The sequence below is a fragment of the Perognathus longimembris genome, chromosome 4, assembly GCF_023159225.1.
Source record: "Perognathus longimembris pacificus isolate PPM17 chromosome 4, ASM2315922v1, whole genome shotgun sequence".
Taxonomy (NCBI): domain Eukaryota; kingdom Metazoa; phylum Chordata; class Mammalia; order Rodentia; family Heteromyidae; genus Perognathus; species Perognathus longimembris.
The window spans coordinates 67,581,159-67,653,247 of NC_063164.1; the positions used below are offsets into that span (position 1 = coordinate 67,581,159).

The following is a 72,089-nucleotide window of genomic DNA, read 5'->3' on the forward strand; positions in this document are numbered from 1 at the left end:
AGAACAATGTAAAATCTGTATCTTAGGAAAGATGGGAAAACTTGAGAAAAAAAGCAGTACTGTAGTAAATATCATTAAAAGTCTGAACTAGGAGAAGAAAGTGGTCATAGAAATTAGAAAAGAAACATTACAAAAAAACATAAAATGGAAAATATAGTGTGTGTGTGCTGAACATATGAAAAATATTGACCTTTATTCATTGTTAGGAGACAGCATTTCTTACTTCATTGGTAAAAAAAAATAGAACATAAAGTAACAATATACAATTGTAGCAAGAATATAAAAAGTGGGCACTCCCCATGGTGCTAGAGGGGAGTCCAAATTCATTAAAAAAAAAAAAAAACTTGTGAGCAATAAGTACCCAAACTTAAGGTGCACACACCCTTTGATAGCTTGTGACTCAAGTGAACACACACACACACACACACACACACACACACACACACATTTAGAACTGGAAAACTTGGAAACAGCAATCAACAGAAAATTAACAGGTTATTAGTAAATAATGGTGTATAAGTCAATACAATTCTCTTTCAAAAGAGGTATATTTACATCCAGTGTGAAACAAAATTTTCTTAACACATTATTATTTATCAAAAGAATAAAACAGGTAAGTAGGAAAAGAATGTAATTGTGTTTTTAAAACCAAGTAGGTATGTGTATATCTGGAGTACAGAAAGACTTATACATGAAGCTAAAAATAAAACAGACTGTCCAATTAAACTTAGAAAGTGTGACTGGAGACAGACAGAGAGAGAGAGAATGAGCCTGAGAAAAAGAAACTTTTCCTTTTGCTTTCAGTCAATTTTAGTCTCTTCAAATATTTTACAAAGTATTAACTTTTATCAGTTAAAAAAAACTAAAAGCAACAATGACTGGAGGAACAACAAAGCATTAAGAATCTTTTCAACAGTTCTTCAAATAATATAACAGCATGCCTAAATCAGTATGTGAAATTTGTGAGAGTATTTGGTCAAAGAGAAGAAATTGAGAAATCTACAAAAGTCTGAGGATGTATATCAGATATAGACTGCTTGCCTAGCTTGCAGAAGTACATGGATTCATCAAAAGAAAGAAAGAGGAGAGAATGAGAGAGAAAGGAAGGAAGGAAAAGGAGAGGAAGATAAAGATGGAGAACGGAAGCAAGGAAGGAAACAGGAAAGGAACCTGGGCCAAATCCATGGCCTTTATTCCTTGTTGACCTCATTATGTACCATAAAGTGATGCTTCATGAGGTAGAACAGGAAGAAGAGAATTGCCCTCTATGAGAGCAGATCAGAATCTCAGCCCTTGCTTTGTAGAAAGCTTTCAGGTTCAGATCAAGACTTGGTTGTCATATGAAACATATTTCTACCTAGATTCTACATCTACTACATTCTTCAATAGCAGCAGCAGCATCTACAAAGTGTCATAAAAGATAAATAGAAGATTTCTCTTCTGTGCATCGGAAATGAGAAAATTGTAGGCACAGTCAGTAGAGAGGAAAGAAAACCAATGATGAAAACCATGTCAGAAGCTGTTACTGGTAAATGTCACATTTCATATGTCTTGATGTCATAGCTCAAACAGAAGATAATCACTTTCTACAAAGCCATCTGAAAAAAATGTATACTGTGTTATAACTTCACAAATGCAGACTAATAGTGCATAAAGATTAGTCCAATTAGTCTGCCATTTAGCAGAAAAGTATGTTTACAATATATCCAATTTGAAAAAAATACGAAATATAAAAAGTTATTCTTGAGTTTGCCAGATTAAAAATTCAGTTTCCTTCTAACAAAGTTCAATTATAAAATAAGTCTCAGACAGAAGAAACAATAGGAAAACTGTTTCAAAGAAATTTAGAATCAAGTTCAATGTTAGTGAGCCATCTCCTTTTCTCCCTCTAAATTTTTATTGTGGTAGAATATATTTAAAATTTTGCCATTTTCACCATATTAAGTACAGAGTTCAGTGGCATTAAGTATACTCATATTGTGGTGAAACCATTTTTTGCCACATCTCTAGAATTCAGCATCCTGTACATTTGTAATTCATGTAGGTAGGAAGTGGAATTTCATTGAGATATGGACTTGCATTTCACTGATTAATGACCTTGAGCATCTTTTCACATGTTTACTGGCCACTCATGTATGTTTTCTGTTGAATTTTAGGAGTTCTGTGCATATTTGTGGAATATTAGAGGTTCTCAAGAAATTCACCCCATCATTCTAAGGGATGTCTTTTCATTCCTCACTTTTTTGCTCTGTTGATTGTTTCCTTTAAGGCAGAAGTTTTGTTTTCATGTAGTACAGTCTCTCTTTTTAATTTACTGCTGATGTCTTTGTGTTCTTTCCAACAAAAACCATCTCTGTAAACACAAAATTTTAGAACCTCATAGAATCATGATAATTGAGTTGTAGGAGAAATTTATTTATTTTTTTGCTTGCCAAGCTCATTAAAATATCCAGATGTGTAACTCGTCCTTGAATTCAATGTAGAAATGGTATTGAAGTTATCCATTATATTATTCAACATTAACTGGTGGTTTTGTTTTGTTCTGTTTTGTGTTTTTAGTTCCCAATATGTCAGAGTTATTGCCAAATTTATCACACATATAAGACACTTAACTGTTTGCAGCTGGTGAGGACAATGTGAAATTACACTTCCTTTTGCACAAAATATATGTGCTCTGAAATTTGAAAAAAATGTAACCTCTGTAAAATAGTGTACTTGAAACACAAGTTGCAATACTTTTTACCTCACCAATGTGCTTAGTCCAGTGTTACACAAAGTTAAATGGCAACAAAACACCACATAAACTATAAAAATCCCCAAATTTGTATCTTTCTGTTAAATATAGAATTTCATGTGCAATGTGTCCGTGCCATTCCCAACAAATCAATGGGAAAATGATCTTTTACATATCAAAGTTATAAACTAAAATAAGAACTTGTTAGTTCTTTTCATAATTACTTGTTACAAGGTGCAAATTAATCTGTATACAATGGAGAAATAAGTAAAATTAAAATTATAATGGACTCTACAGTACCTTATAAAAGTTTTACTTAATTTTATTCTGAAATTTATATCATAAAGTACTTAAGTATATATGTGTGTACAGAATGGCTATTATTGCTATTATTTCTATCTACCAATGATTTTGAAGCATCTAATTTAGATTATCCCTTTACCTCATACCTCTAGCTCCTAACAGTGTTGAATGAAGACTATTCATTCACCTTTGCTCTGGTACTTCATTTGCTATATAGCTCCATACCCCAGGCAATGATTATTTTAAGCAATGAGTTAAAGGTAATATCTACTGCAATCTGAAATTTTCCACATCTCTTCATAGATAAGTATAAATACAGCTAATAACAACTGCATACTTATGGAGAAGCAATGTATATGCTAAGTGGTGTGCATGGGTTGTCTCAATACCTCTTCCTGAGTATCTTATAAGGTTTCTCTTTTTATTACTTCAATTTTTTCTAATGGAGGTTTTCTTCTATTACCTCCACTTTACAGTGAAACTGGGGATCATAAAGGTTAAATAACCTACCTAAAGTCACAGAGCTGGCACTTGTCTAAAGTGTCCAACCCAGAATTTTTGGCTTTGTGGTACTGTGCATCAGTATTATAAGAAATCAGCTCTCAGCTCTTCAGAAGTGAAAAAAAGCACAAAAACCAGTCATATAAAAGAAAAAAAATATGCTGCACTAAAAATTCCTAAATAATAGCTAACTGAAATTATAAAAACTGATTAAAGTATATCACTTACTCCTAACATTTTGTTTGCTTTGGGGGATTTATGTTTTAATTTTTGGGGTTATATAGACAATACCAGTTATGGGAGTGTGATATTTTTATGCTTTAATAAATATTTAGCTATCACAGTTTATTCTTGTGGCAATTTCTGTTACCTGGTTACCAGCAAGGCAGAGAAAAACAACTATACAAGAATTATCACAGTCATACCAAAAATAAGGAGCATTGCTTTTCTCTTCTGTCTTAGATAATGATTTATAAGACAGAGCAAATTTAATTCTATCCTAAACCTAATAACTAAGCTAATATATACATGATACATACATATATATTCATATATATATATATGTATATATATGCTTTCTTCAGTCTGTCCTTCTGAAAACAGAACCGGTGAACACATTGTAGTTTAAGCAAGAAAAATGACCAAAGCACTCTGCTACTCAAAGCACAAACCTCTTTGTGATAAGCATGCTCAAAAGATAAGGAATGAATAAGGCAAAGTCAAGATAAGAAATGTATAAATTGGACATCTGTTGTTTTGGCTGTCTAAAGCTCCTCACACCTTTTCCTACAACAGAAGCCTTTTTACCTGAGGAACTGGATCTTTATCACTCAGGTAAAGTTTAACTGAACACATTCCATACCAGTATACGCATGACCTCTGAACAAAGTTCTTTAGTTTCAAGCAATAGGGGACAATATTCAAAATATCCCATCATACTTGTCAGGGAATTTTACTACTAAACACAAAGAAGAGTCTGATGTCAGTCCTTTGAATAGTGATCTATGAAGATATACACTTGTGGCTAGACACAACTATATTTCCCCTTGCTTACAAAGTTTCTGTCTGAAAATAATGTTAATACACAAGAGAGATAAAGTTGAGTGATCGTTTGTACCACCCAGAAACAGTCAACTACTTGTCCTTAATAGGTAGTCAGCCAGTAGTCTTCCTTTTGCCTAAGTTAAATTGATTTGAGTTTTCATTACAAGCAAAAAAAGAAAAGAAAAAAGAAACCTGACAGAATTTCCTCCACCAGGGTAACCTAATTTCTTCTTGACTATATTACACTATTCAGAAATTCGGTTTTTTGAGATATAAAGATAAATATCAACTGATACAGTCATATTTCCTTTTATTTATCTTTCAATTATTTCAGGTACCAAGAAAATAGCATTATGAATAGACACACATAGGCTACGTCTATGCACACTTCAAGAATCAATATTAAAGAATAATTTTGCCAAGGGAGAGAGAGAACAGAGAGAGATGTAGGCTCAGGAAAGCCTGTTTATAAAATGGTAGCAATGTGTGACCCTTAAATAGTATCAAGAATGTTTCCGTAAAGAAAGGGAAGCCTCAGTCGGACACCAATGGCTCACGCCTTTAATCCTAGCTACTCAGGAGGCTGAGATCTGAGTGTTGTGGTTTGAGGCCAGTTCTTGCAGGAAACTCCCAAAGACTCTTACATCCAATAAACTAGTCAAATATCCAGAAGAGACACTATGTTTCAAGTGATAGAGCACTTGCCTTGAGCAAAAGTTCAGGGATAGTGCCCAAGCCCAGAGTTCAAGCCCCAAGAAAGGCAAAAGAGAAAAAATTATGAAGCAATGACCACAGGACAGTTCCAAGGGTTAGAATCCAGAATACAAGCAAAGAGCTTGCTCTTTGATGGAGGAAAAATTATGTCCATTCTACAAAGGAAGACAAGTACAATGGAAAAATATTTACAAGAAAGCTAGTTGGAAAGTAAAATCCTATCAGGTGAGCAGAAATCAGCTTTGGGGTATGTGTGGAAAGATGGCAGAGGCATAAAGCAGTGAAATCATTTTTATGAAATCTATTAGGAACTGGCACTGCCTTTTTTGGCTGGCAAAGAAAGTCATTGCTTTAATTACTATTGGGGCTTTCAGAGTGTTAAACTAGTCCAGCACACAACTATGCCAGAACTTATTGTTTCAGGGATCAAGGGTAAAGCCATGCTAATAAAGGACATCTGTGTTATATGAGTATGTCCTCTAAGCTTCTTGGAAGCTTGTCTTAGTTGGGTATACTTATTTCTTAAGAAAATAGTGAGAAAGTCAGACACAATAACCTACTCAGACACAAACTGACCTAGAACTGGGTCTGGGATACACCCATGGGATAGCCTCTATCGCCTGTGTCAAAAGCAGCTGTGCAAACTGAATCAATATCCAACCAAAGCCAGAAACCTCATCTTTCTAAGGCAAGGAGAGGAAAGAAATAGATGTCTTACCATGGGAAGGGAAGTTTTCTGGAGCAGTATATAAACCTGATAGAATTTGAAAGAAAGATCTCTAAAAAGTAGGGGGAAAAAGAGAACCACAGAGAGAGAGAGAGAGAGAGAGAAGAGTGAGGAGAAAGAAAGAGAGATTGAGAGAGAGAGAGAGGGTGCCAGAGCCCATCCACTTGAGGTAGTTCTTTGTAGCATGTGAGGGTCTTTTCTTTGGTGATTCAGAAAGGTCACTAAGTTGGTTAAAATGATTTCAGAGTCTGGAGCACACACAGTCTTTCTGAAGTCTTTCCAAGGCATCTACAATCCCGAGAACACAGGAGGAGGAAGAGATAGAGGTATTTAATGGAGTGACAAGCATAGATTATTAAAAATTCCTTTTTGGGGGCTGGGGATATGGCCTATTGGCAAGAGAGCTTGCCTCTTATACATGAAGCCCTGGGTTCGATTCCCCAGCACCACATATACAGAAAATGGTCAGAAGTGGCGCTGTGACTCAAGTGGCAGAGTGCTAGCCTTGAGCAAAAGGAAGCCAGGGACAGTGCTCAGGCCCTGAGTCATGGCAAAAAAAAAAAAAAAAGTTCCTTTTTTTATTATTATTACAATATTGCTTCCTGGGGAAAGACCGCCACAGGCACCAAGACCAAAGAGATCAAGACCAACTTTGCCATAACTGGGCCAGAAAACCATGAGGCAAGATCGTCAGAAAGAATCTTTGTCATTTTAGTAACAAATGGGAGATAGAAAAACCAGATTATTGAGAATTAAGAGCCTATTAAAATAGTGCTGTGTCTGAGCCTTTGCCACTTGTCAGCTCTATGAGTCATTACTGTCTTCTTATCCTCTTAGAATCAACGTTTCCTTGGTGGAAAAATTGGGATAGTTAGCATCATTGACACAAGGTTATGGAAAGAATAAATGAGATTGTGTATGTAAACTTCTTTATATGTATTAGACTCTCAAAAGAAAAATTGGTTTCTTCTCTGTCTTCATGATATATAAGCTTTACTAAGCTTTTATTTTTAGAGCAATATTCAGCTGAGAGTTTTCTCCTGGATAAAGTGTTAGTATTATAAATGTCACCTCCTAAATCCTTTCAGGTATTATGAGCACTGGCAATTCTTTGGGGCATATATAATTCCTGAGTCAGTGGAACTAATTATCTAACTATATCCAGATTATGTTTTCATTCAAGTCAATCTGAGTCCCTGAAAACAGACTCTCAAACTGCTTTCACTTAAATGGATTTCTAACTAGAAGACAGTGTTTCCAATTTTAAAAAATGCTCCTAAATATTCCTATCTACACGTTAACTTCATACTTTTACTATGTTATTGATAAATTCATTATGAGAATGTAATTTTTTGTGCCTGTACTTGGGCTAGAAGTCAGTGGTTTGAGTTTTTGCATGTTTTCTGCTCAAGGCTAATATGTTCTACCCACTTGAGCCACAGCTCCACTTCCAGCTTTTTGCTGGAATTAGAGATAAGAATCATACAGATTTTCCTGCTTGGTCTGGCTTTGAACCAGGATCCTCAGATTTCAGCATCCTGAGTACTTATTATTACAAGCATGAGCCACCAACACCCAGAAAAAAAAAGTTTTATTCGATAAAACTATGATTTTAGAATTTTTTAAATTTTTTCTAGTATTGTTTTATATACATATATTTTGTTTTCTGAGTAATTTCAAATTCCACCTCATTGCACCAAGTTGTAATTTCTCAGTGTTCATTAGAACCACGTTGGGCACACTGAACCCATTCCAGTTCTGACCCTTCAGCTCAGAGTACCCAAGTCTTTCAGTCTCAGGTGGAACCAAGGAGTATATGTTCTTCCCCAAAGTTCCAGGTGATACTAAAGCAACTAAAGGATGCTTCATATTGAGGAATACTTGGAGCTTATAAAAGTACTCAGTCTATTTGAAAAAAAAATTATTCATGTGGAAAACCTAAGACATTTTTTTATTTTTATTTTTTGTATGCCAACCCTACTTGTGTCTTTAAAAACAGAGGGGGGAAAAAATCTTCCAGTTGAATTTTCTTCACTTTGAGCATTGCACTTCATGAATGCCTCTGGTAAGTGAGTTTGAAATATTTGCTGTGTAGTGTTTTTATGATAAAGGTCCACTTGATTCATATATTGGTTTTGTTAGAGGCTTTCACCACTACATAAAGTAATGCTTAGCAGTACAATAACAATGCTTTTGTGTTTTCCTTTGTCTATGAAAATAATTACTTTGAAGCTTGAGAATTACTAACATCTATCAGTGCCATCAATATAAAGAGAAAGCTCTGGAAGTGTTCAGAACTTCCTCCCAAGGGTACTTACTACTAAGTATACCTTATTTAAGCCTTTCATCATTTTCATAAGAAATCATATTTCTTTACACATAGTAAGAGACAAAATTACAAACACAAACTTGTAAGTTGATGTAAAATTTGAGCTAGGGGAAACCTGAAAACACCTAAATGTTGTTCAGAGAATTGCTTTTAAGTTGCACTGAAAAGACGTAGTAGTAGATAAATTTAATGTTTTCCAAGGTGGGCTGTGAGGTCTTAGTCTATTTTGAGAGGAAGAAGAGTTTGGTAAGCATACCAGAAAAGTCTTTGTGTGAACAGGTTGAACCACCCACTAACATAAGAAGAATTAGGAAGTAAAGAAATCTCATCACACCTTTTTTACATCTAGGAAAGACAGTAGAATAAAACAGGTTTCATTTCCTTAGAGAAAACACTCAAGTGAAACTAAGTTAGTTCTAAATTCTAAGTGAATTTCACAGTCTCATAGATAGGTTTGAGAACACAAACATCCATCTGCCTTCAATCATGGCTCACTATAGAGTCACCTAACATTAGTAAACAAACTATCACAGTTTGAATACCTGAAAATGGAGAACTTTTATGTTTCTTATTCACCCGATTGATACCAAAGCACAAACTGAACATATTTCACTCTTTCTTAAAGCCAATTCAAAACTATGGGTTAAAATCCTGTGAAATATAAAATATACCACTGAAAAAACTTCCCAAATGTGTCTAAAGATTTTAATGAATTACTGAATCATCTTAGATACATAAACATCAGATATATTCCAGTGAGGTAGACACAATGAAAAATTGTGAAATTTAACTTCCCTTATGTATCCCTTCTCATCTCTGTCTACCTCGTTCATCCCTACCCATAATTTATAGAACAGAAAATATTTATTTAATTAAATTTTATTGACAAGGTGATGTACAGAGGGGATACAGTTACATAATAAAGTAGTGAGTACATTTTTTGTCTTATTTGTTACACCCTCCTTTATTTTTCTTTCCCTTCCCTAGTTCAGATAAGCATATATATATTTCAGTTTGCCAAAATCATATACAGTGATTACAGGGGATATGCCAAAGGAAATTCACCTAGTACATTAAATATAATGACAACAATAAAATTCTTCTGTTTCCATCTCTTGGAGTTCATTTTGCTTAGCCTCATCTTATATAATCATATGTACATAGCTGTTGAGCTATTATGATGCTGTGATTAGTCTATCCTAGACCTTTTTATGTTTATTTAGTAATTTTTTGGTTTTAGAGACATACTGTAAAGTTGCTGACCAAAACATGTGGAAATACCATTTGAAAAGAAGTTTGTCATTTTACACACATGATCTCTACTGTTCTCTGCCTCCCACCCCCAACAACTACATATCAGGGAGACCATGTACCTTTGTTTTTGTAGAACAGAAAATATTTATTGAAATTTAAAACATTCAACTTAAGTTTCCTTAAATACTTGCTTCATTTCCCAGCCTATAAACATTTAAAGTACTTGGCTAATAAATGACAAACCAATGAAACCCACACATACGTGACCTATAGATGCTATTGGCATATATTTGTAGGGAATCAGAAATTACATGCATATTGTTAGAATTTAAGAAAGGATTTAAACTACTTGGAGCTCTCTTCAACACCTCGTTCAAGTGGAAGAGAATAGCAGGTAAGAATGGGTGATAAAAATAAAACTGATGGTCCCTAACAAAATGATATTTTTAAAATTCTTGGATTCTATGTAAATGTACTCAACTTTTCTTATTTTTACTGTCAACACTCAATCCAAAAGTAGTAACTAAAATACTTCTAGATATAAGGTACATCAGAAAATTAACACTCCTGTATGAACTAGGTTTGTGTCGGATTATTTTATCCAACTATAGGGTAATTTAAGGTTTCTGAGCACATTTAAGGTAGTCTAGGTCCTGAGAAACATTATTTTTAAAGATGATGAAAGTGTATTGAATTTAAAATTTGGTATTATCACATACTTTCACCATAAATAATTTTAAAGATCTTTCCAAAAATTTGAAGTGATATTGTAAACTCATCCAAGGATTTCTTTATTTTATAGCTCAAGGTCACATATATGATAGAATAAATTGGTGGTGAGTCTAACATTCAATAGCATAACTTTATTAAGCATATGATCTTTAACAACTTTTATTATTTAGCCCATGTATAAACATGCCATCATTTCCACTGAATACAAAAAAAATACCTCTTTACTTGTAAAATCATTAAATCCATGGTTTATAGATAGTTAATGAGAATAATGATAGTCCATAGGCTTTTATAAGTCTGATGTTTAAGCTTCACTGATTGTATTTTCCTTGGAAACATAAAGGTTTATATTAAACCTTGTCACATTTTAATCTACATTTAATTAATATAGATCAGTCTTCAAAAGGCTACTGATGAGAAACAAAATCACACAGCATATGAAAACAAGAGCCACAGAAAATATTATAACCCATCTCTCTTGGTCTGGATAGTAAAGCTAATTAATATTCCTAAGCAATTCCAAAAATATAAAATTAGTGACACTGTAAAACCATCACCTTGCTAAAAACTAGCAGTCATAGGTTGCATGAAAGCTTTTGTTTGCTTTTGTCACATGTTTGCCTAGCAAGGCTCTTGGGAATCTACATTGCTGTGAGCATCTCATGAGAACTACAGCCTCCAGTAATATGGAGAACAACTGCTCATCTCCTGACAAATCATTACAGCCTGTGCTTTTCTGAAGCAACACACACACACACACACACACACACACACAAACACACCAGTCGTCTTGGTCATCTTACCTTCCCAAGAAACGCCTCTGTGCACAGATCCTGCAGACTAAGTTGACCACAGCTTCTATTTCTGCAGGGAAAGCCATGTTCTGTACCCTGTGGCTCATAAACCCTATTTCTCATGCAATACAACAGATTGGAAAATGGATGGGTACCCAAGGTGAGATCATCTTTCAGATGCCAGGAGGTCTGTGCATTGGATTTTCCTGACAGCTAGTTTCATCCATGTCTCAATATTGGAACTAAGAGTTCACATAAGGGCAGAGAATCAGCAGTGTGAGCTGAAAACAAAAGAATATACGCCCAGAAGCCAAGAAGGGAAGCAGAGGACATGACAGACCACATCAAGTTATGAAAAAGGAGTAGCGGCTAGGCCCAGAGATGTAAAGGGGAAGAAACATAAACAAAAAGAACCAAGTTTTAGTTATAAGAGCAGTAACAACTTGGGAGAGGCTGAGTGCTAGTCACTGTGTTATACTCCCACTCCTGAAACAGGAGTTTGAACCCAGGTATCATGTTTGCTTAGCTTGCTTGCTCATGGCTGGCACTCTACTACTTAAGTTGTGACTCCAGTCCAGATTTTTGCTGGACATTTTGGGTTTTTTTTGTTGTGGTTGTTGTTGTTTTATTTATTGTCAAAGTGATGTACAGAGAGGTTACAGTTTCATACGTTAGGACTTGGGTATATTTCTTGTACTGTTTGTTACCACCTCCCTCATTCCTCTCTCCTCCCCCTTCCCCTCTCCCCCCATGAGTTCAATTTGTTTACACGAAATGATTTTGCAAGTATTGCTTTTGGAGTCATTTGTCTTTTTATCCTGTGTCTCTCGATTTTGTTATTCCCTTTCACTTTCCTAGTTCTAATACCAGTATATACAGTAGCCAGTGTACTCAGATGAGATACAGTGATAATGCAGGTACAACCACAGAAGGGGATACAAGAGGATCATCAACAATAGAAGCTACGGCTTCTCATGGCATGTTGAAAGTGAACATATAGTCCAGCAAACTTTTCTGCCAAGGGTAGTTTTGAACCTCCATCCTTGGAGTCTTGAGTAGAAAGAATGACAAACATCAGCCACTGGCACATCACCTCAGATGCTATTCAGTCCTCACAGAATATTTTCCGAATGTCACATGTGTGCCACTCCTGAGCTTAATACAGAAGGAAAAGTAAGGACGGAAAAGTATCACAGGATGTTTTAAAGTGTAGCTATACTCATAGAAAAAAAAAGGGTAAAGGCAATTGAAAAAGAACTTCCTCAAAATCAGTACTTAATTCCTCAAGGAAGTTAGCTCAATCCAGAGCCACATATTTTTTAGATTTTTTAGATTTTTAGAATAAAGGAAAACTGTCGTGAGAGCCTACACAAGGAGCTTCAGCTCTGAATGAGCCACTGTCTGAGAAACATGTGACATTTGATTTGAGGTTTTGTTTGTAAAGCTTTATGCTGAGCATGTTCTATTTATGTAGAATTCTCAATCCTTCCTAGGATTTCATAGACTTTAAGGTCATTCACAAAGTTATCAATTGATTCTAGATGGCAAATGAAATTCTACACAAATTTGTGTGTTTGTGTGTGTGTGTGTGTGAGAGAGAGAGAGACAGACAGAGAGAGATAGAGATAGAGAGAGAAAGAGAGAGAGAGAGAGAGAGAGAGAGATGTGTGGGGCTTGAACTCAGGACTAGGGTGCTATCCCTGAGCATTTTCACTCACGGCTAGAACTCTACCACTTTGAACCACAGCATCACTTCTCAAAATATTTTCAATCTCCACCTTTTAAAAAATAGCTTTGTGGGCTGGAATGTGGCTTAGTGGTAGAGTGCTTGCCTAGCATGCATGAAGCCCTGGGTTCAATTCCTCAGTACCACATAAAAAAATAGATTTGCAAATAATTTTCACAACATCCTCCTAAGCAAGAAATATGACTTGTAACTATAAAGTGATAGTAAAAACAGCAATGAATACAATCATTAAAAGTAGGTGTTTCCTTGCCAGTCAAACACACACACACACACACATACACACACACACACACACACATTTCATATTCATTCTGTTTTGAGAGAGGATTTCACTATGTAGTCTGGGCTGGCTTTGAATTCTTAATCTTTCTGTCTCAGCCTCACAAGTGCAGGGATTACAGACTTGAGCCACCACTCCTGTTCTCCTTATGGCCTTGTCATTCATTCTCTTTCCTTCACTAACCATAAAGATAAACTTCTACTTAAGTATTTCATTTTTGCCAAAATATAAAAAACAAGCAAAGAAAAACCATAATAGCAATATTACTGCATTTGGATGTTTTCACACTCTCCAAAATTCATGTTGAATCTTTATCCTACAATATTAAGAGGTGAGCCTTTGGGAAATTTATTAAGTAATCCCCAAGAGTGGTTGAGAACCACTACAGAAAATCTTAAGGGAACAAGTGAGGCCTTTCTGGACCTTTCAGCTAGTCACCATTTGAGAACATAGCAAAAGGACCCCCAGCAGGCAGGGATTTCTTGCCCTCCAGATCTGTAAGGAATAAAATTCTATTCTTTAAAATTACTTAATCTAAGATATTTTATGATAAGATCATGAATGGATTAAGAAAAGTTTTCAAATTATTTACTATCAGTAGCAATTATGAATTATTTAATTTCTAAGCAAATGAATGGTCACTTTTAAACTTTAATATGACCCAGGTGCATAGCTGGTATTCACTAAGCTGTGTAACTCCGTGTTCCTATTTTAAATTCCTAATACTCAACATGGCTGTGTTTAGAGAAGATCTATAAAGAGGTATTTATAGTTTAATGAGGTCATGAGATAGAATCCTGATACAATACAATTAATATTCTTACAAAAAGAGACACTAATCAAGGCACAGTGGCTCACACTTGTAATCCTAGATACTCAGGAGGCTGGGATCTGAAAGTTGAGACTAAGAGCAATAATGGGCAAATAAAAGTATATGAGATATTAATCAAAAAATAAAACCAACAACAGCCCTAAAGATACTATAAATCTTTCTGCCCCTTTCCCTCTTCTTCAGTCTCCTCTCTCCGTTCACGCTTTAGCATGCTTAAAATAGGAGATCATTTGAGTGGCAAGTGAGATGGCGGCTGACTAGAAGTCAGGAAACCCTCTCCAGAGCCCTACCATGCTACCATGCTGACACACCAGCACTGGATTTCCAATCTCCAAAACTGAGAGAGTCAATGCAGGCATATGCAACACAAGTGTTAGGTCAACAGCAGAGAGCATCTACCGGGGCAGTCCTATGTGATTACAATGGAACTGAAAAATCCCTGTTTCCTACTGATACCTTAACCGTCATACTATCATAGGCATTGTAGCATTGTAGCCCAATGCACCACTCACATATATGCAGCAATGCAGCTGTAAGCAGGCCAACTGAACTGCCAGTTTTTATAAGTACAACTAAGTTCAGTATGTGATAATAATGAAAATAAACAACTAGTAATGGCTTACGTACTCATTATTATATTTTTACTATAACTCTAGTGTACTTCTACTTATTTAAATAAAATGCTTACCATAGAGAGCATGCTGTGTTAAACCAGAAGCAGCTTTCCACATTCCTGTTAACTGTGTCTCTGATTATCATATTGAGTCATTGCCCAATAAAGCCATCTCAAACAGCTACCATCAAAAAAACAAAAATCAACAAATGCTGATGAGGATACCAAGGAAAGCAGATTTGTAAGTGGTGCTAGTGGGAATGTAATGGCCATTATGGCCATTATGGATAATAGTTTGGAAGATAAAAACAAAAACCAAAAACAACTCAGTCCTCTAATCTGGCTTCCAAGCCTTTAATACATTAACCTTTATGGGATACTAATCAAAACCATAATAGCAATAGGTAAAGCAATAGGTAATAGCAATAGGTAAAGAAATGTTGTAAATATACTCAAAGGAGTATTATTTGATCATAAAGATCTGATCTAGGGAAGGAAAAGAAAAACAAGGGTGTAAGATATCACTATATATACTCACTGCTCTATTCTGTAACTGTACCCCTTTTGCACAACACCTTGTCAACAAAATTTAATTCATAAAAGAAAAAAATTAAAAAAGAAAGATGCAATCATGTCATTTGCATAAACATGCATGGAACTGGTGAGATCGTTGTGTTACATGAAAAACTTTGCTCAAGATGTAAAGTATTGGCTTTTCTTCATATATGGATTCTAGAAAACATGGAAGTTGGGGGAGGGGGGAGGAGGGAATGAGGGAGGAGGTAACAAACAGTACAAGAAATGTATCCAGTGCCTAACGTATGAAACTGTAACCTCACTGTACATCAGTTTGATAATAAAAATTTGGGAAAAAAAAAGAAAGAAAAAAAACATGGAAGTAGAAGGGATACAGAGAAAAAGCAGAGGAATTGGAAAGAGATGAGAGGAGAAGCGAAAGTAATGGGATAGGTATGATCTAAGTATATTTATCTTTCTGTAAAAAAAAATCGCAAAGTAGCACAATGAAGCTGATTGTTCTTTATAATCAATGTACACTAAACATGCACTTAGTTCTTTCAAAAAATAAAAGCATAATACCATGCTTCGGGGGAAAAAGTCTTCCTGAGCATGATAAAGTGCATAAGAGATTACACATCCTAAAGAGAAATTTAGATATATGCCTTTTAAATTCTGGGAAAATGCAAGGCATTCATCATCATGGCTGCTATTCAGCATAACTTCAGCATAGTTATGCCAAACTTCACATGAATTACATTTGCACAGTCTTTCCAAGTCTTTGGTTTTTTGTTTTGCTTTGTTTTGTTTGTTTCATTTGGCAATATTGGGGTTTGAACTGAGGACCTCATGCCTGTAAGGCAAGCATTCTGCTGCCTGAACCAGGCCCCAGTCCTCTTTGCTGTAATTTGCATCTTACAGCGACTCATGTTTTTGCTCAGTTAGACTTCAGAGGACAGTCCTCCAACCTCTGCCTCCTAAGAAGCTTAGATGGATGTGCACCACCACATTTGATCCTCCAAGTCTTTCTGAAGTAATTTTTATAAGCATAAAACCTCACACTTTTCTCATAAATAGGGCTATAAAAACTGTCTTTATTTCTCAGTACATAAGGAGTCTGATTAGATTTTGCAGAAGAGAAACAGACACCACACCACTGCCATCAGTGATTCTCCAGGCCGTCATTTTACACAGATAATAAAAATTCATAGGTAAGATAACTTACCTAAGCATGTCATTTCAAATAACATATCACAGATTCAAATTACACGATAAACATGTATTTGTAAAATTATCAAACACATTTTGAAAAAATAAACTAATCAACTTACAATGAAATACTATGCATTCCAATATGGAAATGCCTAGACAAAACTAGAGCAGAAGATGTAATAAACTGCAGTGATACTTACTTCTTCTATTTAGAATCACAACAACCAAGATGTCTCCAAACAAAATCTGACTCTTGTATCTTGCATTAGCATTTCCTTCAATGGTGTGAACTTTCACAACAATGAACAAGTCTGGATAAGGTGATAAGCAAAATTATAATCTTACCTTGATTTCCTTTTTGCCTGAAAAAAATAGTAAATATAACACACACTTCAATAATAAAAAGTATTCTCACATGTCAAATTGTTTTTTGCAAATAGATCCTATTATGTTCAGGAATGTTTATTGCATATGAAAATATAGCAGGATAATCAAATTCCTAGCAGACCCAGGACAAGCCTTCATTGCAGGGGAATGGCTCATGCATTGTAGACAATCTAGTATCCTTGAAAGCTTCCAGAAGCATTCATCCCAGACTCATTGTGAGAGACTAGAACTTCTGCATAAATTTCCAAGACATCTCATGAGTTTCTAAGCTCCATGACCTTCAGCTACCCAGGGCTGCCACCACCATTGCCCCCTGCTCTAGACTCTCCCAATTGAACTCAACTAACTTCCTTCTCCTACTTCACAAATCCAAAGCCCTCCTATGTAGAAATGACACAGGATGAATGTATTAAAGTTGGAGGGGAGCTAGAGCTGATTTAGCTAAACAGATACACTTTGCTATAATTATATAAAAACATACTATGCCTCAATAATCAAACTGCAAAATGAAGATGCTCTTATGCTTTTGTAATGTTGGTTCAGAGTATGTATGATATTGACACTTTACCACTTAATACCATGCACATAGTAGGTGTGTTATAAACAGTAATCCTAAGGAAAGGTCACTGTCTCCTACCAATTTATTCTTTCACAGATTTTGTCTTTGCTGTTTGGGGGATTTTTTTTAAAGAAGAATAATAGTTTCCTTGAACAAGTGGTTGACATTCTGGTTTATAAAATTCATAACTGTCCTCTACCTAAAGTTGATATTCAGACATTCCTCTTGTGTTTCAGAGAGGGAATAATTTCTGTCAGCTTTTTCAGTGAGTTAACATTCCTTGATAAATGTAACTTACTGTGCTATTTTATTCACTAAATCGTACATTATGTTCAACTCTTGTGAGTGTCAATAGATCACTGGTTTAATGGAGTGTGATAAGTGAGTTCTTAATTACTTATTGTTCTCATTAATCTCTTATCACCCAACAAGAAGATTTGTAAAATACACAAGCATAATGTTTTACCGATAGCACAGGATAAAACACAGACACCAAGAAAAGAAAAGAAATAAAACTTTTAAAACTCAGTAAAAATAAAGCCTAGAGCATCACATACTAGAGTCATATTGACCAGTCAAAAACATTACAAACATGTGATTTGGTTTGTTTAAATGCCTGTGATTTTTAAAAAGTCCTTTGAGGGACAATTTCCTGGCCAGAATGGATTTTTGCCCTCCCCACTCAGCAGTGTTTTAAGACATCCTAGGTCTTTTAACTAATAGACAGCAATATTTCCCACTGTGGCCATGCACTACACTGCTATTTCTGTGAGACAGTGGTGACTATTTGGTCTACTGTGAGCCTCAAGTACTCTGCAATATCAAGGAATATCTTTTGGAAGCAGCTGTGTGTCACACTATTGCTGCTGTTCCACCAATGACAAAGAGATATTTGCCTGCTAATCTAAAACATATTTGGTGTAAAATGTACTTGTAGGGGGGCAAATGCACATCCCTTTATTTCAAGCAGTTGAAAAGAACCCTGGAAATACTGAGGAAATTGTGCATGTCTCTTCTGAATAGTAAATCAATTGCTTTACCTTTCCTCTTTTCTGTCATTGCAATAGCCACAATGCTATTTTGGATAACTATTTCAGAGAGAACATTATTAATCTGTTCTATTGCTGTGGATATCAAAGATTAGAATGTTATAATTTAACTGAAGCCAAAAGCTAGAGTAAAAGAAAGATTTAAATCCAGATGTATTGAACCCTAGTTATATTCTCTTCACATAAAACCCTGACAGACTCTTTAATGTGAATGTAAAATGCCTTGCAACACAATCATTCACAACTGTATCTTCTTCTTTTCTTTTCTTATTTTTAATTGTCAAAGTGATGTACAGAGGGGTTACAGTTTCATACGTTAGGCCTTGGGTATATTTCTTGTACTGTTTGTTACCTCCTCCCTCATTCCCCTTTCCCCACTCCCTCTTTCCCCCTTCCCCAGTTCTAGTAGCTTGGAAGTATAGTTTATGGGGTTCTTTAGGTATAGGATCGTGACATTTGCGAAGAACAAAAATATTCAGTTGATTGGTACCAAATGGTTTTTCAATATTACTTTTGGAGTCATTTGTCTTTGGTCCTTTGCTTTTTATCCTTGGTCTCTCAATTTTGATATTCCCTTTCATTTCTCTCATTCTAATACCAGTATATACAGTATTCAGTGTATTCAGATGAGATACAGTAATAGCACAGGTACAACCACAAGAAGGGATACAAAAGGATCATCAATAAAAGAAACTACAGTTTCACATGGCATGTTGAAAGTAATTACAACAGTGATATAACACTCATTTCCATAACAGGGAGTTCATTTCACTTAGCATCATTTTATGTGTTCATAGGGGCATAGCTATTAGGCTCTTATGATCCTCTGCTGTGACTAGTCTAAACCTGCACTAATTATTCCCTTTGAGTGAAACCATAGAATCAATGTTTCTTTGGGTCTGTCTCACTTCACTTAGTATAATTTTTTCCAAGTCCTTCCATTTCCTTACAAATGGGGCAATGTCATTCTTTCTGACAGTGACATAAAATTCCATTGTACGTATGAACCACATTTTCCTTATCCTTTTGTCTACTGAGGGGCATCTGGGTTGGTTCCATATTTTAGCTATGACAAATTGTGCTGTGATGAACATTGTTGTGCTGGTGGCTTTAGTGTGTTCTTGTTTGTGGTCTTTTGGGTAGATGCCCAAAAGTGGGGCTGCTGGGTCATAGGGAAGCTCTATGTTTAGCCTTCTGAGGAACCTCCATACCGCTTTCCAGAGTGGCTGAACAAGTTTACATTCCCACCAACAATGAAGTAGGGTTCCCTTTTGGCCACATCCCCTCCAACATTTGTCATTGTTAGTTTTCTTGATAAAGGACATTCTTACTGGGGTGAGATGGAATCTCAATGTTGTTTTGATTTGCATTTCTTTTATGGCCAGTGATGTAGAACACTTTTTCATATGTCTCTTGGCCATTCTCATTTCTTCATCAGAGGAGTCCCTTTTTAAGTCTTTAGCCCACTTGTTGAGGGGGCTGTTGGTTCTTTGTTGTTTTATTTTAGAGGAATTTATTTTTTTAGTTCTGCATATACTTTAGATATGAGGTCTTTGTTTGTTGTATGGCCTTTAAAGATCTTTTTCCAATCTGTGGGCTTTCTGTTTATCTTGCGAGCTATGTCCTTTGCCCTACAGAAGCTCTGTAGTTTGATGCAGTCCCATTTGTCCAAACTTTCTTTGATTTGTAGCATTTCTGGGTCTTTGTTAAGGAAGTTCCATCCTGCGCCAAGGAGCCCAAGTGTTCCTCCTACTCCTTGTAGTGTTTTCAGGGTGTCTTTTTGATTTCGAGGTCTTTGATCCATTTGGAATTGATTTTGGTGCAGGATGATATATAAGGATCTAGTTTTAGTTTGTGGCAGGTGTTGAAACAGTTTTGCCAACACCATTTGTTAAAAGGGCTATCTTTCTTCCAGCCTATTTTTTTTAGTTCCTTTATCAAAGATTAAGTAGGCATAGTTCTGCGGGTTCATTTTTGGGTCTTCAGTTCTGTTCCATTGGTCTTCAGGCCTGTTCTGGTGCCAATACCAAGCTGTTTTTATTTCTATAGCTTTATAATACAGCTTGAAGTTGGGTATTGTAATTCCTCCAACACAGTTCTTTCTGCTTAGGATTGTTTTTGCTATTTGTGCTCTTTTATTGTTCCATATGAATTTCCAGATTGCTTTCTCTATTTCATTAAAAAATGGTGTTGGGATATTAATGGGCATTGCATTGAATCTGTAGATAGCCTTTGGCAATACTGCCATTTTGACTACATTAATTTTCCCAATACAGGGGCATGGGAGGTTTTTCCATTTCCTTAGTTCTGCCTTAATTTCATTTTTCATGTTTTTAAAGTTCACATCATAGAGGTCTTTCACTTCTTTGGTTAATTCTAGGTTTTTTGTGGTTTTTGAGGCTATTGCAAAAGGAGTTGCTTTTCTGATTTCAGCCTTGGCCTTCGGGTCATTGGCATATAGAACAGCTGTTGAGTTTTGAGGGTTTATTTTATATTCTGCTACTTTGCCAAAGTTTTGGATCAGCTCTCATAGCTTGGGAGTAGAATCTATGGGATTCTTTAGGTATAGGATCATGTCATCTGTGAAGAACAAAATTTTCTCATAGGGTTATAATGGTAAATAAGTAACTACCGAATACAGGGCTCTGGGTTGGTTGTATATTAAAATTGTATTCTTTGGGGACACCAAATCTGATTTTATGTACAAAAAAGAGAGGGAAGATATCTGTATATAATTGTGAACTTCTAAGATTTATACAACAGTGCTTGGTAAGGTCTGCTTTGGGTCTTAAACGGTGCTCACAGGTGCTCATAGATTGCCATTTCCAATCTAAATGGGCAGAAGAAGCACAAAAATGATGCAAGCCACAGAATCTCATCTCTCACACAAAACAAGCAGGAAGCAGAGGAGTCATTCAAAGATCTAGAAGAGAACCCTCAAAATGCTCTACAAAATCTGCTGATAAAAATGTTAAATGAAAAGTTTGAATCAATACATCAATTCGTCCATAAAGTAATAGAGGATTTCATGGCCTCCACAAATAGAAAGATAAATGAAATTCAAGAGTCCTATGAAAAGATCGCTACCCAGCTAAAAGATTTGAGAGACAGCACTCAGAACCAAATTAATGAAGGAAAGTCCATACCTAAGAGAAAATTATAGCAAAGACATGGAAACATCAAGAAAGACCAGTCAGAAGGAAGAGAGATTCAAAATCAAGTAGCTAGCCTACAGGCCAGAATAGATAAAGCAGAGGATTGAATCTCAGGAACTGAAGATTCCCTAGAATATATGGAGAAAGAACAAAAACAATACAAAATCAATTCAATTAGCAAAACAGATTACTCCAGGAGCTTCAAGATACAATCAGGAAGCCCACTTTAAGGCTGATAGGTATCAAGGAAAACCTAGAGAAAGAAGTCAATGGATAGGCAACCTGTTTAACAATATTAGCCGAGAACTTCCCAAATATCCAGATGGATAGGCCTATCCAGACACAAGAAGCATTTAGAATCCCAAACTGACCAGACCAGAATAGGACATCCCACCAACACATTGTGATCAAAACAGGATCAAAAGAGTACAAAGAAAGAATCTTTAAATCTGATAGGGAGAAGAAAATAATCACATATAAAGGAAAAACAATCAGAATTACCCCCAGACTTCTCAGCAGAGACCATGAAAGCAAGGAAAGCCTGGAATGAGGTATGCCAAACCCTAAATAAAAATAAATATCAACCAAGAATACTGTACCCAGCTAAACTCTCATTCATAGCCGAAGGTCAAATAAAAGTCTTCCACAGTAAGGATAAACTGAAACAATATATCGCCACCAAACCAGCTTTACAGAAAATCCTCAAAGATGTACTATACAGGGAAAATAGTCAAGATCACAATACAGACAGACAAATGAACCCTAAATAGAAAACCAGAATATTAGATCAAGAATTGGGAACACACAGCTTTTAACAAGATAGCTATAATGAAAGGAACAAACAATCATCTCTCAATCCTAACTCTCAATATTAGTGGACTTAATTCTCCAATTAAATGACATAGGCTCATAAGATGGATCAAAAATCAAGTTCCATCTTTTTGCTTCCTCCAGGAGACACATCTATCCAGCAAAATCAAACATCTTCTAAAAGTGAAAGGCTGGAATAAAATCTACAAAGCAAATAGCCCCCATTGCTGGAGTTGCAATCCTAGTATCAGATAAAATTAACTTCAAGTTAAAAATGATAAGAAGGTTACTACATACTAATAAAGGGATCTCTCCTACAGGAGGATATAAACATCCTAAATATCTACACCAAATACAGGGGAACGCAACTCCATCAATTAACATTACTGAGTCTAAAAACACTCATAGGCCCAAACACATTGATAGTTGGAGACTTTAACACTCCACTGTCACCTCTGGACAGATCAACACACCAAAAGCTGAGCAAAAAATCACAGAACTAAACAACTGCATAGACCAACTAGACTTAACCAACATCTACAGAACATTCCATCCAGCAACACCATAATACACATTCTTTTCAGCAGCAAATGGGACATTCTCCAAAATACATCACATCTTAGGGCACAAAGAAAATCTGTACAAATTCAAAAGTATCAAAATCATTCCCTGCATTCTCTCAGACCACAATGGAATAAAATTAGAGCTCAACTCAAACAGCCACCACAGAAAATCCTACAATTCATGGAGACTAAACAACACACTACTGAACCATCAGTGGGTCATTGAAGAAATTAGAGCAGAAATCCAAATGTTTATGGAATTAAAACAAGATGAGGACACAAATTACCAGCTCCTTTGGGACAGAGCAAAGGCAGTACTCAGAGGAAAATTTATATCTTTGAGTGCCTACATCAACAAACTGGAGAAACAGCAACTCAATAACTTAAGGAAGCACCATAAGCTCCTTGAAAGAGAACAACAAGCCAAACCTCAAACCAATAGATGGAAGCAAATAATTAAAATCAAATCAGAATTAAATGAATAAGAGTAAAAAAAAATTATTGAAAGAATCAACAAAACAAAGAGTTGGTTCTTTGAAAAAGTTAACAAGATAGACCCCTAGAAAATTTGACCAAAAAACGAAGGCAGCACACCCAAATAAACCAGATCAGAGATGAAACAGGTAACATCACCACAGAAACAACCAAAATTCAGAACACAATAAGGGACTACTTTGCATTCCTTTATGCCAACAAATTCGAGAACCTGGAAGAAATGGACGATTTCCTACCAAAAACTGATATCTCCAAACTCAACCATGAATATTTAAACATTCTAAACAGACCCACATCCAGCATTGAAATAGAAATGACAAGAAGAGATCTCCCATCCAAGAAAAGCCCAGGTCCAGACAGATTCACAGCAGAATTCTACAAGGCCTTCAAAACAGAACTCACACCAATATTTCTCAAACTCTTCAATGAAATTGAAAGAGAAAGTTCATTACCAAACACATTCTATGAAGCCATTATACCCCTCATCATAAAACCAGGCAAGGACTCATCATGGAAAAAGAACTATAGACCCATTTCCCTGATGAACATTGATGCTAAAAATCTCAACAAAATTCTGGCCAATCAACGTCAAGAGGTCATCAAAAAAAAATCATACATAATGATCAAACTGGATTCATCCCAGGTATGCAAAGTTGGTTCAATATACGCAAGTCAATTAATGTAATCCACCACATCAACCGGAGCAAGGTAAAGAATCACATAGTTATATCCCTAGATGCGGAAAAGGCATTTGATAAAATCCAGCACCCATTTATGATAAAAGCCTTGGAAAAACTGGGATTCCAGGGAACATTCCTGAATATAATAAAGGCAGTCTATGACAAACCAACAGCAAGAATAATTCTAAACGGTGAAAAGCTAAAGCCATTCCCTTTAAAATCAGGAGCAAGACAGGGATGTCCACACTCTCTCTCCTCTTCAACATAGTACTAGAATTCCTAGCCAGAGCAATTAGGCAAGAAGAAAACATAAAGGGGATTCAAATAGGGAAAAAATGAAGCTCAACTCTCTCTCATTCTTTTCAAAGATTGAAATGCAGTTGTATACTATGGATGGAGCTCATAGGCAAATGCAAAGAGAGTCATCAGAATCCTGAGAAAATAAATGGCTTGTTAAAAATATTTCATTATTATTTCATATAAATTATTCAATGGCATGTAATAAAAGCCCATATCACACAGCATGTAAGAGATGGACAAAGCATTCCAACTTTATTGATGGCCATATCCCAAAATTTCCCCTGCGAGAGTGCTTTGTGGTCCTAGGACTGGTCATGTCAGTTCCAAAATGCCTGACAATATGATTTACCCAGTTGTGAATGTCTCTGCCTGTACTAGTAAATGAAACCACTTGGGACTCATATCTTAAATCTTTCTGGTTTTTTTTTTATTTGATTTGGCTTGGGTTTAGTGGAATCACTTAGGACTCAGATTTTAAAAATGTTTTTTTGTTTGGTTTGGCTATTATTTGTTTGCTTTTTGAGATTACATCTTGTTATATATCCTGGGCTATTCTGAAACTTCAGCCTTTCAAGTGTTGGGATTATAAGTAGGTGCTACCACACTTAGTTTTGAAATGTATTAAATGGCATGGCCAATAAAGTAAAGGCATAATAGAGTCAGGTATCTCTCTTATCAATGTTCTTATTCTACTGTTCTCTCATACTCCCTCTATTAAACACAGGGAATAAAGGCAAAGATGAAGTGAATGTTCCTTCCAGTATATTGATTCATATAAAATGAAACGATCAAATAACAGCTTCTAAAAACACACTCAATGAGTTATGCATTATCAAACTGCCGCTTGATGAACTGATCCCCAACTACTTGCAACCTAACCACAGTATGCCCTACCTCAGAGATGTGCCTGCAACACAGTTGCTATTATTGCCTGTATTCAAAGTATACAACTCAAAGCAAAGTCTGCTTGGAAGACTATTCGGGCTGTGGGTGAAAAGCACTCATCTTCCCTTACAGCTGAAGCAAGAATAGTGTTGGCAGTGGCTATCTTTCTGGCGGGTGAATACATACGGAGAATGAAGTTACACAGAGTAAAACAAAAGCAAGGTATGGTTGAAAACACAGAATATATGATTTTAAAGGCATCTAGGTCTTCAGCATCATGAATTGATGCATTCTCTTTTAGAGATCACCCACACTAGGCTAAAAGATATGGCAAACCATTTAGCATATTTTTCAGTGGCACACAAATGCTAGGTGTTTTTATTTTTGCCAAGTAAATGCATAAATTTTCACCAATATATTATGTTTGACTTAAGACCAATCATTTCTTCTTTTCTTCTTCAATTCTCACTGCTTTTATTGAGTAAGCCAGTGTGACCAGTACACACATTTAAAATGAAATTTAAACGAAAGCAATATATACAAAGGTAAACTTAACTACAAAGGACAGAGAAGGTGTTATGAAAGTAATATATTTGTGACATTAGGAAACACTTTTCCGACTGCCAAATGCCAACATATTAAACTTATTATAATTCTTCAGTTTATTCTGACTAATAAGTGCTTCTCTGTGGGTTCATGAATAGGCCTTGATTTCAGACAATCAGCATACAGATTCAAAGAAGACAAGTCTTTAATAACAAGAGATACTTTTGCCCCAAAGAATATAGAATATTATTTATTAACTCTTTTTCCAATAATGATTTATTTAAATTCTCCTCAAAACTTTTCTTTCATCTAACACCCAGAACCATGCCATCATCCCAAATCTTATTAAAAGATTATTTCCATAGGAAGTTCAATATCATGAATTTCATTTCTCTAAATAATCTTTTTTAAACTCCAATTCTACTTTAAAACACTTTGATCCATAGGTTATGTTCATTTCGTTTAAGATGAAAGACAGTATTTATTTTATTTCCTCATTGTATATTCAGGTCTGTATTAAACAGGGAAATAAAGGCTCTGTTTATCCTCTGATCAATTTACTTGGTCTCACCCTCACCATTAAGACTCATTTACATAAGAAAAAGCAATTTCTAAACATTGCAAATATTGAATATGATTTTTCTCCCCCTCCAGCTATTAGAGATACATGATTAGTAAAGCTATAGGAAGAGATGCTGCTGCTAGCCATGGCTCCAAATGAAGAGGAAGAGTGCAGCTAAAGAATTAATTTTAGTAGTATGTTTCCTCCTGAATACAGAAACCTATAAGAAATCATTTGTTCCAAACCCATTTATTCTGGGATGAGAGTACAAAATACTGGCTCCCTCCAAAATACTGAGGGAAGCCTAAATCTGAAAAGTCTCTCTGAGAGTCCTCCAAACCTGCTACCTAATTCATGAGAATTTCTACAGGGAAATTTAGGCTAAATATTGCATGGAGAAGAGAAAAAAAAAAAGGTAGGGAGGTAAAGGAAAATTAGTACTAATGGGAAAAAGACACATTTTTCCAAACCCTAGAATGTAATTTAATTGCCCCTCAGAGGGCAGGACCCAACTCCAAGAGTAAACTTGGAGTATGCTTTATGCATTCCAGCTCTGGCTGATTTTCACCAAATTTCCTTCCTAAAAGGTGTGTGGCTGTATTGATTGAAACCCTACCCATCTGCCTGAGTTCAGTTCCAACCCCTCCCCCACAGAGATTCCCTAACTTGTCCTGCTTCGACTCAGTCTTCTTTGCTGAAAGGTGATGACAATCTGCTTCTTCTCTACTGTGAATCCTCTTTTACTCAATCTTTTTAATTGCTATTTATGGCCACTTACTGTCTTACCTGGTAAGTTATGAACTCGTTCTGGGAAGGTTCTCTGACTTATTCTACATTCTATCTTACTTAAGCACTTTGTACAATATAAGGCATTGGTACTTAAGAATTGGTAAATGGATGGCAAAGAGGAATGGATAAAGAAAATATTTAAGCTCAAAAGCCAGAAATTTTTTTCTTAAACAATCAGAAGGTAAAATCTTTATAAAGACTGTGAAGTAAGACAAAATTGAGGCTGTTAAAAACACACTGTACTGCCACTTGCAGTGTTAATATTTAAAACTGAAAATCATTCATAGGTTTCAGATTGCACAAAAATAGGCAGCAGGTGGGATTTGACCCACATGTTGTAATTTGCCCACCTATGAGTTACACCATTTAAAGAACACATTCATTTAGAAGGCTTGTGTTTAATGAATCACTTTTAATTACATGTTTAGTCCTTGCAATTGCATGCAGCCTATAATTGTAACACATAATAAGTGTTTTTCAGCTATCAATACCTAAACCTGATTATTCTATTCTTATTTTCAGACCAATTTAAACCTCTCAGCTACATGATTCTCTTAATATTTTACTTTGTATTGCATTACTCTATAAAATCTCTATTGTTATGTTCTGTGAATTTACCAAATGTTTAAGGGTGAAAATTATATGATCTTTCCGGTAATCTCAGTAGTATAGTTCAATGATAGAGAAGTGGCATGAGAAAACAGATTCAACAACCAGTAAGTCATCCAATTTACTTGGTCAACTAACCACACCTACCCAGAAGGGAAGTCCAAGTTACATATAAGAATGACTAATCTCTTCCAGGAGAATTTATATGGAAAAGTCTAGCTTAAAAGGGACAACTATAGACTTTTAGCTATTTTCCCATAATGGAGTAGTTAGTGGCAGACTTGTCCTCCAGTAGCAACTACAAAATTTGCAGGATATATAAGTAACTAATTTCAGATATTGGATGGCAGGCAAAGAAGTCTATGATTGCTAGGGAAATAGATGCAAACATAGACAACATGGAGTCATGACAGGCCCTGATAACTGGATTTTCTTTAAGAAATTCAGTGGGCAAGGGTGAACCTAAACATAAGATGGAAATAATGAAATAAGGAAACAAAGATCAAAACTCAAGGAGGCTAAGGCAAGTGAAATCTGTGAGGCCGAAACCAGAGAAGACAGGTGAAAAGAACTTTCAATGTCTTCATGGAAACCTCCTTGAATCTTAATACCAAGAGGCATAAGTACAAGGCTAAAACCTCCATGAATCTGGACAAAGAACAACTAAGTGGCTGTAAGATAGATCACTTTCATACTTACATAGTCTTTGCAAGCAAGCCTTGAAGAGAACTATGGCATGAGTATACTTTTGGATCAAAATTACTTTTGGATCAAAAATGCATATGCCTAAAATTGTGCCATGTGGCCAAGTGGTAATAATGTCAATTACTCTAATACATGGGATTTTGTCTAACTGCCCCCAGAAAGAAATATTTGGAGGATAAGAAACTTATTTGGGGAAAAATTAACAAGATTTAGTGTTTAACTTGTAATTACCAAAAGCTATTAGGAGGTGACAATTGTTTCCATTCTATTTCATTGTACCATCATCAGTACCATCACTACCATAGAAATAAGTACAAGATGTACTTAATAACTGGAAGATCCACTCAAGACCCTATTTAGTCTTTTAATCCTCTTGATTTCAATATTTATGAAAATCAAAGTTCTTGTTGCTATGTGTCATCATTTTAGGTTCTCTTTCTAGCTCCCATACCCACTTTTCCCTCCCAGTGTCTTTGCTTAGGAATCTTCCCTCTCTAGCAAAATATACCTTGATTCCACCCACTTCCACTGCTTCTAAATTTTTAAATTCTACCAAGAAAGTCTATTCAAAGAAGTGAGGGGCTGCTGAAATAGGAAATATTCTACCTTTTTTGATGTAAGGTATTTTCATTAAAGCAGTGATACTTGGCAAAATGTTTTAAGAGTAGAAACTTTCTTTTGAGAACTACTAACCCATATGAGCTAGTTCTTGAAGGCATAATGGTATGTGTGAGGGGGAGGAGGCGAAGGAATTAAAAGCCAGGATAAAATCATACTTGTGATAGTATTCAGTAACTCTCTTCTAAAGAACATCAATGATAGCCAACACTTGACTTTTTTTTTTCTTATTTATTGTCAAAGTGATGAACAGAGAGGTTGCAGTTTCATATGTTAGGCCTTGGGTACATTTCTTGTACTGTTTCTTACCTACTCCCTCATTCCCCCCTCCCCCTTCCCATTCCCTCACTCCCCATGAATTGTTCAGTTGGTTTACACCAAATGGTTTTGCAAGTATTGCTTTTGGAGTCGTTTGTCTTTTTATCCTTTGTCTCTAGGTTTTGATATTCCCTTTCACTTTCCTAGTTCTAATACCAGCATATAGAGTTTCCAATGTACTCAGATAAGATACAGTGATAGTGTGGGTACAAATTATATCCTATCTAGGACACTTTTTAGAGGGTTTTATAGTTTGTATGTCTCCTTGAAAGTTTGAAATTCATCAGTTTGATGATATTAAGTGGTGGGTTTTGAGGAGGTGCTCAGGCCTGGCTAAAGTGACTAAGGATCCTTTGAAAGAGGCTTCATGAAGCATCCTTTAGACTTATTTCACTTTTTGCCGTCTGCTAAGTGAGAATTCAGGACAGCAGCCATGATCCGGCAACAGAACTAGCCAGCTTCTTCATCTTACACATTTTCTATTCCAGTTCTAGGATCACTTGTTCTTTTAAAAAATTCACTTTGTTTCCAATATACTCAGATAAGATTACAGAGCTAGAGTAGGTACAACCACAGGAAGGTGATACAAGAACATCATCAATAATAGAAGCTACAGATACACATGGGACGTTGAAAGTAGTTACAACTGTGATATAACAATCATTTCCATAACATGGAGTTCATTTCACTTAGCATCATCTTATGTTACATGCTCTTCATTGTATATAATATATGCATGTATTTAATATTAGACTATGCCCATATAAATGCATATATACAGATAGATTACATAGAAATACACACATGCATAAACACTTATATACATATAAGTATCACAGATACACATATATGCATGTTGCACACATATGCATATACATACAATGTATGCACATGTATGACATACATATACCAGCATGTATGATGTATATGTGTATATAATATATAATATATATAATATATATAATACATATAATATATTATAATATATAATATATATAATGTGTATAATATATCTCATACAAAATATACTATGTATGTTATATTCTAATGCAATTAAAATTTTTAGGGTGGCAAAAATATTAACTACGTTGATTTAATCATTATGTATTTATATCTTGTACTAAATTGTCACATTATATTCTATAAACTGGTACAATAAAACTAATGATTTTCTGAGAAATCCTAAAAAAAAAATTCACTTTGTGGAGTTAGAAACAGTATTCTGAGATTACCAAGAATATTAAGAACCACTTACTGCTACTGTTTGTAAGTTTTTCAGTGTTTAGTTTCATACAAATCTGAATTGTTTATATGAGTATTTCCAGTCGAATTGAGCTTTTTAATTTATTTTGCCTTGCACTCATAAACTGACATGTTGAACTGAAAACATCGGTATAACTAAAGATACATTTAAAAAGTAATGTTATATAATCCAAAAAAGGAAAAAAAAACTGCACTGAATTGAGTTGTTTTTACTTTCCTCACCCCCCCGATGATTTGTCTCTAATACTGTTTACAACTTAACAGACAGCTAAATGTTTCTCAGATAACCAAAACCTAATTCTTTACAGAACTGACATCCCTTTCAAATATCTACTCCTTGTGACACCTTCATCTTGTTTAATACAGGAACATGGCTGGGGCAAGCCCCTCTCTTCCAGCATAATTACTACCCCAGAATTTAATCCTCAAGTAAACATTTCCTTTCCAACATATTTATGTGATAGATGAGGAAGCTGTGGACACAAAACTGCAATGACAGCTTATTGTGATTAAGATTATACCTGGCTCCCCTTAGAACCAGGACATTTACCATAAAGTGAGGGAAGCATAAGGCAAAACCTCATTTACATAGCTACTTCTAAAGCCCAGGAATAGTTTCTAGCAATATGTTTCTATTACCAGTTGTCCTTGGGAAATTTTTGCAAGTATGTAGGTTTAATAGAATTGACCATGGCACTGTCTGACCCTACTACCATCTCCTCATTTCATGTCTGAATCAGGCGGCATTAAAAAGGTTTTGAGGACCTGGCTGAGAGAATACTGTGCTACAAATGCAGCACTCCTCATGTCAATGAACAGGAACATGCCTTCTCTTGACATATTTAAATGTACTCATTAAATAAATGAGTTAAGCATAAACTAAAAGTTTGAAGGACTTCAGACCACAAAAGATATAATGAGTGATTAAATCAATAGGAATTATTCAGATAGTCACAAAGGACTTGTGGAAAAAAGTGTTCAAGTTCTACTCACATTACTAATTCATTAAAAGTAAAAGATAAACTTTAAATTAAATTGAAAATAGACTCATGGTGGTAATTGCTAAAAATCAATTAATGAAAAAAGAATGAATCATATGCACACATTGGCAACTTCTCTTTCTTACTGCCTTCACAATGAAATACTGACAGTGACCAAGATAATATAAAACAAACCACCATCAGTAAAAGGATGTTCCTGAGAAACCTACTTAGTGAAGACCATCCATTTAAAAAGTATTTAAAATTAGTTACAGCTCCCTAAATTTTAAATGCTCTGTGTGTTACAACTCATGTGAAAGAAACTGGATAATAGCTCCCCAACTTCAAAAATTGTTAACATTACATGACCCAAAAAATAATGAATTTGAGAAGCTGAAAGAAAATTTGCTAGCTCTAATAAAAGAAACCAATTTTGATCTATCAGAGGAGTCCCTTCCCGACAGATTACACGATTAATGTCTTTTAAAAGTGAGGCAAAAGAAGTCTTCACAATAGTTCAGAATAGCTCTTATCATTCTTAACAGTAATCCTTGTAACAATAGTTCAAGTACAAGTACTCTCTGTGCCAGATACTAACGGATAAACAAGGATGAAGAGGAGAAATTTTTGCTCCAGATTTAGTAGGACAGAATTATAGAAAACAAACAATATCTGTTGAAAACAAATGTACTCAAAGGAAAATGTGAACAATTCATACCCATTTGGGAAGGCATTGATGGTTTCTTTCAAAATTATTAAAATAGGTGCTGGTTCTAAAGGGATAAAAATGATTTACAAGATAGGTATGAAATATAGCACATTCCAGGAAATAGGTGATAACAAAGGTGATAAATAAGGTGATAAATAAGGTGATAACAAAAATTGGAAGCAAAAATTGTGCACTATGTCAAATAACAACAGGTAATTTTGTGTAGCTAGACTATAAATTGGGCATTGGATAGACATATTAGGAGGAAAAAAGGCAGGCACTCGTGGTACATGCCTATAATCCTAGCTACTCAGGAGGCTGAGACTTGGCTGACACCAAGGTTTAAAGGTAGCCCAGGCAGAAAAATCTATCCAATTAACCTGCAAAATGGTAGACCAGAGACATGACTCAAATGATAGAGCAACAATCTGGAGCAAGTGAGCTAAGAAAGAGAGCTTGAGACACTGAATTCAAGCCCTAGTACTAATACTAAATAAATAAGTAAATGAACTTATGAGTGAATGAATGAATGATTGAATGGGTTGGGATCAGAAAGAACATGAAAATCTGAGTCTCATTTGACATTTTTGGAAGTAAAAATGGATATACTGTAATGCACTTTTTCCCTAAAGCAAAGAAATTTTATTACAGAGAATCAGTTTAAATTGAAAGGGAATAGTTTACTCATTTTATGAAAATTCTGCCCTAAATTAGTCAAGATGAAAGTTTGTAACTTAACAGACGTATTTTTAGAGTAGTGTCATTTACTATATCATATATGGGAAAGCCTCTCATTAAGGAACTTCTGTGAAGATCCAATCCATCTTGCTCTCGACAAATATTTTTGGCATACATACAGTGTGCTCTCACACGGTATTAGTTTCCAGAGAAATGTGGGAAAGTCCTGGTGGATGTATACTCTGACCCTCAGGGAGAATTCAAATTAGTGAAGAAGATGTACACAAAGTGATAACTAGCAACCCATCTTCCTCATAACAGAGAACAGAAGACAAATTTATTAGTAAGACAATCAAGAGCATTGTAGTTCCAAGCAACAAGTAATTAAATTTAGCTGGAAGTGGAATATGAGCTGCCTTCTAAACCTTAGATCTACCTATTATTACTTACTTTATTGTTATTATAAAGATGATTTATGATTGTAATTGCCTGAGTCAGGAAATGAGTATATCTCCTTTCATACAGTTTTCCCTCACTGTCTCCCAATTCCTCCTTCCCACCTCCACTCATGAGTTTCATCAATGTCCAGGAAGCTCCTGCTGCACATTTTCACCCTTTCCCTTTGAGCTCTGTACCCTCCCCCCATGACCTTCCTGAAGATATACACAAGAATACACCATACATAAGGTAAAGAAGAAAATCACGAAAAAATTAAAAAATTTAAAGGTACACTTTTGATGATTCGGTGCATGCACCATGGAAGATGGATCTGGAGACAATGATAGAAGAGAGGCTTGCAGTAGTCACAGGAGAGCTTATGAAACTTGACCTCTGGTGGTGAGTGAAAGAGAGTGGAAAGATAAATGTATGGTGCACTGGAAGGTAGAAACCAATAGAACTTGACAGTGGGTTGTGGATTGGAGCTATGGTAATAGTAAATCCTTCACACTTTCAAATTTAGGTACACATTGCCAGGGGAAAATATAAAATTTAGACATTCCCTTTGTTCTTTTTCATGAATAAAGTACATCTAATTGTATTATTCCTTGCCCAACTGTCTTTTCAAAAATTCTTTTCATAACCTGTCTTCTTTCAAGGAAATACAAATGTAGGAGAAAATGAAGGGCTTTCTCAAAACTGATTGCATCAGGAAGCTATTGAATAGAACATAATCTTATTTGTTGATTTTCATGGAAATTTTGGGTTCTGCTTCATCCTAAACCTCTTAAACTGACACTCCTCAGTCTTTTCTCCATAGTTATGCCCTTGTTTTGCAATGCACTTATTAAAGTGCTTGATTGCAAGAACTCTCTATCTGATTACAATACCTTATAGTTGTACGAAACGTGCAAAAACTTTCATAGCCTCTTAGTCATAACTGCATAGTAATTGCTCCTAAGCAGGATGTTCACATGCTCTCTTAAAGCATCCAGAATAGCTTATGAGGCAAATCATAGGCATGATGGAATGACAGAATTCAGATGACAATGATGATGATTTAGACAGAGTTCAAATTGCACCTGATTCAGCCAATCAATCATCACTATGCTAAGCCTCGAGAACATAGAAAATTTTGAAAACTATTCCCTACCTTTCAGTTGGTGTCCTTTAGAATAGGAGACACTCTCTTACTGTTTTGTGCATTTAATGTTACAGTAAGTGATTCAAACTGAGCCCAATACAGCTAAGCCTTTGGAACAGAAATCAAGTACTCTGCAAAGGAAAAGGGAAGTGGAAAGATTTTGTTGGTTCTTGAAAGATCAGTTTGCTTAGGACTGGCTGCAAAGAGGAAGTAGAACACAAGCTCAAAACAGTGCAGTGAGCCTAAGGCACACCAGAAATAGAACAGATGCTGATTTTGGTGAAGCATAAGGGACATTTTAAGAAAGATTATGACTAGGAAGGAAGGACCTGTGAAAAATTGTTAAGACACAAATGTTACAGGCAAGCAAAGGTACTAAAATCAAAGACCAGAAGGTAAAATAATCCAAGTAGAATTCTTATGGAGATAAAGTGACTGGATTACTGAAATAGGAGAGCAACACCAGTGACAAGATGGGAAAGCATGAAGCTATTCTAATAAGAGGTAGTGATGGAAAAAATCATTAGGATAAATATAAAATGCCTCTGAGAAGGAGGCAAAGGGTTAATGGGGCTGTTTTGAATATTAGAATGTGTAGAATAACAATTTTAAGGCCAAATATTTCTAAACTGCTTATGTTAAATTACAATAGGTTATTTTCTTTACCCGTAAAGTATTATGGTTTTTTTCCCCTATATTTGGATGGTTCTATCGTATTGTTTAAGCTAACTATATCAAACAGGAAAGTTGATCATTGTAAAGTTTCAGACTTAATTAATTTTCATTTGTTTTCAAGAGAATAAAGAAATACAACTAGCAAAAATACAGTGCTTACATTTTATTGATTTCTATTTATATTAATAACTACGTTGTTTTATCTGTTTATTTACTGACATATTTATTTTTCTGTGGCTTGTCTATACATATTCTTTTCCATTTTCTGCTTTGTTTTTGTTTTTTGTTTTTTTTGCCAGTCCTGGGGCTTGGACTCAGGGCCTGAGCACTGTCCTTGGCTTCTTTTTGCTCAAGGTTAGCACTCTGCCACTTGAGCCACAGTGCCACTTCTGGCCATTTTCTAAATATGTGGTGTTGAGGAATCGAACCCAGGGCCTCATGTATACGAGGTGCACTCTACCACTAGGCCATATCCCCAGCCCTTCTTTTCCATTTTCCATTGAGTTGGATTTTCTTGTTGCTTTTTAAATATAATCTATTAAAGAAATAGGTCCTTTCTATGTACTTAAAATATATGCTCAAATGAAGAAATGAAATAAAAATACAGATAGATGATTTAGATACATATACACGTATATACATAGGTACATAGATAAAAATAGATATAATATTTAGGATAACATTTGAATTTGTTTATGGTGTTGCTAGTTTTAAAAATACATCATTAATTTAATAGTAATATAACAGCAGGATTTTGTTTTATGGAATTCTTGAAAATGAATTATTTTGTAATAGCCCCCCCCCTTTTTTTTGGCCAGTTCTGGGCCTTGGACTCAGGGCCTGAGCACTGTCCCTGGCTTCCTTTTGCTCAAGGCTAGCACTCTGCCACTTTAGCCACAGCCACAGCCACTTCTGGCCGTTTTCTATATATGTGGTGCTGGGGAATTTAGCCCAGGGCCTCATGTATATGAGGCAAGCACTCTTGCCACTAGGCCATATCCCCAGCCCCAATAGCCCCATTTTGTATACATTTTTGCTGCTTTGATTCAGTTTTAATAATTTTCATTTTTCAAATAAAATCATTCATTCTGTTCTAATTTCATATTTTATTTCCATAATGATCTATAACATAGTCTAATAATTATCTTACCTTTAACTTCACTTATCAGGTTTTTCCATTTATATTTTCATTTTTAATTTTCAGTATTTCTTATTCCATATTCCTTTTTGTTCTTTAGGTTAACTAGTTGTTGGTTTCTCCAGTAAGGAGTTTGTGATTTATTTAATAATTATAGCTTTCTTTCTTTTATTATCCTTTTTAGGAAGTCTTTATTTTTCCGTTGTGAATAGTATTTTCCAGTGATCCCTTATAATTTTAAGTTTAATAATTTTTTTTGTTTTGTTTTTTGCCAGTCCTGGGGCTTGAATTCACGGCCTGAGCACTGTCCCTGGCATCTTTTTGCTCAAGGCTAGCACTCTACCTCTGAGCCACAGCACCACTTCTGGCCTTTTCTGTATATGTCGTGCTGAGGAATCCAACCCAGGGCTTCATGTGTACGATGCGAACACTTTATCGCTAGGCAATATTCTCAGCCCCGAGTTTAATAATTTTTATATGCCTAATTGGGATCTATGACAATGTATTCCTCACCAAAAGAAAGAAAAGCATCAGATACACTGCAAGGATCTGGCTTTTTCTTTTTTCTTTTCTTGTTTTTTTTTTTTTTTTAAATAAAGTACCCATTATCTTAAGTAGATAATGTCCTGGGCATTTTTCTTTTTAAGTTTTTAATGTTCCATAATGAACATTCCAACTACTTGTCTGCCAAGTTACATTATCACATATAATGACAGCAGTTGTGTTGTAAAAAACCACAGTCAGGTTGGATGTACTTTAGAAAGCTAAAATTAAGCTTTGTGTATATTTGTAAGACCTGATATAGTATGTCCCATTATCCTGTTGGATTTTACTCTTGTTAAAAACAGTAAACTTACATAGCAAATGGTGGAGCATAAAGTTTTACCAAAAGTATAAAAGTAAAAGCTCTTAAGGATTAGTGGAGTAGAATTGTTACGTAACCAAATCTTGTGTTCAAAACATGGAATTAATCATAACCTAAAAGAAGATAATAGGAATTGTTAGATCTTTTGTTACATAACTGTTGTAACTCTAGGCATAATGAATTCATTTGAAACGCTTTGAATTTTTTTTTCTTTAAAGTGGAGCTTATACCAAAACAAAAAAAAAAAAAATATCACAACTTGCTAGGTAGGATGTTCAGATGATTGGTGTATAATATTTTTTAAAAAACATTTTGGTCATAAGTTTCCTTTAATTGATTTTCTCATTTGTTAAGGATTTCATTTTAAGGTTTAACCTGTTAAGTGAGTTGAAGGTTTTATAATTTGGTAATACTGGATTTCAAGTCATTTTCAAGATGAAATATTCTGTAATATCTAAGTCTTCATCATCATCATCTGCTTGTTGATCCTTTATTAGTCGACAGGTAGATATCTGATCTGTTCCAGATACACACTTAGCTGACAGTGATCTCTGAAGCGGTGTCTTTGAATTTGCTCTTACAATATCTAAACGAGATGAATTTTGGAAAACCTCTAAATCCTCATCAATCTTTTGTATATTTTGGTAGGCAGCAGTGTAGACCTCTAAAGCCTTGCCATGAAATAACATTTCGATAGTGATAAATTTGGAAAATATATTCTTGATATCCTTTGTTTTCTGCTTTTCAAAATTGTCAGTAGTTTCCTCTAAATGACGAGTGATTCGGGTAGCATCCATTGTACTCTCTGTAATTCAGTTTCTGCCTGTGAAATTATATGACGATCAGATGGGTTTCGTTGACTTGTCCTTTCTGAGTTAACTGCTGAGCTTCTCGATTCCTGGCTGTTAATGTTACTTTGAGGTCCTCTCGTTTCATTTTTACAATGGTTCCATAAGCTTTCAACTACTTTGGCTTCAAGTCTTTCAACCTCAGCTTGGCGATAATCCTGAAGTTTGGCAAACTCATCAACAAAGTTTTTCAGGCCTTGCTTTAGGTTCGGGGTCTCTGTAGAGGCATACACGTTGATTTCATTCACTAGGAGGTCTGCTTTGTCTCGCAGTCTGGCAGTTTTCCACACATAAGCAGCAAAGATTTGGCACAGCTCTCCAAAATGCTTCTCCACATTTGTGACAGCATCTTGCAGTTGTCTAGTTTGAGCATCCTGGCTTTCCAGGCTGTGCCTCAACATCTTGCCTAGCGCACCGCCGGGGACCCTGGGGCTGGTTAACCACTGGGGCTCGGAGACAACCAGGCACCAAGGCCGCCTCCTCCACCGCCTGGAGCCTATAGCTTGCTTTCTAATTCATTAATTTGTACCATCAGTTTTAATTCCTCTCTTTAGTATACTTAGGTATACTCTCTGAATCTTCCCTAATTTCTTGGACTAAGAAATTTAAACTTTTTAATCTACTTTATTTATTTTGGTTTAACATTTTGTAATCATTTATATCTATTCTATATCTATGGCTATGTATCTATATCTATTTTTTTCAATAATTAAACCCATGTGAAGGTACAATTGGATTTCTAGGTATCTTGAAGTGTTTTAACATGTTATATTCCATAAGAGCAATTTAAAAATGAAGCTAGGGAAGAAAGGAAACATCGAAATGTGTGACAAAGGATAAAAGGTGAACCAATGCAACAGTAATACTGACAAGACAGTATGTTGTAAACTGTAAAACTTGACCTGGGGGAGAATTGGGGTGGAAGGAAGGTGGGAAAAAATTAGGGGGGAGGTAACAGGTAACAGGTTTGACAAGAAATGTATTCACTACCTTATATATGTAAGTGTAATCCCTCTGTACATCACCTTGACAATAAAATTAAATTTTTAAAAACAGAGAATGCTTTTAAAAACTAGATTTGAAGGAAAATATAGATATTAAAAAACCTGATAGTAAAAAATAAATTAAAAACTGTTTATCTATTTCAAAATACAACATAATAAACCTATTATGTATTAAAATAGCCAGCATCTTTGTGAGTAAAATACCCACACTTATCAAACTAAAATATATGTAGGAAAAAATGAAGACCTTGCTTTAGGTATTTGCAATCCCCTTAATATCTGACTTATTTACAATATATCCAAATATTTGCTTTTGCATTCAATTTGTTTTATTGTTTTGTTTGAATTATATTGAGAAGATTCAGTCATACGTGGATATATATAGAAAAAGGAAAGAGTATCTTAGTCGTGTTTTATGATGGTAGACATTTTTATGACACTATGTTATATCAATAACTAGCACCTTAAATGTTTGCAATCTTGGATAAAACCATGTAAGTAAGTACCTGGTACCCAGGAAGCAAAGAAATCCTAGCAAAAAGAACAACATTGCAGGTATCACAATACCTGATTTCAAAGTATAGTACAGAGTCATAGTAATAAAAACACTGTGAAGCTGGCAAAACAAAAAATACATATACACAAATCAAATACAAAAGAAGATCCAGAAATATATCCACACATATGCAGCCATCTGCTATTTGACAGAGGTGCCAAAAACATATGTTGGAGAAAAGACAGCTTCTTTAGCAAATGGTGTAGGGAAAACCAGATATCCACATGTAGGAGACTGAAATTAGATCTTCTCTCGCCTTGTACAAAAATCAATTCAAACGAAGCAAATATGTTAATGTAAGACCTGAATTCTTGAAACTACTAGGGGAAAGGCATGAAGATACAGGCATAAGGATTGGTTTTATTAATAGGATTTCAACTGCTCAGGAAATAAAAACAAAAACCAACAAATATGGCTGCATCTAATTTAAAAGCACTGTACAGCAAAAGAAACAAGTTCCATAATAAACAAGTTACAGATTAACAACAAAAAAAAAACCTGCCTGCTATTTATCAGACAAGAGATTGATATCCAGAACATGTGAAGAGCTGAAAAAGTACATGCCAAAATAACAAGTAATATAACTAATAAATAGGTGAGTAAATTGGACTGGTCTCAAAAGCACATGTATTAATGCAAATAAAAGCATGAAGAAATGTTCAGCATCCCTGACAATAAATGAAATTCAAACCAAATTAATCAAGATTCCATCTTACTGCCTCACTTAAAAAAAACAAATATTAACAAATGCTGGCAAGAATGTGGAGGCTGAAGAATTGGGCTGGTGAAGAGAAACCCTAGATACACTGTTGGTAGAAATGTTAAAGAATCCAGACAGTATGGAAATCAGCATGGAGGTTATACCAGCGAATCTAAAAATGGTACTACTACTGTTTGATCCAGCTATACGACCAACTCTTATATATCCAAAGGAATATAACTCAACATAGGGTACAGATACCTGTACACCATGTTAACTCAGCACTATTCACATATACACAAACGCACACGTGTGTATGCACACACACATATACATATATACGTATATATACAAACACACAATGGAGTATTATTCAGCCATTAAGAAACATAAAATCATGTCACTTTTAGAAAAATGGATGGAACTGGAGCTCATCACATTGAGCAAAATAAGCCAGACTAAGAAAGCAAAGATATCATATGCCTTCTCATGTGGCATCTGAAACTTAAAAAAAAAAAAAGAGTGAATAATGTGAGTGTAGAACAGAAGAAATAAAAATGGCAAAGAAATATATGAGGGAATCTTCAACATCCTTGGCAGTAAAGGAAACGCAAATAAAAACAACTCTGAGATACCACCTCACCCTAGTTAAAATGGCCTATACTCTGAACTCAGGCAACAACAAATGCTGGAGAGGGTGCCGAGAAAAAGGAACCCTTCTCCACTGCTGTTGGGAGTGTAAACTAGAACCACCCGTCTGGAGAACAGTATGGAGGTTCCTCAAAAAACTCAACATAGACATACCCTATGACGGTGCCATACCACTCCTAGGCATCTATCCTGAACAATAGGATCCAGGATAACAAAGACACTTGCGCATCCATGTTTATCACCACACAATTCACAATATCCAAAATATGGAAACAACCCAGGTGCCCCACTACAGATGAATGGATCCAAAAAATGTGGTACCTGTACACAATGGAATTTTACACTGTGGTTAGAAATGATAAAATAATGACATTTGCAGAGAAATGATCAGATCTTGAACAAATAATGTTGAGCAAGACAAGTCTAGAACACAGAGAGCACATGGTATCCCTGATATGTGGATGTTTGGGGGGGTGGGTATATCACTAGAAATTGTGTCTATAAAATAACAAACTTCTTTTTCCAATGATATTTCCACATGTTTTGGTCAGCGACTTTACAGTATGTCTCTAAAACCAAACAATTACTAAATAAACATAAAACTGTTTAGGACTGACTTACCAGAGGATCACAATAGCTCAACAGTTATGTACACATGATTATATAAGATGAGGATACGCAAAATGAACTCCAAGAGATGGAAACAGGAGGATTTTATTGTTGTCAGTTATGTTTATTGTACTCGGTGAATTTCCAATGCGTACCCTCTGTGGCCACTGTGTATGATTTTGGTACACTGGATATTGTATATATGTTTATCTGAGCTAGGGAAAAAAAAAGAAAAATGAGGGAGGGTATAACAAATACAACAAGAAATGTACTCACTACCTTATTATGTAACTGCAACCCCTCTGTACATCACCTTGACAATAAAATTTTTTTAAAGAAGTTAAAAATTTTTTTAACCCCAAAACAGTAAATAGCCATTTCATGCATCTTGCTCTTTTGCACCTTTTTAATCTTGCTTTTTTCTCTTTTTTGAGTGATTAAAAGAAATGAATAAATGTATTTTTCCTTATAACTACTGGACCCAGGGAACCAAGCAAAAGAGCATAACTCCTTCTAAACAATTTAAACTAGGTAACAGATAAGTAAGGATATGTGTTCCTAAATCAGGTTTCCCTTAATTCGTTTTATTATTAACTTTTCACCTAGCACATAAGAATTCACACAGAGAAGCCAGCAAAAATGGTTTTATTTTTGTTTTTAATGGTTGGTATTTTTTGTTTTAATGGTTTTACTTTTCCAAGAGGAAAAATATTTACCAGAGCATCATCTTACCACTTTCAAAAGTTCTACACTGGAAGGAAGGGAGGAAGAGTGAGAAAATGTAATCATTCTATTTGGTATACACTATGTGGTCCATGTAACTTGTGGAAAGGGATATTAGAGGTTAACTGGAGGAAGGCAAAGGAAGGGTGATATTCTCCAAAAAAAAGAAATGTACTCATTATCTGATTTATGAAATGGTAACCCCTTAATAATAATAACACCTTAATAATAATAAAATATTAAAACTTCTGTACCATTATTGTGGAATAGAAAATGTCAAGCTATTGTTTGAAAACACAGGTTATTTTCAATAAAGCAAATGAACTGCAGAGCAATCAATTCTCTGCCTTCTATAAGATTTAGGCACTTCTGCTTTAATAAACTCCTTTATTAAGAAAGTTTCCTTTCAAAAGCATATCCTGGCATTATATTTTAAAATGATTCTATTATCATTTCATGAAACCATCTTGAAGCTCGTTACCTTTGACAAGGTAGTTTATTGTAGACTTCCTGATGACCAAGAGCTAAAGACCACAAAATCAAATTTAACCTTTCTCATTGTGTAAGTGCTCATATAGGGAAGATTTGTGGTGCAATGTTTAAACATTTACAAATAGCTTTAAGAAATGTTAAAGATGCTGCCTTATTGACATTTTTCAGTAATGTCAAAATATTTTAGGTAATAATACATATATAGTTATCATATATGTTGGGTATTGTTATAAATCTATAAAATTAAAACCCAAATTTCCCTAGGCCTTGGAGTGATATACTCTTATCTCCATTTTATAGATAATGAAACAAGACACTGAAAGTCGAACTCACTGTAGGTCACAGGAGCCATTACAAATGCCTGAGGTAAATCAGGTTATAAACAAAAGGTTTATTTTCCCTCAGAGTTTTGGAAGTTTCAGTCCACATCGATTTTTCCCACTGCTATGGGGCTGTGAAGAGACAACAACATGCCATAATGAAAACAGAGGGTGGAGCAAAACCACTTACATATGAGGCAGGAAATTGAAAGAGACAAAGAGAAAAGGACCAGTATCTCACATCCCTTTTGAAGCTATACCCCCTCCCCAGTGATCTAAAGACCCCCAAGCAGGCTGCATCTTTTAAAGGGGTACAACACTTCCACACAGTGCTATATATAAGCCTGGGATCAAGTCTGAAGTTGGAAACCTTAGAGTCATACTTCAAATCCAAACTATAGCCTGGAGCAAGAAAATGTCTGATCCTGCTTCAATTCTTAGCCATTTGGATTCTCTCTTACTAAGTCACTTGGTGTTTGTATATGTCTGAGGTTTATTTGACATGAGAACTATAATTTTGAAAGACAAAAAAATTAAACATATTTCTTCCATATCACAAAGACATTTGTTTACATCAAAGGCAACATACCCTATCTGTGGGATTCAGCCACAAATAGTTTGGTCTTCTTTACCATTGTACCAGAAAGAAGATAGATAATATTTATGAGAAAAGCATAAAGATCCTTCATAAACATGTTGTTATTTTAATAGTTCTATTGGACTACACATCTTTATTTCTTTCTAATGATGCATAACTCATAAATACTAAGCAACCTAAAATCATCCAAAAGCAGAACTGAAAATCAAAAGCAGCCTGGTTCTTTCTGCCATTCCTTACCTTGGTCCTTACCAACTTTACTACCACTAGAAACTCAAAAACCCTGAACTAAAGTAAGAACTCTCACCTAACCCATAAAATAAGCTCCTCTAAATAAAAATGTAATTTTCTCAATTGTAATACCTTCAGTCTGTTGATATTTCTCTATGGACTTGGTAATAGATTCAACTCTGGGGTCTATCAGATTTTAGTGTTCATATTGTCTTTCTTGTTGTTTCAAAATACCTTTACTTTTAATACCAATATTAGTTCTTTATTATAGCTTCTCTACAGTTGAATTTTGGGTATAAGAAAGTAAACTTCAGAGGGGCACCAGTGGCTCTTGCCTAGAGGAGCCTTGCATCACCTCCTATCCGTTTGACATGGATCCAGGGGAGGAAAAGCCTCATAGGCAAGGCCCGGGGCTGAGACTGCATTTGTTTCTCCTACTTCTCCTCTCATTGCTAAAGACATGCTTTATAATTAGTATAGTTGTATTTGTAACATATTTTCTGGGAGATAAGGGCATTGAAGAGAAGAAAGTGCATGACTATGTGACTGACACAATAATAACTACTTCCTCACCAGTGGAGGAAGTGGCAGCTGTTAAAGCCCAGGATTGCTGCAATGGGAAAAACCTGCAAGAGAGCTGTATGAGCAACTTAGAAAGAAATCTATTAGTGATGAAGAGAAAGACCTAGAGTCCAATAAGCCTCCCATGCCCCTAGCTTTAAGAGCTAGAAAACCCATTTTAAATCCCAAAATTTAGACTTGGTATTGGGGCCCTACAACCCTGTCCACAAAAGAGAAACTGTTAATTCCCACCATAGGAGGACCTTTCTATGAGGCATATATGATAGGAAGTAGGATTTGGAAGGCCCTCACAGGAGCAGCAATTAATAGGAAAAGGTTGTTGACCACACTTAGCCTGGAAAGATTTTGGACAGGATATTATGACCATGAGGGGAAAAGGGAAGTTAGGATTAATGGCAAAACAGTGAGATGCACAAATCTTTCTATTTGGGAGAGAATAAGGTAGTTTGGAAAGCCATGGTACACAAATGACTTAACATAAAAAGAAAAAATGGGTAAACAGTTAAAAAAGTGCTTAAAGAAATGTGTGCAGGAGAACATCCACAAAAAAGATGTACTTATGCCTATTTTGAACCTGACAGTAAAGTGATGTTACCTGTTTTATCTCTTATCTTGTTTATTTGAGCGTGCTGCCTTTGTTTTTTGGCCAGGTTTGCCAGGGGTCTGTCTATCTTGTTGATTTTTTCAAAGAACTAACTCTTTGTTTTGTTGATTCTTTCGATGGTTTTTTTTGTCCTGACAGTAAAGTGAAAGGATAATGGATTTTAAAACACAATTACAAAAAAAGAGAGAGGCCCTTTGAGATTTTACAATTACTAACCATATTTACAATTTACATACTTACAATTACTAAGTATCTGATTAATTTACTTGACATTTGGTAGGATAAATAAAAAATAATGCAGAAACTGCAAGCTCTAAGATAAAGAGATGTCTCACACCTCTGACCAAAACTTTATTGTGGTTAGAAACCCAATGTCTAGTCGGGCAGGATGTGTTAAAATAACTATAGACAGCTGAGCAATATACAAACAATTGGTTAGAGTTTACTGAAAAAGAAAAAAACCTTGGAGTTATATGTAGAAGATACTTACTTTAAATAAATGCTTTTATGTAACCATTTTCCTGCTTAAAATAGTATAAATAAAGACCTCTGAGATATTTGGGCCAGTGACTAACTCACCACTTTTGACTCCATGTCTCTGACTCCTGTGCTAACTCCACACTACTTCTTGGTACCCTGTCGACTGCTGAAGCTGGTCTTTGGCACTTGTCTATAATCCTAGCTACTCGGGAGCTGAGATCTGAAGATTCTTATTCAAAACCAGCCAAAACAGCAAGATCCATGAGACTCTTCTGTCCAATTAACCACTAGAATGCCAGAAGTAAAGCTGTGGCTTAAGTAGTAGTTCACTACTTTGAGCATGAAAGTTCAGGGACAATGATGAAAACTTAAAAAATCTGAAAAGAAGGGGCTGGGAATATGGCCTAGTGGCAAGAGCTCTTTCTTTGTATACATGAAGCCCTGGGTTCGATTCCCCAGCACCACATATGTAGAAAATGGCCAGAAGTGGCACTGTGGCTCAAGTGGCAGAGTGCTAGCCTTGAGCAAAACGAAGCCAGGGGCAGTGCTCAGGCCCTGAGTCCAAGTCCCACGACTGGCCACAAAAAAAAAAATCTGAAAAGAAGAAATTAAAGCAGATTTAAGGAAATGAAAAAACCTTCCATGCTCCTGGTTTGGAAGGAGTAACATCATGAAAATAGCAATACTGCCCAAAGCCCAAAGCAATTGACATCCTCAATGCAATACCCATCAAAATCCCCACATTCTCCAATGATAACAGAAGAAGCAATCCAAAAATTCATATGGAATAACAGGAGACCTCACATAGCAAAACAATCCTTAGCAGGAAGACCAGTGATGTAGGAAAATCAATACCAAACTTCAAACTGTGTTACAAAGCCATAGTAATAAAACCAGCTTGGTACTGGCACAAGAATAGGACTGATAGAAGACCCAGAAATGAACCCAAGACCTACAGCCATCTAATATTTGATAAGGGAGCCAAAAACACAGGATACATGAAATATAGCCTCTTCAAATGCTGTTGGAAGAATTGTCTGTACATGTGCAGAAAACTGAAGTTAGATCCTTATGTATCACCCTGCACCTGAATCAATTCCAAATGGATCGAAGAACTCAATATAAACCTGGATGCCATGAAAATATTATAAGAAGGGATAGGGGAAACACTTGGTATAGGTTGAAACTTGCTAATAAAGATCTAGAATCACAACAAATCAAAGAAGCCTAGATAAATGGGATTGCATCAAACTGAAGTCTTCATGGACTCTATGGTCTCCCTCAAAGGGAATAATTAGCACAGGTTTAGGCTAGTCACAGCAGAGGATCACAAGAGCCTAATAGCTATGCCCTTATGAACGCATAAGATAATGCTAAGTGAAAAGAACTCCATGTTATGGAAACGAGTGTTATATCATGGTTGTAATTACTTTCAACATGCCATGTGAAACCGTAGCTTCTATTGTTGATGATCGTCTTGTAGCCCCTTCCTGTGGTTGTACCCACACTATCACTCTATCTCATCTAAGTACACTGGATACTGTATATACTGGTATTGAAACTAGGGAAGTGAAAGGGAATAACAAAATTGAGAGACAAAGGATAAAAGGACAAATGACTCCAAAAGCAATACTTGCAAAACCATTTGGTGTAAACCAACTGAACAACTCATGGGGGAGAGGGAAAAGGGGAAGGGGGAGGGAGGAATGAGGGAGGAGGTAACAAACAGTACAAGAAATGTACCCAAGGCCTAATGTATGAAACTGTAACCTCTCTGTACATCACTTTGACAATAAATAAGGATAAGCAAAGGATATAGCTACAAGGATACACAGAAAGCCCATAGAATAAGAGAAGATTTTTACTAGCTTTGCAACAGACAAGTGCCTTATATCTAAGATATATTTACAGTTCAAAAACTTAAATGGTCCCAAACAAATCCTCAAAGAAACAGCAACCCAATTAGTAAATATGCTAAAGACTTAAACAGAGATTTCTCAGAAGAAGTAAGAATAGCCAATAGACGCATGAGGAAATGTTCAACATCTTTGGCCAAAAAGAAATGTGTATCAGGGGCTTGGAATATGGCCTAGTGGCAAGAGTGTTTGCCTCATATACATGAAGTTCAATTCCTCAGCACCACATATATAGAAAATGGCCAGAAGTAGCGCTGTGGCTCAAGTGGCAGAGTGCTAGTCTTGAGCAAAAAAAGAAGCCAGGGACAGTGCTCAGTCCCTGAGTTCAAGGCCCAGGACTGCCTCCCCATCAAAAAAAAAAGAAATGTGTATCACAACAACATTGATATTTCACCTCACCCCAGTTAGAATGGCCATTATCAACAAAACAATAACAACTGTGATGGAGCTATGGACAAAATGGAACATTATTTCATTGTTGGTGGAATGGAGACTTGTTCAACCACTCTGAAAAGCAGTATGGAAATTCCTTAAAAGACCAAATATAGAACTTCCCTATGATCTAGCAATTCCACTCCTGGGCATTTATCCAATGTACTACAAATCAAACCAGACTAAAGCTACTAGCACAACCAAATTCATTGAATCATTGTTTACCATAGCCAAGATATGGAATCATCCCAGTTGCCCCTCAGTGGACAAGTGGATTAAGAAAATGTGGTATATATACACAATGGGATTCTATACTTCTCTCAGAAAGAATGATATTGCCACATTTGTAAGGAAATGTAAAGACTTGGAAAAAGTACCCAGATCCAAAGAAATATAGGTTGCATGGTGTCCCTCATTTGTAGTAACTAGAATGTGTCTATAAATGTACACATAAACACAATGGATAGTAAAAGACAAAAAATTACAATTGGACTTGATAAGTTTAGGACTCTAAACATTCACACAGTGAGACCAAAGTAGGATATTCTTAGGAGAGGATCACAAAGGCTCAATAGCTATGTGCATATGATCATATAAAATGATGCTTATCAAAATGAAAATAGTTTTTTTATTTTACTTTTGTATTTTTTTCTTCTGTCTATTTTTCTCCTTTTGCCATTCTTTTTTATTTCTGTATCTTTTGTCTTGTATGTAACTTTATCTGTTTGGGGGACGGTAACAGGGAACACAGAAATAATGGGACAAAGGGTGAACAAATGCAGCAGTGAAACTCACTAGACACTAGACACTATGTTAGAAGTGAACTATACAACATGTAGGGGAAGACATTGGGAGGGAAAAAAACTGGAAGAAAATGAAGGAATAGGTGACACTATTCAAAAAGAAATGCACTAATTACCTGACTTATGAGACTGTAACTTCTGTGTACATCATCTGTACAATAAAATAATTAATTAATTTTCAAAAGCTCAGAGACAGCATCAAGACCTGTAGTTCAAGCCCAAGTCCAGCAATAAAAGAAAAAAAAGTAAACTTCATGATAGTCCTTGAAAAACAATTTCAAATTATTTACCAAACCAACTTTTCCAAATTACACTACCACCACAGATTTATAAGTGTAATATACAATGTTAAGGTTTTATTGTAACTACAGAACTGAACATTAAAAGTTGTAAAAGTATTTCAATGCATCAATTATGTCTGTTCACACAAAAGAATATAGGATGAATGTACAGTACACACTTATCTTCCAATTCAACTTCTATATATACAAATATGAGGCTTCTGGCTTGGGCCCTCAGGGTACAATTAGCAAACCCTGATCTACACTACAGGAGATATCAGGATCTAGAATTAAATGATTATAATTGAAGTATTTTTTCCAATATTTCATCCCATATATGGGAAAAGTAATAAAATACTTTTTTTGAAAAGTAGACATTTTAAAAATAACCATGAATTTTTTCCTTTTTTTCTTCTTTATTGTCAAAGTGAAGTACAGAGGGGTTACAGTTTCATATGTAAAGCAAGTATATTTCTTATCCAACTTGTTAGCCCTTCCTCATTTTCCCCTTCTCCCCCCTTCCCACAGCCCTCCCTACCATGAATTGTACAGTTGGTTTATATCAATTGATTTTGTAAGTATTGCTATGGCAATGGTTTGTCTTTTTATTGTTTTGGGGAGTTTTTTGTTGTTTTTTTTTTGTTTTGTTTTGTTTTGCCAGTCCTGAGGCTTGGACTCAGGGCCTGAGCACTGTCCCTGGCTTCTTTTTGTTCAAGGCTAGCACTCTACCACTTGAGCCACAATACCATTTCCAGCTTTTTCTGTAGTACTAGGGAATTGAACCCAGGGCTTCATGCATGCTAGGCAAGCGCTCTACTGCTAAGCCATATTCTCAGCCCTGTCTTTTTATCCTTTGTCTCTCGATTTTGGTATTCCCTTTCCCTTCCCTAGTTCCAATACATGTATGTACAGTATGTGGGGTACTAAGAACAGTTACAGTAAAAATAAAATCATACTAAGTGAACTGAGCCAGACCCCAAAAATATATGGACTGTATGGTTTCCTTCATAGGGAATAATTAGTACATCTCTAGGATAGCCATAGCAGAAGATCACAATAGCTCAATAGCTATGCCCGTATGAACACATAAGATGATGCTAAGAGAAATTAACTCCAAGTTGTGGAAATAAGTGGTATATCATTGTTGTAGTTATTTTCAACATGCCATATGAACTTTTTCTTTTTTTTAAATTCACACACAGCATTTGCACATATTTGCAATGCATGCTTTTGATGCATGTTTATATTGTGTCATAATCAAATCAGTACAATTGACATATTCATCACATCAAATGTTTATCACTTCTTTGAGGTTAGAAGCTCAACAGACTCCCTTATAACTACTTGAATTATTCAGTACAATCTTATTGTCCCTGGCAGGGATTTCAGATCAAAAACAGATCAGAATTTCACAAAAAGAGATGGATGAACAGCATCTAACCAGCTTTTCCTAACTCATTTTTAAAAATATGTGACCAATACTCTCCTGGTGCCAGCCATGTTCTAGCAGCTTACATGTCTAAACTCACTTTTTCCTCATAAAAGTCCTTTGAGGATGTAGTATCAAATTCCCATTGCAGCTGAGGAAAATGGAGCATATTGAAATGCGTTGCAAGAGTCAAAGGTGATCTTTTTTTGTCGGAGCCCAGGTTTTTGTTCTTTTATTGAGTATTTTGGTTCAATTTACTTTACTTTAGTTGATCCCATGCTACATCACCAACACTCTAGATTTCAAAGAGAGTACTATTGCAAGTGCAAAACACAAATTCCGACTATCATAGATCACAAGTATCTTATAAGAGTGATATTATAAATGTAAAGTTTTAACAATACTGTCCTTTTATACATTAATCCTATCTGTGATTTAGTCATATATTAGAAAGATAGATGATTAAAAAGCAATTGTTTTATATTTAGACATATTTTTAATCACAATTTGCTAGTAGTAGCTTTTCTTTTTTTTGTGTTGTATATGTTACGTTGTACATTGCATGGAGATTTTTGTTTTCCCTTTGGGTCATGAATGGTAATTCTCTTCATCTGACCTGTACTTACTGTCATATTTTTGGAGTTAGCGCACTATTTCTCACATGTTGATGATGTATATTGAGTCTCTCAGGGCAGTGAGGGCTTCCATTGCTGAAGTGTCACTTGAATATAAATGGGCTCCATTCTGTGCTCTTCCCCTGGTGTTCAGGATGCCATGCAATGATGGCTGTTTGCCTCTCTGCTTTAATTCAGTTTTAAATCTTCCCAGAATGAGAATTTTCTTGCTAATGCCACTGAGAAAAGCCCAAAGGTTTGAAGAAGGAAGAGATTTTCCTTGAGCAGGAATGAAAGAAAATGAGATCAATTTCAGATGATGAGTTATTAAAACTTCGTTGGCCGAAAGGAACTTGTTTCAGCCTCAGACTGATAGGACTGAAGAAAATGGTAGGCTGTTCTCAGAAGCTTATATGACAAAGGCCTTTCGGTGGAAGACAACCTATTGAAGTTAAATATGTATTTCACAATTTAAGACAGTACTTCTTTGCAATGTTATATTGGGTTATGTTGGTAATCTGCCTACAGGTTGGTTTGAGACAGGGTCTTCCTATGTACACCAAGATAACTTTGAGCTCTGGATCCTCTTGCCTCCACCACCTGAGTACTGGGATTTTATACATGTACCACCACACCGGGATCTTGATCTTAATCCTACATATCATAATGGATACAGCTACCCTTCACTGGTTTTGTCATTGTGATAGTTATTAGGACAGATGCAGTTTAAGAATACATGAAATGTGTTTTTTGTACATTCCATACATGTCTCATTGGAATACAAGCCTGAACAACAGCAGAACCTAGCAGAGATAACGGAAGTAAAAAGTAAAAAATTTTACACAATGAACAGGAGTTAAGGTAAGCTTTACACACCTCTTCAACTCCAACTATGAAATATATTATATTCTCATAAAACTGAAATTATACCAGTGGATTTGCAAAAGATGCTTTCTAAGTAGTCATCATAAATGACTCTGAAAAATAAAAATACACTTTCATTGAGAAGTAAATCGAACATGGCAATGTTTTGAATTTGGAATAAAAAAATTATATCATTGAACAAAAGAATTGGGGCTTCATATTTTTTCTTGTTGGTTTGTCTCAATTTCATCTCAATCACCTTGAGAATTGTGAAGACAGGAAAACATCAGAGTCTAAGTCCAGTCATGTACAGAACATCTGTCTCCAGGTCATCTGGACAGGTTTTAAGAGCATCAAGAGGGACAGAGGGATAGGAGCAATTCAGGTCCTCGACATCTTTCACTACTTCTTTCTGATGTTCCTATGTCCCACCCACATCCTTCTGTCTCTTCTCCACATCCTGGGCCCCTCCTACTTTCCACAGGGAGAAACCTAATGATCATCCTTGGGAAACACCAAAGGGAACAGACATGAGGCTTTCTCCAACCCCACTGTACACTTTCACACACATTCAAAAGGTTGATGTGACTACCAGAATTGCTGTATATTATCTTCCTAACAAATAACACTTAAGGAAACAAAGAATAATCACTAATGATTATTATGCATGAGATGGCTATAAATTTTTTCCAACTACGCTTTTTCCAAAAATGATTAAAGGGGCTGGGGATATGGCCTAGTGGCAAGAGTGCTTGCCTCGTGTACATGAGGCCCTGGGTTCAATTCCCCAGCACCACATATACAGAAAATGGCCAGAAGTGGCGCTGTGGCTCAAGTGGCAGAGTGCTAGCCTTGAGCAAAAAGAAGCGAGGGACAGTGCTCAGGCCCTGAGTCCAAGCCCCAGGACTGGCAAAAAAAAAAAAAAAAAAAAAAGCAATCCAAAAATGATTAAAGTAGGTTATCAGAAAACTATTCAAATCAACATTTTGCACTAAAGTTGAGTTTTAGTGCAATGGATATGTATAAGAAAGGAGGGAAAGACAAAACTGGAGTGAATTCATACAAATATAACCCATTATTCTATCTTTTTTTTTCTCTAGGCTACCACTCTGCCACTTGAGCCACAGCGCCACTTCTGGCCATTTTCTGTATATGTGGTGCTGGGGAATCAAACCTAAGGCTTCATGTATATGAGGCAAGCACTCTTGCCACTAGGCCATATCCTCAGCCAAACCCACTATTCTATCTTCTATGGATGGACCCACCAGATAAGTTTTATAGGGTTCAACCAAAAGAAAAAAGCATAAGTATTGGTAATTATAAGAAAAATTATAACATTTTCCAGGAAAAAAAGCCCAAGTATGTCTAGTAAAGAAAGACAGAAGATGGGCTGGGGATATGGCCTAGTGGCAAGAGAGCTTGCCTCGTATACATGAGGCCCTGGGTTCGATTCCCCAGCACCACATATACAGAAAACGGCCAGAAGTGGCACTGTGGCTCAAGTGGCAGAGTGCTAGCCTTGAGCAAAAGGAAGCCAGGGACATTGCTCAGGCCCAGAGTCCAAGGCCCGGGACTGGCCAAAAAAAAAAGAAAAGAAAAAAAAAAGAAAGACAGAAGAAATGTCCTCAACAATATGATCATAAGAAGCACAGTAATACATTTCACAGTACACAACTCATATTGTCCTGCAAAGTAAAATTCATACTGAGTTGTTTTACAAAGGAGTTCATAAGTAGATTCTGAACAAAATATAGAGATTTTAGTGGAGAAATATGACCAACATGTTACACACACAACACTACTAGTTAAGACCTTTCTGATTACCTATTTACAAAAAGAACTTCTTCCAGAAATTAGGCATACCTAGACTGACAGGACTCCGATGTCAACCATATCACCAGTGGAAAAGACGAATCCCAAATCCTTGACCCTTGACTCCATCCTGCTGCCCCAGCACATCTCCAATGCCTGCTTCTCCACAAACTTTAAATCTGTCATTGGGGCTGAGGTGCTCTTATTCAGTGGGCTAGGCTGATGTCCTATGAGCCACTCTTACAAGAGGTGAATCTCGAAAGTACACTTGCTTTCTGAACTGATTTTTCTTAACATATCAGTATTTTCTCCCTTAAGAGAGGTAAAAGCAGAATGCCAGCAAGGCTTAATCTGTATCATTCAGTACCCTTTAAATTAGCCTTCATAAATATCAGATAGTACAGCACAGCACCCAAAACAAATCACTGCTAGGAACAAGAATGGAGCCAATTAAACAACTGCATCACAGTTTGTTCTAATAAAGAATAAACCACAACTAGAAGAATCTGGCATGGGAGCCATAATGAGATCACTTGGGTTGAGGAGGCAACCTCATTATAATCTCCTAGAATTCTTCTATGTGTAACAAGAGAGACAAAAGTCCCTTTTCATTGTGCTGAATCTTAACTCAATGAGAGAATGCATCAGTAAAATTTTGTTTAGTATTTATGTGCTACTATTTGTCTGTCTCATTGATGACACAAGTGCACATACTCGTGCATTTGCACAGCCTACATGTAAAATGGTCCTATAGGGACTGAGATGGTTAACATGTGTCCAAACTTATAACAAAGCTAGTTCTCAGATAAGGATTTTTTTGCCAGACACTTAAAAACTTGGTTTAAAAAAGTGAAAAATAAAATATGAGAATAAGCCAAATGTGAATATAGATAGATAGATAGATAGATAGATGCAATACTCTAGTTAGGCACTAAAAACAGACATATTAAATATGTTTTTTCACTTTGTCTCTGGTCCATTCTGACACTCATTATGTAACATATTCAGGAATGGCAGAGTACACATGTTCACCTGCTTGCAATTCTGCATAAAATCTGTCTCTAGGATTTCCCTTCAAGAACCTGTCTTGAGAAAAGCAAGATTTTTCTCAGCTGTTATCAGTGTCATGTTGGTTTGATTGAACCTAGGTGTTTACTTTTTCACTCTTCAGAGTTTTATTAATTAGCGATGAGTGTTAGTGGACCATACAGACAAGCTGACAAATGTCCAAAAACATGTTTATAGGGAGCTACCTGAAATTCCCTTGCCACCAGTCAGAAATAATTGGTATCTTTCTTCAAGCTTTCCTAAGAGAACAACAAATCAAGAAGAAATGCTATAGTTTAAAAGGATTTTTTTTTTCGCTCTGGATTGTAAAGCATGGAATTTACTTCTTCTTATTATAAAGAAAATAAGAGGAAATTCATAAATGGAGGCTAACTCAAAACTAAAATTAAATTTTAAAAAATTAATGTCCATAAATGTGAAAAAAGTAAATAATAAATACAAAATGGGAAATTAATGTTGAAAAAAATAAACAGTACAGATTATATAATTTAATATGTGCGCCAGTTCTAGGGCTTGAACTCAGTGTTTGCTCTTATGTTTGCTCAATTGTTTCTGCCTACTTGAGCTATGCCTCTAGTTCAGCATTTTGCTGGTTAATTAAGAATGATATCTCAAGCACTTTTCCACTTGGGCTGGCTTTGAACCATAGTCCTCACAATCTCAGCCTCCTGAGCATCTAGAACTTTAAAAAGAAAGAAAGGAAAGGAAGGAAGGAAAGGGGAAAGGGGAAAGGGACAAGGAAGGGGAAAGGGAAAGGGAAAGGAAAGGAAAGGAAAGGAAAGGAAAGGAAAGGAAAGGAAAGGAAAGGAAAGGAAAGGAAAGGAAAGGAAAGGAAAGGAAAGGAAAGGAAAGGAAAGGAGGAGGAAAAGGAATGGAGGGAGAGAGGGAGGGAGGGAGGAAGGGAGGAAGGGAGGAAGGAAAGAAGGAAGGAAGGAAGGAAGGAAGGAAGGAAGGAAGGAAGGAAGGAAGGAAGGAAGGAAGGAAGGAAAGGAAAGGAAAGGAAAGGAAAGGAAAGGAAAGGAAAGGAAAGGAAGAAGAAGAGAAAATATATTAACAGTACTTCTGAAGGAGTACCTATCAAAGATAAAGAATTTAACATCTTGTCCAAATACAAATCCTGGATTTCCTATAAAATTGGAGAATGCAAAGTTGCTGTCTTAGGCAGGCTCCTCATGGTTGGCCCACCACTGTCTGGTATAAAGAGGCAGCTCCTTCCTACATTGGTAAGTGAAGCAAAATCAGAATCACCTTCCATCAGGAAATGTAAATGTATAGGCTACGGTGTAGTTGGAATTGAGATAAACATGGAAGCAAGTGACATTTCTCCTCATTGAAAAAGCTGTATCATGAAGACAGACTCTACCTCTGTTGTGCAAGATAAGGACAAAAGCTCCCAGGAAGCTCAGATATTGCTGAGCAAAATGAAATGTGGAACTGACAAAATCGGTGGCATATGTGCTGATAACCACAAAAGCATAACTTCATCTGAAACTGTATTGTTAACCTTTCGCTGCTCGTCCTTCTGCAACCTAACCCCACCATACATATTGTCTGTTTGCTTATTATAAAATAGCACTTTACCACTCTTCATGCTGTGCCCTTCTGCTGTACAATACTGTACAATAAACCACAAAAATAAAGTAAATTTGTGGTGGTTTTTTTTTCTTCTTGTTTTGTGCCTGAACTCGGGTTTGACTCAGGGACTGCTTGCCGTCCCTCTGATTTCTTTGCCCAAACACTCTACTAGTTGAGCCACAGCTCCATTTTTGTCTTTTTGCTGATTAGTTGGGAGATAAGAGTAGCATGAATCCTCCTGCCCAGGCTGGCTTCAAACTGCAGTTCTCAGATCTTGGCTTTCTGACTAGCGAGGATTACAGGCATGGACCACTAGCACCAGTAAAAATGAAGTAAATCTGCATTGAAAAAAAAAATCCCAGAATTAGTACATAAAATAGGAATGTGGATTTATTCCCAAATATCCATAACTTATTGTGGCTCTCTGAGAGTAATATGGATCTTTTGTATCCAAGTAGTGAGAATTACCTCAGTTTGTAAACTAAAACTTAGCTACCATCATGGAAAATGCTCTAATTAATGGTAGGATTATTTTTTTTTTTGCCAGTCCTGGGGCTTGAACTCAGGGCCTGAGTACTGTCCCTGGCTTCTTTTTGCTCAAGGCTCTGCTACTTGAGCCACAGCACCACTTCCAGCCATTTTCTGTATATGTGGTGCTGGGGAATTGAATCCAGGGCTTCATGTATACGAGGCAAGCACTCTTGCCACTAGGCCATATCCCCAGCCCAATGGTAGGATTTTTATTTCATGTATCTAGTATCTTCCTTAGAAAAAATGCATATCTCTGTTTCCAGCTCTGCCACAGGTAATGTATCCCAATGTTGTATTAATTTCATCAAGTTATGACTCTACATTTCAAAGTTGTCTTTGTCCTGTAGTCTATTTATAGCTTTCAGAGAGTCTTCTTTTTGGCTTTAATAAATAAAGAAAGGCTCTAAATAATCAGCTTACACAGGCAGTCTTTTTTATTATGATGTTGTATTTTGTCTGCTTTTACTGAAACTTCATAAATTTTAGAGTTTTAAGTTTTTCTTAATGCACCCTCATAACATACACAGGTCATTCTCAAACACCAAATAAACAATTTACACATAAGCAATCACTAGGGAGGCTATGCAAGACAGAGCTGTGGGCTCTACAATAATCCAGTCAATAAATAACCCAATTTTAAAAAAACAAATGATATAGAAACTATTGTGCAAGACACAATGACCCTTCCCCCACTCCATGTCTTTCAGTAGCACATCTATAAGAGCTTTTATATCAGAGGTTCAGTATTTGTTGATTGTCTGCAATAGGCCATGTATTCTTATGAGCAGGGGAAGGGAAGATGAGAAAATGCCAGTAACTTCCCACCAGGTTAATAGTTAAGCAGATTCATGAGCAAATAATCACAATAATAATTTATATTTTTTAATTTGTTATTTTTCCCCCAAAGAATTCATTAAGTTCCCATGGTGAGGATGGTTATACTGCAAAGAGTACAAACAGTCCAGTAAAGCAATAGTCAATATGATTAAGTTAGCATCAATTATACAAGAACTTTGCTGATGAGTAAGGAGGTGAGACTCTTGTATAGATATCATAGACTGGAGTCTTGAAGAATATTATATCACAATTTTCAACACAGTTGTGTGACTAAATTCTACAAATGAGTTAATAATTGGCAGCTTGGTAGCTTATATTTTTGCCATTCCCATTTTCAATATGAAGGGGTGTTCACTTCATAGATGACATATAAAATGCTTTTTTAAGGAACAGCATTTATAAACATGTGAGTGAAGACCCTTACAGGAAAAAATGAAAACTTGGTGTGTCTCTTTTTCTACTTTGACTGTTGGTAATCTAAGCCATCGAGACATATTAGGATTCTTGCTAGGTACTTGTGACTCATAACTTGTAATCCTAGCAACTCAGGAGCCAGAGACCTCCAGAATCATGGTTGAAAGCCAGTCCAAGCAGAAATACCTATAAACCTCAATTTGCCAGATTACAGGAATGGCTCAAGTAGTAGAACACCATTTGTGAGCAGGAAAATGGAGTCACAGGCCCCTGAGTCCAATTCCAAATGTAATTAACAAATTAAAATTAACAGCAGAATAGTAGAGTTCTAAAAGAATACCCAACTAAAGATGGATCCTTGTAAAGATTTGCTGAAATGATTGTAGTTTTGATATATTGGCCCTATCATTCAATCTAGTGAAAAACTGAAAAGTTACATTTTATATCCCAAATATAGTTTCTAGAAAGAAGTTATAGGCTACTACAAAGGCATGGAACACAATAAGAATCTAATGAACAAATTCTTCTTTCATGGATTTTTTATTTTTAATTTACTTTTAAGTTTTTCCATAGAAATGTTTAAATTGTACATAATTATGGAACATGTGATATTTCCATACTCTGCACATCAGGTAAAATTTAAATCAGATTAAACACATGTATCTCCTCAAAATTTTACCATCTCTTTGTGCTGAACCTTCAAAATTCTTCATTTCAGCATTTTGAAATATACAGTGCACTAGGAGAGAATAAGGCAGGGAGTGACACTGTTCAAAAAGAAATGTACTCATTACCAGACTTAGATAACTGTAACTCCTCTGTACATCACCTTCACAACAATTTTTTTAAAAAGAAATCTGAAGTGCCCTGTTGCTATCCAAAGGCATCCTCTGGGTGACAGCACACCAGAGCTTGTTTCTCCTGTTTAACTGTAATTAGTACCCATTGACCAGTCTCCTCCCTCCCACCCCCCATAGTCTGCATAGCCTCTGATACCCACTATTCTCCACTCAAATTTCTATGAGATCTACTTCATTTAAAATCAAAGTGCACTAATTATACAAAGTAATGGGTTTATTATTACATTTTTACATGTGCTCCTAATATAATTCAAGTATATTCATGCCCCATTTCCTCACTTAGCCTCTATTGTTCCTTCTGGTCCACTCATCTTCCCTAATGCTTCTATTTTTTATGTCTCCTTTTAAAGACTCCACATATGACAGAAAACACACAATACTCGGGATTCTAAATTTCACTTTTCTTATGGTTGAATAATATTCTATTGTGTGTATACATATAACTATTGTATGTAATATATTTTACACATGCATATATATGTACATATATATACACATGTGTATATATATATACACATGTGTATATATATCAGAGGAGATCGGGCACATTCAGGGTGGTATGGCTGTAAACAATATATATATATATATATACACATATATATATATATGAAGAAAGACATTCATTCACCAGTGGATGGGCACTTAGGTTTCATGACTTGAGTGTTGTGAATAGTTCTACAGTAAACATGAATGTGCAGGTGCCTCTACAGAATGTTGATTTACATTCCTTTGGGCATAGATTCAGGGGTAGTACAGCAAGATCATGTGGTAGTTCTATTTTTAGCTTTTTGCAGAACCTCCATAGTGGCTGCATTAAGTTACATTCTCCCCAACAGTGTATAAAGGATCCTTTCCCCTGAATCTTTACCAACTTTTATTGTGTTTTGTTTTCTTAATAACAGTCATTAAGACAAAACCATTTGGTGTAAACCAACTGTACAACCCATCAGGGGGAGAGGGAAAGAGGCAGGGGGGAGTCAGGGGAAAAGTGAGGGAGGAGGTAACAAGTTGAACAAGAAATGTACTCACTGCTTTATGTATAAGACAGTAACCCCTCTGTACATCACTTTGACAATAAATAAGTATATTTTAAAAGACTAGGGTGAAATGGAATTTTAATATTGTATTTACTTGGATATTCACTTTTAAATATTATCCATATAAGTAAGGCTGTGTGGTACCTGCTTTCCTGTGCCTGACTTATTTCGCTTAACTTATTGGTCTCTAATTCCATCCATGTTGTCACAAATGGCAAGATTTATCTTTAAACAGCTGAATGGTATTTCATTTTGTATATGCCCATGCACCTTATTTTCTTTATCCACTCATCAGTTGACAAGCACATCCTCCATTCCTTGACCTTTGTGAATAGTACTGCAATAGATATATATTGATACATTGATTTTATTTCTTTTGCATAAATAATGATAGTGGAATTGTTGGATCATATGGTGGTAAGTCTATTTTAATTTCTTGGGGATTCTTTGTACCATTTACCACAAAGGCTGTACTAATTTACATCCTCACCAACAATGTTCAGAGGTTCCCTTTTCTCCACTTACCTATCTTTCTAATAATAACCATGCTTCCTACAGTGAGGTGATACCTGTTGTGGTTTTGATTTGCATTTTCATGATGATTTGTGATGTTGAGCAGTTTTTTGTATACCTGCTGGCCATTACCATATCTTTTTGTTACTAAAAGTATATTTTTGTCTACTGTCCATTGTCTTTTTTGCAATGATAATGGAGTTTGAAATCAGGGCCTCATGCTTACTAAGCAAGTGCTTTACTATTTGAGCCATGATCCCAGTCATTTTCTTTTAGTTTTTTTTAAAAATAAGATCCTGAGTTTTTGCCTATGCCAACTTGGACCTCAATTTTCTTATCTATGCCTAGCACCTAAGTCCAAGTTCGGACATGCCCCACTACACCAAACTTACTGATTGAAATGAATGTCTTTGCAGCTTCTTGTCTGGGCTTGCCTCAAATCATGATCCCAATCTTTACTCCCAAGTCATCTGTGCAGTTACATACCATAATTCCAAGCCTATTGCCAGTCTTTTAGTTATTTACTATTTAGCTTTTCTGATGTGGTTTGGATTTTATGGTTTGTTTATTTGTTTTGTTTAGTTTGTTGGTTGGTTGATTGGTTGATTGATTGGTTGTAGGCCACAGCAAGATAGCAGTGGAGGATTGTACTAGTCTTATTACAATAATAAGAAAAGACACAATGACAGGAAAGAAAGTGTCCCACATTTCCCTCCCTCTATTCTAAGCAGCATAAAGTGCGACACGGGCTTACAGGTGGAAGAAGAATAAAGACCAGGCTTTAAATGTAAAACCCAAAATAGGCCTAATTGAAGTGAAACACAAGGCATGGCATAACCACTTTATGCCAGACCAGTAGCACAGGCTCAGCTGCTTGAAACCACCCTATCCTGGCATCCAAGGGACTGCCAAAACTACTCTGCTTCAACCTCATGCAGCAGAGCAAGATTTCACCTGTTGAGGAACAGTTCACAAAACAGACACAGAATATAGCCTTGGAACTCAAGCCTGACATGGTGAGCTCCAGAAACAGCCCAAAGTAAAAAGCCCAAAAAGCCCAGGCCAGAGCCTACAGGAACATGAGCTTTCCGCTTGTCTGTATTCAGAATTCTCTGGAGGAAGCATCTGCGCTGTCCTTGGTCCTGATTATCTCTAAGACTCAGGAGGTAATCAGGCCTGCCATAGGGATTAGGTCAGAATGAGGGTGTGATGGAGTAAGGCCAGACAAGGTCATTGGCAGGACTTTTGGTTGGAGTTACAAGAAAAGAATGCTACTTAAAAGAAAAATGTACATCTAGGACTAGGCTAGGTCCCAGCTTCCCTCCACACTGGAAGGCCCTGTGAATGAAGCTGAACTAGAGGAAAGCAGAGATGGAGAAGAAAACTCAGGCTGTGGGGACATTGATTACAATTCTACAATATGCTTGAAGTTAGGCTTCCCTCCCCAAATTCCGGATTAAGTCAATTAATTTATTGATTTAAGTATATACGTGCTTTTTCAGGAAGAGTAAGTGTGTGTGTGTCTGTGTGTGTGTGTGTGCATGTGTATAATATATTAAACTCTGGTGGCAGTATCCACAGAGTTATGATTGACATAAATTTAAAACTATGAGCTTCTTCATTCTCATTTCGTCATGTATTGGCTTAGAAGATGGCTAAAGTGAATACATTAAGCTATAGTCTACATAACTATAGACTATCACACTATGTAACAAACTATTTTGCATTAGGCAGAGAAATGTTAAAGAGCAAATAATTATTAGGGCATCTGAGATATTTGAATAGCTCATTTTATCTCTGATTTTGCCTTATTTATTTGACAATATTTACATCACTGTACAAAAAAAGATCATCAATTCAACGTGGCAATTTATGTGTGCCATGCATCTAAATATGTGTAGCCCCTCTCTGACTTGCCTTCAAAGGCAAAGAAATCATGGTGTATTCCAGGTTCTTTTTGAATAAAATATAAAATTGTCATGAATTTTTAAAGTGTGGTTCAATATGACAGATACACCTTTGTAAGCTTAATTTGGGATCTTACCAGAAAATGCCAGAGAGCTTAGTGCATGTCATGTTATATCAGTAGTTAATGAAAGATCTTACTTTAAAGACCTAATTCCAAGGAAATTGATCCATTTCTCAGCCCTTTTGTAGTTTAGTGCCACATCTGTTTATAGGAGAGCATTAAAAAAACATTAATGTCTTTCCTTGCCAAAGGTAATAGTAGATTACCAGACCATGTACAAAATAGGAGAAGCCAGAGAGAGAAAGCAGAAATAGTCTTGGTTCTCATAGAATATTCTATGGGAAACATGCAGAATCATTTTTTTCTATTGATGTTCTTTTGGTTGTCAGCCATGGAGAAAAATTAGGAAGCAGTCTAATTTGCTGAGAGTCTATACCTTCTTGTTGTTATGCCATTAAAGAAAAAGAAATGAAAGAAAACATGGCTTTCTTATGATCCAGGTAGGATTTAAAGAGTACCATCTAAAATAAGGCAATTACTTTCCATTCCATGATGTTGCCCTACAAAATGAATCAAATGTTTTGCTAAGAAAGTGCAGCTTATATTTCTTGGTATCTAATCAAGACATGTTTCTTCACTTGGTTTTATAATTCTTCCAGGTGCAGTCAACATTTCTTTATACCATCTCACAATGAAAAAAGAATACTTTTGCAGTCCTAGACTTTGGCATGGACAATCTAAGCTTTAAATGATATTGGTATTCCAATCACAAGCAAGATGGACTTCCAAACACCATTGTACCAATAAACAGACACATGAAGAATACCATGTCCTTTCTCAGATAGCTCTTGCCCTCATTTTCTTAATGTGTTTTTCTTCTTCATCTTATCTTTAGTTGTTACATTGACCAATTGCATCAGAAAATGACTGTGTGCAGCTGATCTTTTGCATGAGTTAAGACTCTGTTCAATGTTTCAATGTTTCCAAAAATGATGTGCTGCTTATTTGGCTCTGACTATAATCTTATTTTCAACTTCTCTCTGCCTTGGGCATCTTCCCCTGCCACATATCTATATGAGCCTAACTACACCACATGCAGAGCCAGATGCTAGAAATGCCATGATACCAAAGCATGTGGCACAAGGGGGATGTGCTCTTTCCCTTATAATTAAATGAGAACACTGGGGGAATATTGCCTCCTGCCTGGCCCCATCAAAAATGCAGCCAGCAGATGTCAGTGCACATGACTGATGCTAAGTATAAAGGAAGAATGTAAATATGGCCCCAACACATTTTAAGGACTGAAGCCTCATGAGGTAGATTAATCAGTGAAGAGAAGCAGGTGTTAAGGAAAAGAAAGAAGGGTACTGCCAGATCCAAGGAACTAGTACTTGTGGCTTCTGTCCAAAGCAAAATCTCACAGTTGCCACATGCTTTAACACACCTGTCAACTCCTATTGTGAGCTTCCCAGGCGCTAGGTTGGCAAAAAGCCAGTGTTAAACCCACTGGCAACTATTCATCCATGCCCATCAGGTTTTGCTCTGAAAGGACTTCCAAAGCCTCAGTCTTGCCAGCCACAGCCAGTGTTTCCTTTGATAACTGCTACCTCTGAGCAAACAGCCTTCAGAGCAGACAGCAAGATGGTTCAGAATGCTCACTGTCCCTCCGCTAACAGGAATCCCCTAGTAATCACATAAAACCTAACTACTATACAATGGAAGAAGACTTTAAAGCAACAACACAAAGCCAAGTAGTACAAACAAGCTTTGCAACATAAATTATAACCACTAGGCCACTGTAGATAAATTACTGGTGATGCTGAGTACAAGCTACAATGGTCTGGCCTAAGAGGATTAAGCACAGCAAGAAATCTCAAGTTTCACAACTTTATCCTACATTCAGTCTGGCTGTAATTGCAATGATTTATCTTTAATACTATTACACAATCTCTTTTCTTTCCTAGAATTGATGCAATCACCAAATAATCTTCATTTAACACCACATGACTTAATGCTAATAGTTCAGTATTAGATACTGAAAAATGAGAAGGAATTTTTTCAGCTACTTTTTTCATATACATTAATTTCTTCCAAAAATGTTCAGACTTTTTATTGAGAAAGAACATTTTCAGGCATGCTATAGCCCCTTAAATATCTTAAATAATGTATTTTTATCATAACTAATCAAACCTACTTCCTCTCATTCAGGAATATGGAATTTCTCTCAAAATCTTCTATTACTTGCTATGGGTTTCTGTAAGGCCCCAACTTCTACTAAATAACTTCAAAGGAAGAATTAAAAAGAAAGAAGCAACCATAACATTGGTCTACTTTTTGATGATGTATAGCATTTTCATTTCTCTTCAAGTCCCATTTCCTGTCTTTATCCTTAGCCTTTACCATTCGTATTGATGACCATCTGGGTCATGAACCTCACAGTCCATAGTTCTTCCCAAACTAGCCAATGCTTCTCAGAACAATCTTACCATAAGCTATAGTCCCATTGGGCTTTAAAGTCCACAAAAACAGACGATACATCTTGCTCATTTTTGTACCTCCCACAACATCTAGTAAGATGATAATCTCATAATTTATCACTAAAGTGCAAAAGTACTTTTGACTTGGATATAATATATCTGATATCCTTACTCAAACATTCTCTGCTCCTGCTACAAATGCAATCCTCTCTTCCCTTCTCTAATCATACCTGCACTTCATTCCTATAAAGATCTTTAGGCATCAAATGTTTTATATTTTACATTCCTTATGATCCCATCTCTACTTCTAATATAATTCCTACTCTGTTTTTTATTTTATTTTATTTTTAATTCATTTCTATGGAAGAGGTGTTGTACAGAGGGGTTACAGTTGCATAAGTAAGGCAATGAGTACATTTCTTGTCAAACATTGTTAATTTCTCTCTCATTTTTCTCCCACTTTCCCTCCCCCCATACTTCCCCCCCAAATTTGTAAAGTTACACTGACCTGCCAGCCCCATCACTAGCATCAAAAGTCTCACCGTGACTTACTGGAAACTCATCTATAAATTGGTTTCTCCCATAAGCATAGGCTTTCCACCTATTTTTTTTTGTTTTCAGATTGATTATAACATCTAGCAAAAGACACAGAAATATCCCAATGAAATCCCTGGTTGAGGAACTTCAAACAGACCTACATACTATTCATTATCTATCTCCCATCAACTCTCAGTTAAGCCATAGTAATTTTCCTAGGACTTTTCTCTTACATTTCCAGCTCTTCATCTTTCAAGCATGCTAGATTTGCAAATGTTCTGTTCAAGAGTTTGGCATCAAATCAATATTATATACAATGGATGCCCTACATCAATAAAATAAATCCCATGCTATTGAAATAGGAAAGAAGTTTGAGTTCCTCAGTGTTAACTGATGTGAAGATCTTGCCAAGCCTACTTTTGGGGAGAGGGTTCACTCATGTAGTTGTGGCTTATACCCAATGAATTATTTGAAAAGTTGAATGAACATATTACCTTCATTTAAAAAAAACAAAAAGAAAGAAATTAGGGCTGGGAATATGGCCTAGTGGCAAGTGTGTTTGCCTTGTATACATGAAGCCTGAGTTCATTTCCCCAGCACCACATATATAGAAAACGGCCAGATGTGGCGCTGTGGCTCAAATGGCAGAGTGCTAGCCTTGTGCAAAAAGAAGCCAGGGACAGTGCTCAGGCCCTGAGTCCAAGGCCCAGGACTGGAAAAAAGAAAAAAAAAATGAAAGAAAGAAAGAAATTCTGATATATACGGTTATCAAAGATTGAAGATTGAGACCATTGTTTCAATTTATAGTTGGCTATGAACTGAATGTTCGTAAGACTTCAAAATTCATATGTTGAAACCCAAACAAATGGTGCCTTAGGCAAGTCATAGCAGAGGATCACAAGAGCCCAATAACTATACCCTTATGAACAAATAAGATGATGCTTAGTGAAATGAACTCCATGTTATGGAAACGATTGTTATATCACAGTTGTAACTACTTTCAATGTCCCATGTGTATCTGTAGCTTCTATTATTGATAATGTTCTGTACCACCTTCCTGTGGTTGTATCTACACTATCTCTGTAATCTTATCTGAGTATATTGGAAACTGTGTATACTGGTATTAGAACTAGGAAATTGAAAGGGAATACCAAAATCGAGAGACACAGGGTTAAAAAAAAAAAAGACAAACAACTACAAAAGCAATACTTGCAAAACTGTTTGGTGTAAGTGAACTGAACACCCCATGGGGGGAAAGGGAAAGGGGGAGGAGGGAGGGAGGTATGAGGGACAAGGTAACAAACAGTACAAGAAATGTATCCAATGCCTAATGTATGAAACTGTAACCTCTCTGTACATAAATTTGATAATAAAAATTTGAAAAAAAAAAGAAAAGTAGTTAGGAATAATGAAGTCACACCGACAGGGTCCTGGCTAATAGAATTACTGCCCATATAAGAAGACACCAGGGCTGGGAATATGGCCTAGTGGCAAGAGTGCTTGCCTCCTACACATGAAGCTCTCGGTTCGATTCCCCAGCGCCACATATATGGAAAATGGCCAGAAGGGGGGCTGTGGCTCAGGTGGCAGAGTGCTAGCCTTGAGCGGGAAGAAGCCAGGGATGGTGCTCAGGCCCTGAGTCCAAGGCCCAGGACTGGCCAAAAAAAAAAAAAAAAAAGACACCAGAAATCTCACTCTGCACAATGAGATGACATAGAAAGAAAAAGATCCATCTGTTTGTCTGTCTGTCTATGTACAACCCCAGAAGCTATCCCTCAACAAAAACTGACCACACTAGCATCCTCAACCACATAAGCTAAAAGTCTTGATGTTAGACTGGGCGTGGTGGCTCATTCATATACTATTAGCTACTCTGGAAGCAGAGATCAGGAAAATGGGGGTTCAAAACCAGCCCAGATAAAAAAATATATAGATGTTGCAATCTCAACAAAAGAGCCATGTGTGGTGATACACGTCTGTAATCTCAGCAACATAGAAGGCATAGGTAAGAAAATAGAACTGTGAGGCCAGCCTGGGCCAAACAGCAAGACCCTATCTAAAGATTAAGCTAAAGTAAAAAGTACTGACAACTGAGCTCAACTGACAGGACTTGTCTAGTAAGCACAAGGCCTTGATTTCAAATTCCAGGACAGCCTCAAACATCTTATTGTTTAGAGCATTCTATCTGTTTGTATTTAATTATAACAGCTTGAACAAACTAATAGTCAGAAACGATTTTTTTGCATAAGATAAAGAGAAAATAAAGGTTCTAAGGAGCTACTGGAATCATGAATTTAGAGAATCATGTAAGTTTCCATATATACTCCTTATAATATCAAGTCTGCTCAATTTTAATTGCTTCTAAATGTCCAGGGATGAGCATGATTTCTGTATGACAAAATATCTTGATTTCTCTACTTGTGATAATGGAAACCAAAACTGAGCTCTTTATTCTTCTAATAATCATGATTTTTTCATATACCAAAAACCTAACTCCAGGGATATTTAGCAAGTATTTACTGTCATTACTTGATCCAGACACAGTAGGAAAGAGTGACAGGCTGTATAAAAAGTTATGGCTAAGCAACACAAAGTAGCATTTAATATCAACATGTAGCATAAGCTGGAAATAGAAGATCTAAGAAAACCAGTATTATTCACTAACTGCAACAGAGCGAATTTCGTCTCTGAAACTTACTCTAAGTTTTTTAAATGACAATATCATTATATTTTCCTTCTTAAATGAGACCATTTAGTACTTATGTGGTCCTTGGTACATAACAAAGAAAAATTATATTTGTGAGTAAAGGCATAGACTGGGGCATACAAACTGGATGAGTTGCTCAAGATAGTGAACAAAATCCGTTCCAGGAAAAGATGGGAACAGAGAAAGAGAAATGGAAATTTCCAAAAGGAAAGTTATTTCTCTTCAGCTTACAAAGTATATATACCGTTGTCCAGTTCTATGTCAGACAGTAATAATTTCCTTTTTAACAATAGCAAAGAAAGTGAACAGAGAAGGACCTTGAAAGTACAATCTAGCATACCAGCTTCTGATAAAAAGTATCACTTCTAAGCTACTTACTTGTTATTAACTTGTGGTGACAAAAAAAAGAGAAATTACAGCAATTTTCAAATTTTCAAAGTACCATTTATTTTGTGGCTAAGCCTCCCTTTCACTTGAAGGCAAAGTGAACCTCTTCTCAGTGGGCTGCAGTCTGGACCTTCTGCAAGAGATCCTCCATGGCCCTTCACTGCCCTTCTTTCCATCCCTAAAGCGGTCAGTGGTCATTAATATTCCTGACAGTCGGCTTCATCTAGAACATATTCTCAGGTAGAAGGCAGTATTCTTGAGTTTGTGATTTATGGACAGCAAATATTCAACATAAAAACTTCAAACAAAAGCCTAAAGAAAAGTCCTTGTGACCAAACAAAACAAAACAAAAGGCCTTACTTTACTTTCATGTGTCTACTTCAGTAGGTAGAAATGCCAAGTACTTATTACAATGCATATATACTAATAAGGAGCTAGGGCAATTATAAATCACTTTGTAAATATGAGTAGGTTTTTTTATTTTTTTAGTTCTGTTCTTAATTTGGGGTTTTTTGTTTGTGTTGTTTTGTTTTTGCTAGTCCTAGGGTGTGAACTCAGGGCCTGAGTGATGTCCATGAACTTCCTTGCTCAAGACTAGCATTCCACCACTTGACCAAAGTTCCACTTCCTGCTTTTTGGTGGTCAATTGGAGATCAGGGTTTCACTTTCTGCCCAAGATAGCTTCAAACTGAAATCATTAGATTTCAGTCTCCTGAGTAGAAAGGATTATAAACATGGACCATCAGTTCCCCACAATAAATATCTTTAAAACATTCCTCAACTGAGTGGATTACCAAGACTTCCATACAGTTAGTAGCACCCAAAATAAAATTTTCTTTCAAAAGAATTAAAGTATCAAATATGAAGAAAGTCCTCCCTATAGCTTTAACAGGCAAACACTTTGGGAGGTGTGGGTGTTTGTTTCTTAAATAAATTAAAAATAAAAATGTACTAAAAATAAATTTATTAGAGAATCTGAACACAGGATATAGAAAAATATTTATATTACTCAAGCTGTTCTGTTAAGTCTGAAAACCTATCTCAAAACCAGAAGTATAGAGAATATTTTTTTAAAGAGGTCTTTCACTCTCACCTTCATATTATCTCTTCGACATTTAAACACAACCAAAAGTGGAACATCAAGTAAAGATTTTACATGACAGACACAAAAATAAGAAATTTCACTATTAGGAGGTCCATATTAAAAATTAATGCATCTGTATTCTTTGGGGGGAATTTTTAATAATTTCACTTCAATATTTAAAGTCCTATAAATTTAAACATAAAATGTACTTGATGTGTTAATTTTGTGACTGGCAATCTCCTTCACATCTAACAAGATTATATATTATAAATTAGGAATCATTTGTCCTTTATATATATTCACCATATGCAGAACAAAATAAAAATATCTAGATGCAAGGGACAATGGTTAATCTCACGTCACCATTAACCCACTGGTAGAAAGCCCTCCACACTTCTCTTCTTCCCTCCCTCAGCCAGTTCCAAATGAAAAAAATTCATTATGAATTTTAACAAAACAATATCTACAAGATGAATTATTTAAAATTTAATTAATAAATAAAAATATTTAAAAATAACTGGGTGCTAGTGACTTTTCACCTGTAATCTTAACCATTCAGGAGGCTAAGATCTGAGGATCAAGGTTCAAAGTCAGCCCTCTCCTCAAGAATCTTATCTCCAATTAATTAGCAAAATGCTTGATGTGGAAGTATGCCTTAAATGGGAGAGTATCAGCCATTAGTGGAAAAAGCTGATCAAAGCCCTGAGTTCAAGCCCCAATACTTCCTTCTACACACAATAAGAATATTTAAAAGTAGATTCTTAAGACAGAAAAAAGCTAGGCTCTTGAGATGTGGGATCAAAATACAAAGGTAAATAATTGGGTAAATTTTTTTGAATATTGATGGTTTAAAACAACAAAGATAATAATTTTTGTGTAAAATTTAAATAGAAATAAAGTACATGACATTATTAACACAAAAGAAATAGGAACAGGTAAGAAGTTGTCAAAGGGCCCTAGGTTTACTTGGAAAGTTAAAGTACAAAACATATTAGGATATGATAACTTAAAGACACGTATTGTAATTATCAGGATAACCACTGAGAATAAAGGAATATGCAAAAATAAGCTAAGAGATGCAGTAAAACTTTATTTATATCCAAGCAAGGTAGGTATAAACATAGCCACTCAGGAGGTAGAGATTGGAAGGATCACAATACAATTTTGCCACCCCAGGCAAAATGTATGTAGGGTAGATCTTCAGCTAAACCACAAAAAACTGAATACAGCGGCAATCATTTGTCATCCCATCTCACAGGAAGCATAAATAGAAACCCTGGACCAGTATAACCCAGACCTAAATACAAGACTCTATTTGAAAAAACATCAAAAGCAAAATGGGAAAGTTTTGGCTCAAATGGTATAGTACATACCTAGCAAACACAAGACCCTGGATTCCAAGCCCAGTATCACCAAACAAAACAAAACAAAACAAAACAAAAAACAACCTGAAAACATTGCAGGAAGGAATAGGAAAAACATTAAGGCTCCTTGGCACAGGTAGAAACTTTCTTAGTAAAGGCTCAGAAACACAGCAAATCAAAGAAAGGTTGGACAAAAAAAAAATTAATCCTTTAAAATTAACTTGTAAAGTGATAAATAAAAAACAAAAATTGAACATATTGGTGAAGTACCATGTGACATTTCAATTTATGTATACTGTGATAGTTAATCTTAATTGTCAACATAATTGGATTGAGAAGGTCTTCTTTTTCAGATAGATTTTCTAGGCATAGCAGCACATGGCTATAATCCTAGCATTCTTATTTCACTTGACATGCTGATCTCCAGTTCCATCCATTTTCCTGAAAATTATATATTTAATTGTCTTATAATTAAATAATACTCCGTTGTACACATATACTAACTATATTTTTAATTCATTCATAAGTTAATCATTCAGAGCATGGCTACTGTAAATGTAATTGTGATAAGCATGGGGTGAACATAGGAAAACTTGCCATTCTTTGCATTTTTGCCTGAATGGTGTAGCAGGATGATAATAGTTCTGTTTTTAGTTTTGTGAGTAATCTCTACACTGATTTTCATAGTGACTTGACTAACTTACATAACTAACAACTATACTAAAGGTTCCTCCCAACCACACCATCCTCACCTGCATTTGTTGTTGTATGTGTTCTTGATGATAGCCGTCTTGATTGGGTAAAGTAAAATCTCACTACTACTTTGATTTACATTTCCTCTGTAGTATTTGTCATAGCTCTTCATGTATTTATTAGGTATTTCTACTTCCTTTTTTGGAAAACTGTTCGGTTCCATTTCCTATTTACT

The 72,089-nt window shown here is 35.8% G+C and overlaps 1 long non-coding RNA gene and 1 pseudogene across 1 annotated transcript; both read right to left on the reverse strand.

Moving 5' to 3' along the window:
• Positions 1 to 17,788: 17,788 nt before the first annotated feature.
• Positions 17,789 to 37,687, reverse strand: LOC125350675. The gene is made up of 3 exons (XR_007210791.1): positions 36,990 to 37,687; positions 30,517 to 30,523; positions 17,789 to 17,802 (listed from the first exon to the last, which is right to left on the reverse strand). It is a non-coding gene; the product is annotated as an uncharacterized LOC125350675 (long non-coding RNA).
• Positions 37,688 to 37,695: 8 nt separating this feature from the next.
• LOC125350876 lies at positions 37,696 to 38,519 on the reverse strand (annotated as a pseudogene).
• Between the last annotated feature and the right edge of the window lie 33,570 nt (positions 38,520 to 72,089).